This window comes from Passer montanus, unplaced genomic scaffold (genome assembly GCF_014805655.1).
Source record: "Passer montanus isolate IOZ18808 unplaced genomic scaffold, ASM1480565v1 scaffold94, whole genome shotgun sequence".
NCBI classification, from domain to species: domain Eukaryota; kingdom Metazoa; phylum Chordata; class Aves; order Passeriformes; family Passeridae; genus Passer; species Passer montanus.
In genome coordinates, this window is record NW_024374812.1 from 1,309,130 (window position 1) to 1,359,880 (window position 50,751).

Below are 50,751 nucleotides of genomic sequence, written 5' to 3' on the forward strand. Positions count from 1 at the left end.
AGTGTATATCTACAACCTCAAATCTGCAGCAACAATTTCTGTAGGCATGATTCAGCTTGTAAGCATTCATACGCTAAACATGCCATTCATACTAAGATTTACCTCCACACCCTAAGTGTAACCCGACACATTTTCGACTCCACAGAAAGAGATGCAGATCTTCTGAGATCTTCTCTCACCTTGTGAGTCTCGCATTCATACATCACACAGTTTAAAAAAAAATTAATCTCTTTGCATACATCCCTGGGCAATGGAATTTTGATTCCTCAGGGGTATCAAGGATATCTGTGCTAAAGGCAAAAACATGATTAATCAGTAACCTGGACAGAATGCAGAATTTATGGCTCTTATAGCAAGTGTCAGGTTGATGACCTACAGTTACCCATGTTCTTGGACTTTCACACTTGCCCAGTGACCCATACTCTCACCCAGTCACACTGGTTAGCAAACACATATATGCCCCTGTACCCTTCTGATGACTCATTAGGAAACACATGGGAAGAGAACAAGTCACCAGCCATGATTGAAAAATACCCTTCAGTGGAGAAGAGGTTTATGGACTGACACAAGAGCCTCTCAAGCACAATTATTTCAGGAGGACAGAGATCCAGAGTCCACATTTTCTCTTTTCTGTGGCAAATACTTGGCTGAACAGAGATGGGCTGGAACAGCAGCACTTCCATTGGTTTTGTGTTCATCCTGGCTTTTGTCTCCATTTTGAAAACAGCAGGTTTCTGGAACAGCAGCACTTCCACTGTTTTAGTGTTGATCCTGGCTTTTGTCTCCATTTTGAAAACAGCAGGTTTCTGGAACAATGACCGAAGACAGAACTTACCTCCAGGTCCAAGACCATTACCTATAATTGGAAACCTTCTTTTGTTTGACTTGAAGAGACCCTACAGGACTTATCTAGAGGTACTCATTTTCTTTTCTGTTGGTCCTATCAACCAAGCCCCATAGTCCAAGATGTCAGGCAGTTTCTCCTATTGCACCCAATGAATTGCATCCATATATGAGCCTTTAGCCAGGGATCCAGAAATGGTTATTTGAGCAGAAATGTTGAATGTAGCATGGTTTCTAGATATATAAATATTTCTGTAATATTTTATCCAACAATAAAATATTGTTATAAATATTTTATCCAGTTTATTCAACAACTTTCAAGTTAATAGCAAGCATCCACCTTATTTTTGTGGTAATTTTTAGAAAAAGACAACAGAATAAGGAATGATTTTGATATGTGGTGTAACCCTCTCTGCCTTCTGCTGATTGATATACCTGGAGCTGTGATTGCAGCATATTGGCATCACTGATTTACCAATGCTCTCATCTCCCTTTCCTCTTTTCCTCCCCAAAATCTGAAGATATAACTATATACTCTTAATATTCAGAGCCAACTTTTGCCAAAATAATAAATCTCTCAGTTTTCTTCTAGTGCTTTCTTTACTTTTTTTAAATTTTATTTTATTTTATTTTATTTTATTTATTTTATTTAGTTTATTTTAGTTTATTGCAGGGCTTTGCTGACTTTGAGTTAGAAGAGTTCTATGAACCTGCTCCTTTCTTAGAGTTTTTTTGCTTAGAAATTAAAATTACACGTCTTCCCTGCTGATGATTTTGAAAGGGATATTTGCACCAAACTGTATGGATGTTGTACCCACAAATCAAAAGACTGGCTAGATGCAATATCTGGACTATCACTGTAGCTCTCCTACACAGTTCAATTGTGTTGACAAAAGCAAGTTCCATCTGTTTTCAGGCCAGCAGAACCAATATGTGTCTGCTGTAATTCAGTGGTTCCTTTCTGATGCTGGATACTGGCTCTCTGACTTGAGCACAATTCAGATATGGATGACTGCTCCTGTTTTTTCAGCTAGCTGTACTTCCTTACCACTTGCTGAACCTTTTACATCTTGATGCTTATGTTTCTCTCTGCAAACCCACTAGAAAATGAGTGCAGTCTGGAAACCCCCACTCCAAGTTGTCAAAAGAATCAGAAACACCGAGTTACACAAAAATAAATCTACCTGTACTGGCTAAAAAACTACAACACTGTCTCTGAGACAGATTCATGGCGCATGTAATCATGTATAAAAAGTTTGAATGTATCTAATGCTAAATCCTGGCCCAGAAACAAATTGATTTATTTCTAGTAAGATAATGGTACCAAACATTTGAACAGGTTATTCAGGTGCAGCCTGTGCACAAAAGAAACAATAGCATAGAGCCAAGTCCTAAAGCATGAGTCAAACATTGAATTTATGAGGGCTTTTGAGGGCAGACAGAATTCTCAGTGCAATCCTTTGCTGACTTGAGGTTTCAGCTGTTGATAGTTCTGCGCAGTTTAGCACAATGGAACTCTTCTCTCAGCTGTATAATTTTGTCATTATCTACCACAATGTCTGGCACATTGCCATCATTTAAATCAAGTGTCTTTCCCTGTAGTCAGGAAAATGTCCACCATGTAAGTAACCCAGAGGCAGGACTGGAAAATAAGCAGCACTGGAATGGGTGATGAATTTCTCTGTTGGCTGAATTTCTCTGAAGTTCTCTGGAAAAGTTGTAAATCATGGTTCTCTTTTCCTGACAGCTGTCCAAAAAATATGGTCCAGTCTTCAGTGTTCAGATGGGGTACAGGAAAGTTGTAGTGATTTCTGGCTATGAGACAGTGAAGGAAGCTCTTGTAAACCAGGCAGATGCATTTGCAGAGAGACCTAAAATCCCAGTCTTTGAAGATTTGACCAAAGGAAATGGTAAGTTGGTCTTATTCTTCCTTATCAGATTGACCTGCTCTTTTTTATTTTCCCTATAGACAAAGCAGGAGCAGGGACAACATTTTGGATCAGAAATCACAAAAGGCATTGGTAACAGAGAGCAATTTCATTTGCTTTAGCACACTTATTCAACTTTGAAATTACTGACAGTGGCAACAAAACAACCATAATTCTAAAAAAAACTACAGCAACAGAAAATGGATAGTGACACACTTTCAGGATCTAGAACAGGACATCCTTGCCAGAGAAGCATTTCTAGCTCTCATGATATGGCTCTGAACTTGTGGGGTTTTGGGCTTATCATAGAACAACCTTTTCTGAAATTAGTATTCTACTGTTGCTCATCATTTCAGTGGTAAATAGTGCTTTTAAATACAGAATAGGACAATAGATTGCACGTAGCACATAGAGAACTGTGGATTTATTTTAAAAAGAGGAACACTGTCTAATGAGCTGGGTTTCAAAACAAGAATTTCAAACCCATAGTTGAGGTCATCAGTTAAATGATGGAACAATTTCAGTGAAAAAAAGCTGATGGTGGAGGCTTTAAGACATTACTGAATTTTTTAAGACATTTGTTCCTACTTAATTTTTTTTCCTGCAGTCATCAGAGGTCTTAGTTCAATTCCTCTTCCAAACTATGATGACCAGCAGTTTGAACTTGGATTTCCAATGTCCACTTTCTTTCAGTGACAAGTGTCTTTAAGAATATATATTCTTCTTAAGATTTGATGAAATAAACCTTAAATATTTATCCTTTGCTTGTGTAATGAACCTATTTCTGAGGACTGAAAATACTTAAGGCACAGTTGTGTGGTTTTCCTCATCTGGATGCAATTTATTTTAAAAGTGACTGCTACTAAACAGCTCCATTGTATGCCTACAAAACTACTTAAAATCTTCAGCCACATTGAAATGTTCTCTTGGTCACAGGGATTGTTTTTGCCCACGGTGAAAACTGGAAGGTGATGCGAAGGTTCACCCTCACAGCCTTACGAGACTTTGGGATGGGCAAAAAGGCCATTGAGGATCGAATCGTGGAGGAGTACGGGCACCTGGCAGACTCCATCGCCTCACAGGAAGGTGGGTGGGTTGTTCATTCTGCAAACCCATGGAATCACAGAGTCACAGAATGATTTGGGCTCAAACGGACCTTAAAGTTCATCCAGCTCCACCCTCTGCCATGGACAAGGACACTTTCCCCTACCCAGGCTGCTCCCAGCCCTGTCCAGCCTGGCCTGGAACACTTCCAGGAGTGGAGCAGCCACAGCTTCTCTGGGCAGCCTGTGCCAGGGCCTCACTACCTCTGAGGTTTTGTCCAAGTGTGCAAAGGCTTTTTGGGCCTTCTCAAGTTCAGACCTTTTGAGGAAATGTACACCAGTTTGATGAATTTAGCTCCTCTGGCATTTTTGTGTCTTGATATGGTATTCTGACATTGGATAATAATCAATGATAGCTACCAATCATAACAAATAGCAATATTTAATAATAATTTTACATTTACAAATTATATATCTTTATTACAATGTAATCAATTCTCTTGTTCCTTGTCTAGGAAATCCTATTGATGCCAGCAAAATAATTAATGCAGCTGTTGCTAATATAATTGTGTCAATATTGCTTGGAAAACGATTTGACTACAAAGACTCCAGATTTGTGAGACTTCTAAATCTGACCAATGAAAACATGAGGCTTGCTGGGAAACCTTTGGTCATGGTAATGATTCACATGTTTATGTTGCTGTTCCACTGCATGCCACAGGAAAATAGCAATACTGGTGATCAGTTTCTTCTATTAAACAGGAAAATATGAGACTTTGAGAGCTATTAGGTTTACAAAGCACTTTCTCAGACAAAAAAGCCTTAAGAGACAGCTTGGGAATCATGAAGTCAACATTCAAGCCCCCAATCTCTCAAAAAATTATTTAAGATACAGTTTGAAGAGTGCTAGTGAGTGAAAACACCTTCAGATACTTGCATGCAATGCTGCCACACTCTAAATTGATTTATGTTTATCTAGGTTTTTAAAAAGAAAAAAAAAATGTTAGTGGAAGAGCTGGCCAAAACAATAAAAAAATTTGCTGGCCATCATTTCCATCTGCCTGGTGGCAGCTTGAAGCTGTTTCAGCCTGACACCTACACTACTCCTGAAAAGTAGAACTTTGGGGCAAGATTTTTACTTCTATTCAGTGGTCCTTGACAAATTTTCTACCATAAATTCATCCAGTCATTTTTCCATGTTCTAAACAACAAAATATTAATCTTACATTTTTGACTTTGTATCTGCAAGGAAGGCCAAATGTTGTTAATTTGTTTCTGTAGTGTTTTCAGAGCTCTGGCTGATAAACTCTCTCTAACAACTTCTACTCTTGTAGATGTACAATATCTTCCCATACCTTGGATTCCTTCTAAGGGCTAACAAGGCTCTCCTTCGAAACAGAGATGAATTCCATGATTTTGTACGAGTTACTTTTGTGGAGCATCTCAAAAACCTGGACAAAAATGACCAAAGAAGTTTTATTGATGCCTTCCTGGTTAAACAGCAGGAGGTAACTGGGCATTTTCTTGCTGATTCCATCTTTTATGGTTTTATAAAGATATTTGCAATTTTCTTTCAGTCCTTACAATTACAGCTGAATTTCTGTAGGGAAGCTGTCTTTGAGAAGAAGATATTTGCAATTACAATTACAATTTGTCCTTACAATTACAGCTGAATTTCTGTAGGGAAGCTGTCTTTGAGAAAATGCATACTACAAAGAGGTAGAGTTGAACACATACTTCATGCTGTTGAAATTCCAACCTCTTTTAATCAGTGTACCTTTATCCTTATTTTTTTCAGACTGTATAAATATATTTACCAAGGCTGCATCTTCTATCTGCTTTCTCTGTTGTCCCAGCTCTTCTGGCTCTTTTGAAAACATAACACATAACACAATGGAATCACTACCTGGGCTTTACTGGGACTTATTTGGGGTTTCTGACATGGCTGGGTTACCTTCCCATGGGGAAGGCAGCTCCCTTTGCAGATGGTCCCAGTAAATACAAACATATGTCAGCACTCTCCTCTAGGAGCAAGCCCAAAGCTCTTCCTTGTCTTTCACACTTATTTAAAATGTAGGATTTATATCTTAGCAAATATTTATCTACATAAATTGCATTTTCCCATGGAAAGCTTTGAGTTTTCATCCTTTTATCTCAACGACTTTTTTCAGGAGAAATCCACTACCAATGGGTATTTCCATAATGGCAACTTGCTAAGCTTGGTGAGCAATTTGTTTACTGCTGGTGTTGAGACCATTTCCACCACACTAAACTGGGGCTTTCTGCTGATGCTAAAGTACCCTGAAATCCAGAGTAAGTGGTTTAATGATAGATACTGTTACACTCAGGGAATTAGTGACCAAACAGGAACCTGGAGGATCAACTTGGCCTATCTATAGGCCAAGTTTCAAAGAGCTGAGATTTCCAGCCAGTTACTGTCTCTGGTCCTCTGGTTCAGATCCAGTGAGGCTTGCACTCTGAGAACAGAGTTCATACAGGCCAGGCCCTCTGCTTGGAAATTAGTGACCAAACAGGAAAGTGGAGGATCAACTTGGCCTATCTGTTAATAGGCCAAGTTACAAAGAGCTGAGATTTCCAGCCAATTACTGTCTCTGGTCCTCTGGTTCAGATCCAGTGAGGCTTGCACTGCTCAGCCAGTAACAGAACAGAGTTCATACAGGCCAGGCCCTCTGCTTGGGGAAATCTCATTAATTAGTAAGTAAAGAGCTGTCCTGTGTTAGTCAGTGATTTTATTCCAGATTCCCCTCAGAAACTGTCAATAAACCAAAGGTCTGTGCAGGTGTTAAATGAACTGTACTGAGGCTTTAGCGACCTGAGAAGATTCAAGGAATTGCCTATGCCTGGCATCTCCATTCCAGCTGATGGTACAGGGTTGTTTGGAGTCAAATGGGGTTTTAGAGACAACCCTTGGGCACAACATGGATCTTTAGACAGAAGAGATGGCAGAAAAAAAAGTCTTCAGGTTTCTTGTTGGTAAAGAAACATTGTAGTCCTGTTCACCTCCTATTATTTCTGAAAGGAAAAAAAAAGATTTTGGGAGAATTTATTGTTTGTACTCCAGATCTATTATACTTTACATGAGTAAAGCACACTGTGTCTCAGGGGTGAATGAGTCCTTGCACCTTAGAGTTGATTCTTTCTTCAGGAAAGGTCCAAGAAGAGATAGAGCAAGTGATAGGGTCCAACCCCCCGCGGATCGAGCACCGAGCTCAGATGCCATACACAGATGCTGTCATCCATGAAATTCAGAGGTTTGCCAATATCCTGCCACTGGATTTGCCTCATGAGACTGCTGCAGATGTCACCCTCCAAGGCTATTTCATCCCCAAGGTGAGATGCCTACAGGATTGCTTCTTTTAACATTTGTTCTTTCTGAATTTGTCCAGGAATTCATTCCACTGCCTTATTTTGCAGGGAACCTACATCATCCCTTTACTGACCTCAGTCCTGAAAGACCAGTCGCAGTGGGAGAAACCAGACATGTTCTACCCTGAGCACTTCCTTGATGCCAATGGGAAATTTGTGAAGAAAGATGCTTTCATGCCTTTCTCAGCAGGTGCTTTCTCTTTTACATTTACACAGAACACACAGCGAAGATGCTTCTGTGCATTCCTGCTTCATTTTTCCATGACCCTTTTAAAAAGTCACAAAAAATGCCAGCTGGGTCATATAATTTGATGATAAAAAAGCCCAAACTCTGTGTAAAATCAAAGGAAAGAAGGGACTTGTCCTTTGAGGCTTTCTCAGAATGTGACATTCACCTTAATTTACACACCTACACCATTTGCCATGGGAGATTCCAACCCCGCTCCTTCTCTGGCATTTTTTCTGGTTTGCAGGCTCTGTAATTGCTCTTCTTAAGTTCCCACACAACAGTCTCTGGCTAATTTATCTGGCATATCCACAACACTCTCCTTTTTCTTATCGATCTTATTTTTATAGCTTCAACTCTGTATGATCTTTGAATAAGATTTTTTTTTCTTGTCATACTCACTGTCCATTACACTGTAATTTATTTTTTTTCTTTTTAGAAGAATTTATGACACTGCCAGTTCCCAGGTCTTCTTTTCTAGACTTAAGTCTAGATGTCCCAGCTGAAAGCAGATCCAGGGAGTGACAGGTCTGGGTATTCCCTGGAGGGCTTATTTCATATCACAGCCATGCAATAGCTCTTCATTTTCTGTCACACAGGGATGTTAAAACCAAATTTTAGTTCAAGATTTTGTTAGTTTTGGCTTGAATCATCATGCTATGAGTAAGGCAGTTTACTAGCAACTTACATTTACAGCATTTTTGAATATTCTTAGAATATTGCCTCCACCTGGCTTCTCAGTCCCACTCTGGCCAGCATTTGTGAATCTTCAAGGAATTTGCTGACAAATTTTAGTATAAAAAAATTGCCTATGAGTTGACTAATAGACCTAAACTCTAGACTAAACCAGTTTGTTTGGGATCCAAAAATTCAGCCAAGTAGAAGAGAATTGTGAAAATGAAGTAAAAATTCAATTTTACTGAAAACTGGAATTCAGGAATTAAGGAATTCAGACTACATTTCCATATATTTCTCTCCAAATGCAAGCATTTCAACAAAGGAAAACAAAATCTATCACCAGCTGGCATTGGTATGATACCTCTGAAGATCAAAATTCCTCTCTCTCTGATAACTTGTACCCAAAAGACTTTTAAAATCTACTGTGTCCTTTATTCATACCTAGGATATAACATTAAAATGTTCTGGATTCCCACTGAAGCTGGATTCCCAGCTTTTCAGAGCTGGTAAAAGGTTTGTTTTTTTTTTCTTCCAGTACTGAAGAAGCAGGTCACTGATTATCTTGTGGTCCTTTTGCCTTTTGTTCCAGGGCGGAGGATCTGTGCTGGGGAGACTCTTGCCAAAATGGAGCTCTTCCTCTTCTTCACCAGTCTCCTGCAGAGGTTCAACTTCCTCCCTCCACCTGGAGTTTCCAGCTCAGACCTGGACCTCAGCCCTGCCGTTTCATTTAATGTCATCCCCAAACCCTATAAAATGTGTGCTGTAGCACGTTCCTAGAGCTCTAATCCATTGTGGTTCTAAAATGTTTAAATCACTTTTCTATTTCATCAGTCTTCTTAATTCTTTGACCGAAACAATCCATATTTCAATTAAGGTTTCCGGCACTTCTAAACCAAAGTGGTGTTCTTTTATTTTTTAGTTTTTGGGAGAGGGCAAAGTGGACCAGAACTGTGAAGTAACTGATGACTCATGGGTTAATCTTTTAGATCATCCAATCTTGGCTAAATAATACAGGCCTTCAGCTTTCCTATTCTTGCTGCCATGTTCACTGTTTGTTGAAAGCATATCTCAAAAAATGCTCCCACATCCAGGTTTTTCCCAAAAGACATATGGGCTATGAAGCTGTGCTTAGGTTGTACAAGGAGATAAATGTGGGTTGTTCAGTTTCAGGCTGTCAGAACAGAAGGGCTGTTTGACCTTGGCAGTCAGCTGCGTTTGAAGCTGGGCTGGATATCCTGATGTTCCCCAATGCCTCAGTGCAGCTTCTTCCCTTGGCTCTTCTCCCTACTCCATTTTCATATGCAAAGAAATCACAGTTCTGTACTTGTAGATGACTTCTGAGAAAAAACCTTAAGCCAAGTTGACCTGAATCCAGAAGTTCTTTAAGATTTTCCCGGAGTATTCCTTAAATGGATAAACTCAGTACATAGAGCATACACACACAAGAAAATGTTTTACCTACTTAAAGCCAAGGTTTCTGAAATTGAAGTTTCAGGTGCTCCCAGGTCAAATCACAGAGCTGTGGTCACAGCTCCACACACACAGATCAACAGTGAACCTTCTGGAAGAGGCCTCAAATCTCATCAAAACCAACAATCTGATAATTTTGCAACTCTGTCCAAGAGTATCCATCAAGTCAAGCTAAGACCGCCTCCTAAATGTCTGGATTTATGTTCCCTGGTTCATGTTACCCTGTTTATGTGTACATGACAATCCCAAAGTAACAACCCTCACAACCAACCTATCATAAATCACCCAGTGTCAGGGAAAAAAATTGAAGTAATTATGGCTTGCCTCTGTATCTATCCAGCACTGTAATGCAGAAGTTCATTCTTCAGTTACTATTTCAACCTCCTTGTGTGGAAGCTGAATCTGACTCGTACTCACTGCCCTTCTCTGCACTTTCTTTTCAAAATAAAAAACTTTCAAAAAGGCAAAGGTCTCTATGTGGTTCAGAAAGTTCAAAACCCACACAGTAAATAACCCTTAATGAAAGCATCTTCACTTAACCTTTTCCTGGCATGCAGGAAAATTTTTAACCCATGCTCTGGATTAAATTATTTTGGGGTAATGGTAATATCAGTAAATGCTCTCCTTGCCAAGTGATCACAAATTTGTGATCACTTAGAAATTTGTGATCACTTGATTTAAAAATACTTCTAAATAATTATATTCCTACTCCTGTGATTCAATATAAAGCAAGTACTTAGCCTGGTTTTCCTGATCCTACATGGTTTAGGTAATTCTGTGAGGAGCAGAGAGCTGGACTCAGAGATCCTTACAGGTTCATTCCAACTTGAGATATTCCATTATTCTAACTCCAGAGAGGCTTTCAAGTCCTCAGAGAAGAGAGATAATTACCTTTTGTCTCATTAAGAGCATCAGCAGCTTGTAAACAGCAGAACAAGAGTTTATGAAGCAGGTCAGTATAAAGAGCACTGCTGTCTTTCAGCAGGTAATTTAACCTGAGAAAGTACTTCATGTTGTTTGATGTTGGTTTTTGTATTAAGTAACAAAAATGTAATGTAAAAACAATTTTGTAAATTTGATAAAAATTATCCATTTTTCTTCAATTGAGGGGTTTTGTTAAAAAATAGTAAGACAGTTGAAAGCAGGATTTACAACTGAGTATTAGATAAGTTTATTTTTACTACCTGTTTCAGGTTTAAACTCCCAAATAAACACTACTGTTGTAGAAGACAACCTTCAGTGATGTAGAGATAAAGAAGTGCAAATATAAAGGAATAGTTCCCTTATTCTGTAAAAACCCCCAAATAACCCAGGATCCATTTCCCTCCCTTTTCCTAAGACAGGATATGTCATCATTAGAAGTCATCACAGGTGAAAAAAACCCAAAAAACCTTGACAAGATGACTTAAAACACTTGAGTCCCAAAATGTATCTACACATTTATATACCAACGTTAATAGAAAATGTTTTAACAGAAATGCAGCAGTCACAACAAGAGGGCCATTAGGAAGAAAGCAGATTCCAAACTCAGCACAGAGACTCCACACACTTTGGCTTCTCAAAGCAAATCCACCTTCTCATAGGTCTTTTCAACAAGGGTTAGTAAGTTCTTCAAGTCAGCTGACTGCTGAATAGCATTCATATCCTTTAAAAGGCCCTTCTGATTCTTTACCTTCAAAATTTCCTCCTAAAGAAGAAAAGAATCATGGACAACAAATAAAAAAACAGCTTTTGTTGAGTGCAACAGGAATTTCACCTCCATGCAGCCCAGCTACAGCTTAAACAAAAAAAGATTCACAGTCAGAGAACCAGCTTTTGTTGAGTCAACAGGAATTTCATCTTCATGCAGCCCAGCTACAGCTTAAACAAAAAAAGATTCAGAGTCAGAGAATGAGTCTTCCCTCCAGCATTTATAGATATATTTCAGAAATTGCAAGTTCCCTAGGGCCATAAGGTTTCTAGGAAAAAACAGGTGATGTTTTAAATCATAACAATTGTTTGGGTTGGAAGGAACCTTTAGGATCAGCTTGTTCCACGCCCCTGCCATGGGCAGGGACACCTCCCACAAGGTTCCACTATCCCAGGCTGCTCAGAGCCTCATCCAACCTGGCCTTGAACACTTCGAAGGATAAGGAGGGTTTTTAGGGTTTTGTCCTGGTTTTAAATCATAAGCATATCGTTCTCAATGAAAAGAACAAAAATATAACATGGAAAATTAAAACCTATTCAAATTTTCTGAATTTTCAGAATTGCCTCCTCTGGCAGAGGTTAAGGGCTAAAAGCACATTCTCTTGCCTTCCTCCTCATAACCAAAGTGTCTCTGAAAAGATAAATATTTATTCCACACTCACCTGCAAAATGGGTGCCTGCAAACTGCGCTTGGGGAGTTCTGGAAGCTGGAGTTCTCCACTGCCATTTTCCTGGAATACCTAGAAAAAGAAGATAATGAAAAAACAATCCAAACCCCCCAAATATCAGGCACACAAGTAGGAAAATAACATGTTTGTCATTATCCAACTTCTGAAACCAAACTTAATTCTGCAACTGAAGTTGGAAAGATTAAGAAAATCCATTCCCAAAAGCACGAGGCCTTCTCAGGCCTTCACTGCCTGAGAAACAGCTTGTTTGAGAAAGCTCTGGAAGTCAGCCCATTCCTCAAGGTTATAGGAGTACACAAGTATTTATTTTATATATTTATTTATGTTTATTTATTATTTCATACCTTCCTGGCATCTTTTTCATCTTTCTCTAACTGGTTCTTGAGCACCTGGATTTTGTGCTGCAGCTGCTGTATATTTTCCTCAATGCGCTCCGCTGATCGCTCTGCTTCAGTTATTTCTTCCTGAAACAAAACACAAAACCAGAAGAAAATTTACTTTAGAGATGGTGAATCTTTCCCACAGCACACACCGAGCCACTGACAAAACATCCAAAAAGAGACAGTGCTTTGCAGCAAAAGTGCCTGACAATGATGAACACTGGACACTTCTCCACAACAGCACAGGCACAGCCAGCAGTGTGGTAAGGTAATTTTTTCCCTTCCTTGCTTTTCATACCTGCAGTTGTACCAAAGACTCCTCATTTGTCTCAAGCATTTGTTTCTCTGCCATTTGAAGGCCCAGGATATTCTTCAGGTTGCCCAGCTTCTCTGGAGGTACATTTAAAGTCTTGAAACTTCTCAGCACCCTTCAATTACAGAAAAAGGAAAGTGTGACTTGTTTGGAGTTCTTTGCAAAGCAAGAAGAAAATTCTGGGGAAAAACTAATCTCACTGCAGATTTAAACTTAATTGCTGCCAGTGAAGTAAATGACTGCAGAGGGAAAGAAAAACTGCCTTGGACTGTCTTCCAAAATCATGTGGAGATGTCTAAGGAAAGAACCAGGAACAAGAAATCCCAAAATTCTCATGTTTCCTATTGCACTGACCTTGTGTGGTTTATATTCCACTGGCCTCTACACTCCCTGACTGTAAATTGACATTAATTAATATTTTCCTAATATTTTCCCAGTGCTGACCCTTCTGCTTTTCAAAGTTCTAAGAGGGGAATTCACAATTGCTTCCAAATGATGATCATTTTAGTAAAACCTGGAAATGCTTTTATGAAACATGATATATAGCTTTCTCTACATATCTAAATATATATATGTCACAGGAGACTTTTAGTTCACCCTCAAAGTATGGTACAAAACAGCTGGGTAGAAGAAATCTTTTCTCTCCCTCTTTCCTTTTAATTCATAATTTCTTACTTGTTTTTCAGTACATTGAGGTGCTTCTGAACATCATCTTTTCCCTCCCTCTGTTGGGACAAAACAGATCTGGAAAGAAAATACAGGCAGAATTTCCATCACAAAGTGTGCAAGCACAGAGAGCACATCAAAAAAAACACACTGATTTCCAGTTCAAGTAATACTATGATTTTTTTTTACTGTGTCCCTTGAGGAAATAAAGAAGAACCACCAGGATATTTGGCACTTACAGTACTACTGAATCCACTATACTTTCCAGGAACAGCCTACTGCTCTCTGAGAGAGGCTGCCAAGATCTTCTTGTGGCACTGGACAGCTTCACCTTTTTCAAAGAACCATTTTCTCCTGTTATCACAAAGGAAAAAAGAGAAATATGAGTTGTCAAACCCGGACGGAGAGCTTTGTGGCTCATTTCAGTCAGACTGCAGTCAAAGGTGCAAAACACTTCAGATTTAACAGCAAAGAACAGGACCTCACCTGCAGGGGAATGGTCCTTCAGTTCCTTAACTCCCTTTTTGCCTTTCTGAGGGACCTGCTGAAGGGAAAAATTTACAGCAAATGTGGTAATTTTGAGACATCCTCTGCTGTGCAATCACTCATCGACTTCTATGAACTCACTATGCCAGTGTCTGACAAAAGTCTTTAAGCACAAAAAAAACCCAAAAAGCTTTATTGAAGACTGTTCAAAAGAGCTCTTCACACTGGGCATTTCCTCAAGAGGACTATTCTTAGCTGATAAACTATTCACTATAAATTCCAATTTAAAAAATGGGGAAAAATACTCTTTCCCCTTGCTCCCACCTCCAGTTACTTTTCTACATGTTTGATCCAAAATAATGAATACCTGTCTTTTTTGACCTTGCTTTTTTCCTTGTTCATCTGCTCTCTTTTTTTTGCTAGAAGTCCCTTGTTGATTTTGTGATTTAAAAGCATTTTTTGCTGATTTACCACCACTTGGTTTCCCCATTTTATTGGAAGACGTGTGGCGGGGTTTGATTATCTGTAAACCAATGGGAACAGGAAGAAACAAAGACAAAATTAAAATCCAGCAATTATAACCCATACAATGTAAACCATACCTTAAAAAAAAAAAAAAAAACAAAAACAAAAACAAAAATGAAATTAGGCTCAACCCAAAAAGCCCCAAATGAGATGAAACATTTGAATATTTGCTAACCTAGAGCTCAAATCCTGTAAATTTACCTAAATGTAGAACCACTAAAAAAGCATCCCCATTTGGAAGATGCCTCTGCCCATGGCAGGGAGTTGTAAATAGGTTATCTTTAAGGTCTCTTCCAACCCAAACCATTCTGTGATTCATCTTTCTAATTTTCAGTGCAGTCATCCAATTACCAGAACTTTTTACTTTAGCACATAAGCACAGCGGTCTCTGATGCAGTTTAAATCTACAGTTTTTCTTACCATAGAGACAGAGGGAAAAGCTGTCACTCAGAAGGGAGTAGCACAAACCCCACCACCCTTCTCGTCTCTCAAGCACCACGACTCAGATTTATTCAGCTTTTCACTCCCTCCCTCAGGCCGCTCTTTCCTCACTCAGGTCCTGTCACTTCTCACCAGGCAAGTGTCGAAATTGACAGCAGACAAATAAGCCCCAGCAGGGTTACTGAGGCCTAAAGCAGGTAAATAAACCATATGGCAGGTAAACAAACTCCACACCAGCTGAATAAACCCTAAAACAAGGAAATAAGCCCTGCACTTCCCCCCGTCCCTAACTACCCATGTTGTGGGACCGCTTTCACAGCGGACCGCAAATGAGATATGGACTACAACTCCCGGCATGCATCACTCCACACAGCCGCACAGCACCTTGTCCTCCATCGCAGTGCATGCTGGGAGTTGTAGTCCTCACCCCCACGCCCTCACATCCCCAAATGCCCGCTCCCCAGTGCTGCCGGATAGCATCATGGACAACATCTCCACAAAGCCCTTCCTCTCCTCCCGGCTGATGCCGTCCCAAGCCTCACCTTCCCGGCGCTGCCTCTCCCTCCTCAGCGCTGCGGCCGGTCCCGCCTCAGCCCGCCGGGACGTTACCAAACAAACCCGCGCTTCCCGCGGCGCACGCGCAGCGCCGCTCCCGCCCACCGCGCGTGCGCGGGGGTCGCGCGCTGACGGAGGGGCCGGTGACAGGTAACGGGGGGATCCCATCCCTGTCCTGATCCCGATCCTTTCCCATGGCCCTGTCCAGGTCCGGAGCCCCGAGCCCTGCCGCTGTCCTTGTCCTGATCCCCTATCCCAGCTCCCGGCCCGGCCCTCCGTCCCCATTGGCCGCCCGAGGGGCGTGTTGGGGGCGGGCGGTGGCGGCGGGCGCTGTCCCGGGACGGGGAGCGGAGCGTTCCTGTGGGGCCGTGGGTGCTGAGGAGAGAGAGGTGGAGAGGGGGGACAGGGCGGGGACGGGAGATGGGCAGAGAGGAATTGCCTGAAACTGAACAGGGGTAAATGCAGCGTCCAGCTCCGGGAAAGGAATAATCCCGGCATGAGTTAGGAAGAGCAGGAAGGTGATCCTGCCCCTCTGCTCAGCCCTGGGAGGCACATCTGGGGTGCTGTGTGCAGTTCTAGGCTCACTGGGACAAGAGAGACATGGAGCTCCTGGAGTGGGTCCAGTGCTGGGTGGCAAAGATGATGGAGGGACTGGAGCATCTCCCTGAGGAGGAAAGGCTGAGGGAGCTGGGGCTGTTCAGCCTGGAGAGGAGACACAGCTGAGAGGGGCCCTCAGCCCTGGGTGTCCCTGTGTGCAGGGAGGGCTCCGAGCAGGGCCCAGGCTCTGCTCCAGGGCCCAGCAATGGCACCAGAGGAACGGGCAGGGACTGATCCCAGCGAGTTCCACCTGGACAGGAGGAAGAACTTCTTTCCTGTGCAGTGACCAAGCACTGAACAGATTGTCCAGAGAGGCTGTGGAGTCTCCCTCACTGGAATTATTCCAGAACTGTCTGGACACAATCCTGTGCCCTGTGCTCTGGGATGACCGTGCTTGAGGGAGATTGGACCAGATTGAGCCACCGTGGTCCCTTCCAGCCTGACCCATCCTGTGACCCGTGCAGGGCTGTGGGCAGAGGTTGCCTTCTGTCCTGGCTGCAGCATCACGTCCCTGCAGGGCATGGGTGCTCCTCAGGAGCCCCTCAGGTTATAGCCATACCACACTTAGCATATATATTATTAAAGCACATGTTTGGAGGGTGTTGCTGCAGTGATACTGATGCTTTCCAGCTTTATGCAGGATTTTTCATAAAGATGTCAGGGACGTGTGTGTTTCTTGGGAGTTGTGAAAGAGATGAGAGGGTGAAGAAGTGACTGACCCTTGGAGCCAAGCTGTAAAGGTTTTGTTTTTGCAAGGAAGTGCATAGGGTATGGAGAGCAGAAGCAAAGGTGCTTACAGCTTTTAGGAGTTACTGAACTCACAGACTGGTTTGAGTTGGAAAGAACCTGAAAGATCTCATTCCAACCCCTGCCATGGGCAGTGACATCTTCCACTATCCTAAGGAAGTGCAAGGATAGGGTATGGAGAGCAGAAGCAAAGGTGCTTACAGCTTTTAGGAGTTACTGAACTCACAGACTGGTTTGAATTGGAAAGAACCTGAAAGATCATCTCATTCCAACCCCTGCCATGGGCAGGGACATCTTCCACTATCCCAGATTGCTCCAAGCCCCATCTAACCTGACCTTGGACGCTTCCAGGGATGGGGCAGCCACAGCTTCTCTGGGCAAGCTGTGCCAGGGCCTCCCCACCCTCACAGGGAATTGTTCACATTGTTGTCCCATCAGTTTCATGCATGGTGGGACAAGCTCTGCAGCTTGTATTGCCCCTGTGTTCTCACATACCACATTTTTTTTCTCCTTTCTTTTTCAACCTATCCCTAGTTTCAACCTATCCCTTATTCAGCCTGTCTCTAGTTTCCATCCAGCCCAAGCCATCTTTCCCAAAGTGTATGATTATATCAGCAATTTTCTGACAGCTCACTTCCTGCAGAGTGCCTCCTGGATAGTGGGAAGAAATTCTGTGAGGCTGGTGAGGCCCTGGCACAGGTTGCCCAGAGAAGCTGTAGCTGCCCCATCCCTGGAAAAGCATTGCTATTATATCAGCAATTTTTTGACAACTCACTTCCTGCAGAATGCATCCTTGATGTTGGATACTGGGAAGAAATTCTGTGAGGCTGGTGAGGCCCTGGCACAGGTTGCCCAGAGAAGCTGTAGCTGCCCCATCCCTGGAAAAGCATTGCTCTTTGACATGAAGGAATTCCTAGATGAGAGAGATGTGAAGGTGAGAGGGGAGCTGGCCATGCCATCTTCATACCTCACACTGGCTTTTCAGTGACTGATTAATGACAGTCGTCCTGAGGGACTGAAATAAGTTACACGTCTCAGATGTGGATGTAGATTAGTTGAGGGAATGTTTTGCTTGGTTAGAGGAAAATGTAGGATTTTTCCTGAACTCTCTTCCTGGTTGAAAGGCAAGAGGAAGGGCTGTCTGTTAAATCAGTGCATGAGTAACACATTTCACTTTTCTCCTGAGGGATTGTTTTAGATTTAACAAACTGCATGACCTCTCCATCCTCACACCTGCTGTGTTAGGTGCATATGGTAATGCCAAGTGCATGTTTTTGTTTTGTGCAGCTTGCCCCACCCTGCGAGCAGAGCCATGCTGAGGGCAGGGGCTGCTGTCCTGCGGCTGCGGCCGCGCCGCTGCGCGCTGCCGGCCTGGCGCGCCCTGCACAGGCAGCCGCTGCACCCCGAGTGGGCTGTCCTGGCTCAGAAGCAGCTGAAAGGCAAGAACCCAAAGGATTTAATCTGGCACACCCCAGAGGGGATCGACATCAAGCCTTTATACTCCAAAAGGGACACGGAGGACTTCCCTGAGGAGCTGCCAGGGATGAAGCCTTTCACTCGAGGGCCCTACCCCACCATGTACACGTACAGGCCGTGGACCATCCGCCAGTACGCTGGCTTCAGTACAGTGGAGGAGAGCAACAAGTTCTACAAGGACAACATCAAAGGTGGGGCAGCTGCTCTGGGAAATAACACTGCCTTGTGAAGCAATGGGGGACATGAATTCAGTCAGTTACGTGGCAAATGTGATTATTCTGCACTGTGAGTTTGGATTTCTGATAAGGTTTTCCCAGTGACACTGTCTTCCTTTATTACTGTCAAATTGGATCGTTTCTGGAAGTGCCTTTGTTTCATTTTTCTGTGGAGAATGAATGTGTTAAATGCTGGTTTTGGTTATTGCACCTTAACACATAGATATCATTTGCATCCATCCCAGGGTTCAAGCAGCTGACATCATGGAGCTGAAGCAGAAGTGGTAACCTGGGTTAGCTGGTAGCACAGCCCAGTCACTGGTCAGAGCAGGGAATGCCTGGGAACAGCAGAGTTTTGGGTTCTGCTTTCAGGTTGCAGCAACAAGAGTTCTGGCTGTTCTGTTGCCTGCTTTATATTAATAATTTTCTCTTACTGCGGCTTTGCAAATAACAACATGTGTCAGTAGAGCCAGGAAACAGTCTGTGGTGTTTAGTTTGTGATAAAGAGAAGGTAACGTGACAGAGTTTATGACACTTTTGCGCACTGTCTTCCTTTATTACTGGGAAATTGGATCGTTTCTAAGTGCCTTTGTTTCATTTTTCTGTGGAGAATGAATGTGTTAAATGCTGGTTTTGGTTATTGCACCTTAACACATAGATATCATTTGCATCCATCCCAGGGTTCAAGCAGCTGAGATCATGGAGCTGAAGCAGAAGTGGTAACCTGGGTTAGCTGGTAGCACAGCCCAGTCACTGGTCAGAGCAGGGAATGCCTGGGAACAGCAGAGTTTTGGGTTCTGCTTTCAGGTTGCAGCAACAAGAGTTCTGGCTGTTCTGTTGCCTGCTTTATATTAATAATTTTCTCTTACTGCGGCTTTGCAAATAACAACATGTGTCAGTAGAGCCAGGAAACAGTCTGTGGTGTTTAGTTTGTGATAAAGAGAAGGTAACGTGACAGAGTTTATGACACTTTTGCTCCCAGCTAAGCCAAGCTGATTTATGTGTATAAGCTCTTACACTACCTGTCTAGGTGCATTTATAACTTGTGGGTGAGCTGTTATTCAGCAATTTTTAAAGCACAGTAAGGACTACCTTTTTGGCTTTTTTTTCCCAGTTAAAAACTTCTTCATTAAAGTTTAAGACTGCTAAACCTTGGATGGGTTTGGGGAGGGAACAATGTTTAACATCAAAATTCAGTTTGCCATTCAAACCTGAATCATGTAAATACAGTTAATAAATTTAAACCCCATCCTAATACAAGTCTGTTCAACACCTCTAACTATCTCTTTTTGTTGTTTTTTGGGTTTTTTCCTTTCTTTTTCATGTAGCTGGCCAGCAGGGATTATCAGTTGCTTTTGATTTAGCCACCCACCGTGGTTATGATTCAGACAATCCCCGAGTTCGAGGAGACGTTGGAATGGCTGGAGTTGCCATCGACACAGTGGAAGACACCAAAATCCTTTTTGATGGAATTCCTTTGGAAAAAATGTCAGTTTCTATGACAATGAACGGGGCAGTCATTCCTGTGCTGGCTACATTCATTGTGACTGGGGAAGAGCAGGGAGTCCCTCAGGCCAAGCTGACAGGGACAATCCAAAATGACATCCTGAAGGAGTTCATGGTCAGAAATACCTACATTTTCCCCCCAGAACCATCCATGAAGATCATTGCTGACATCTTCCAGTACACCTCAAAGGTATTCATTGTTTAAATGTATAACTTCTATTATTAGGGTAAGAGTTTGTGATGCACTTTGGAGAATAAAGAAAATATGGGAAGACATGTCATAGTGAACAATAATATGGTTGTGGAAAGGGCTAGTAGAAGTTGAGATCCACCATCACTTATAATATAAATTTGAAGTTTGAATCAAACTTCAAATTTCAAGCACCATGACTCAAACAGATCTTTGTAGAGATGAGTTGTATTTGCAGTCAGCAAGGAGGTCAGAGAATGGGCTGGAGACAGACTGAGAAAGCTGGGGGTGTTCAACCTGGAGAAGGCTCCAGGGGTCCTCATTGCAGCCTTTCAGTACCTTAGAGCGGTTTATAAAATAGATTGAGAGCAACCTTTTATACCAATAGTGACAACTTTCTTCCCTGTGAGGGTGTTGAGGCCCTGGCACAGGTTTCCCAGAGAAGCTGTGGCTGCCGTATCTCTGGAAGTGTCCAAGGCCAGGTTGGATGGGGCTTGGAGCAATCTGGGATAGTGGGAGGTTTCCCTGCCCATGGCATCTGGTTGAAACCAGATGACCTTTAACTCCCTTCCAGCTCAAACCATTCTGTGATTCTGTGTGAATGTTGATAGAACAAGTATTTGATCCTCTCTTCTGCTATTATATCCTGTTGTATCTTCTTTTTTTTTTTTTCAGTATATGCCAAAATTTAATTCCATTTCCATTAGTGGGTACCACATGCAAGAGGCAGGAGCTGACGCCATCCTGGAATTAGCTTATACCATAGCAGATGGCTTGGAGTACTGCAGAACTGGGCTTAAAGCTGGCCTCACTATTGATGAATTTGCACCTAGGTGAGCTCAAGAAATTTGCTAGTATAAAACTCACTTTTGGTAAAACCTCTATAGAGTTGAAAGTCAAATTGAGTATTTTTACACATACAAGCAAATAGGAACATTCCCATCATCTGTGAAAGTACATTAATCAGAGACCTTGCTGTATGGCTTCTCCATTACTGATCCAGAGTTATCTGAATTATTCAATGTTATATTCTGGTCACATTCTCCTATTACAGGCTCTCTTTCTTCTGGGGAATTGGCATGAACTTCTATATGGAAATAGCAAAGATGAGAGCTGGGAGGCGGCTGTGGGCTCACTTGATTGAGAAAATGTTTAAGCCCAAGGATTCCAAATCTCTTCTGCTGAGAGCTCATTGTCAGACTTCAGGCTGGTCACTCACTGAGCAGGTTAGAAATTGGACTCTCATCAACCTCCTTACTTAAAGGTATTCTCGTGCTGTGTGTCTTAAAGGGGCTGCTGGTGTTACTCCCAAAGGTGCAGCAGCTGTCCTCTCACTCTGACAAATGCACACACTGGCATTGGATACACCTTTATGTCAATTCAGGACTCAGAGGATGAAGCTCTCTTGGGATTTATCCTGTGAATTATCCTTCCAAAATGCAGTGCAGTCAGCAAGTAGAGGCACTTTTTTTCTCAGTATCACTGGCTTGAGAATTAATTTCAGCAGCCAAGGGAGTCTTTCACACCCCTGACACTCAGTGCTGAAGAGAGCAGTAATGGTTACAGCTCATCTGATCCTTTGGGTGCACTCTCTGCTCCTCCTGCTGATTTACCTCACAGCAAGGAGATGAATCATTGGAGTGCATACAGTTTCCCAAGTGAGGTCAGAGCTGGGTTCCAGCTGTGATCCCAAGGCCTGCTGCTCAATCAAAGTCATGTAATAGGACTTATTTTTAGGTTGTGATTGTAAGTATCGACTTGTGTGCCTTGGTGGTTTTTTTTGGTTTTTTTTTTTTAAGTTTACTTACATTGTAACAACACAGTAAAACTAAAACAGTGGAATTTTCTGAACAGTGACCTTTGTGGGTCCTCCAATTAAAAGTATTGTGGGAGTGCAAACATGTTATTATTACCAAAACTATATTCAGTTGTCTTGCAGTGTCCAGCGTAAATATATTTCTGGCTAGATCATAACTCTTTGTCTAAATATTGTGGTTTATCTTAGTATAGCTTCTCAGTGTGCAGTATTTTCTCCTTGTAGGTTTCAGAGGACAAATATACTTAACATGCCTTTAGATAGGTATCTACTCATAAATTATATTTTACATTCTTACCTATCCAAATCACAGTTTTCTATAATTACCTGATGTGATGCTGTCATCAATGAAAATATTTAAGCACATTTAGTTCCAGAACACATCCTGACTTGTAATTTGTCTGACCCATGTACTGTTCACTGCTCCAAGAATTCTGGATTTGGAGGATGGAAGACATCAGGCCTACTGTTCCATCCTCTCTGATTTGGATTCACTCAGTTCTTTGAAACACCACTAAATATAAATTAGGCTTTGATTTGTTACTGTGAGCAGCTTTCTTTATGGATTAATCTCTTTGTTAAGATATCGACAAGTGATAAATCAGTTTGATTGGGTTTTTTTCTGCTTTTGTTCTGATTACACTGTTTCAATGGGGAATTTTGCATTTGTTCCTTTGCAATAATGACTAACCTGCCTCAGTCCCATGGCAGAACCACTGAGCTTCAGAGCTCTCCCCTTTTCCTTCCAGGATCCCTTCAACAACGTCATCCGCACCACCATCGAAGCCATGGCTGCGGTGTTTGGGGGCACGCAGTCTCTGCACACCAATTCCTATGATGAAGCCTTGGGGCTGCCCACAGTGAAGAGTGCTCGCATTGCCCGCAACACTCAGATCATCATCCAGGAGGAGTCAGGGATTCCCAAAGTGGCAGATCCCTGGGGGGGATCTTACCTCATGGAGTGCCTCACCAACGATGTCTATGAAGCTGCTTTAAAGGTCAGTTTGCAAGACCTTCTCTGGGAAAATATTAGGGATAAGAGTTTTGAGAAAATGTCTTTCTAAGGGAAAGACTTCTAATGTCTTTTTTGTTTAATAAATTGCTAACTTCGAGGAATTCTTTTACACTTCAGTGATATCTTTGTAAATAAACTTTACAAAACACAGCACAAAAACTGTATAAAAAAAGTTTAATGAAAATGTGGGTGGTAGCGCAGGTACTAAGCTCAGTTTTTAAACCTTGCTACTACTCACTATCTCAATCCTCTTCATTTCTCAGCTTATTGAGGAGATAGAAGAAATGGGTGGAATGGCCAAAGCTGTTGCTGAGGGGATCCCCAAACTTCGCATTGAAGAGTGTGCAGCTCGGAGACAAGCCAGGATTGACTCTGGTAAGAGCAGGGGGATGAAAGAAGGGAAAATTGCCAATAGAATACTCCAGTATAAAGGGGTTTTACACACATGTTCATTGTGGTTTTTTATTTCTCAGTTTAGGAGTAGCAGATTGTGAGTGCTAGAACAAATGGTGATGGTTTTATTTCAGTGAAAGCTCTGGAAAGAGACAAGAGTGTACAAAATACAGTACCAGTGTAAAAGTCTTGCTTGACATGTTCAAGATTAGATGAGACAAAGGAGTAGAAGCAGCATTTTAAAACAGTGTTTGGAGCCTTCAATAGTGAATGACTTGATTTCTGATAGGAGCTGTGATTTCTGAGTTTAAAAGTAGAAATGCCACCAGATGGCGATACTCACGTAGCTGGACAAATTCCTGAGTTTTCTGGAGAGCTGCCCGTTTTTATCATAGCAGAGGATGATACAGCTCCTTGCTTACTATACATATGTGTATTTGTGGAGATATTTATACTTAATGCTTAAAACTCTATTCCAATTTTTGTAATCTGCATTCCAGTAGTAATCCAGGAACAGAAACTAGGGGTGACTCAAACATGAAAGTTATTTGGACTTCTTTGTAAGGAGGATAGATTTGAAGCAGGTCTTAATTAAGACAAATAAAGAATAATCAGTGAAGTTGTGTTTTCTCTCATAAGGTAAATTCCTTCATGTTGCTTCAAAGAGTATATCAATGTTATCAGGCACTGCAAATTAAAATATCTGATAAGTTCATAATGATTGAAACCTGAAATATAATTTTCCAACATGATAAATTAATGTTTATGCACATGGAGTAGTTTTAGGTAGGAACTTCTCTTTCTTATTTCTTAAATCAGAAAAGTAAATGCAGAGCAGGAGACCAGCACTTCTGCTTAGTTTTGTCAGATACACTAATGTAAGCTTAAAAAGAGAAAAATACACAATTTATTTTAGGGACTCATTACTAAATCAGTTTGCAAGATAAATATTGTTCTATTTCATTTTTTCTACTGCTGCAGTATTCACTGAGTTGAATGCTCATGCATTTAGTCTTTCATCGTAAAATCTGAAAAATACAGACTTAAATCCATTCTATAGGAGCAGATTTTACATATTTGAATTGTATGTGGTTATATAAGCAAAGCAATGCATAATAATGCTCAAAATCTTCTTGTCCTGTTAACATTGTGTCTTTTCACAGTAGTTTGCAAATGTGTTCTGAGTTTCTGGTGTTTCCACTGGAAATAGGGTCTGAAGTAATTGTTGGAGTGAACAAGCACCAGCTAGAGAAAGAGGAGGCAGTGGAAGTTCTGGCCATTGATAACTCTGTAGTCCGTGCCAAGCAGATTGAGAAAATCAACAAGGTGAGAACAGCCTTCTTAAAAATGAATCTTACTGTAATTGCAGACAGAGACTGGGTAAAGGCAGCTTGCCAGAAGTTTGACTTCAGTTTCTGAGAGTCCACTCTGGTCATTAGTGGAGAAACTGGAATATATATCTGTATGTCCAGCCTTTAAAAACTGAGAGCTTTACCTGTTCTGAAAATGTGATAGAAACAATCTATGCAATGTTTTGCTCTAAAAGCCTGTGACATTGCTTAATCACTCACTGTTGGGTGCTTCTTGTCAAGTGCTACTGGGGGCTACAGAACCAGAATTCAACATCCACTTCATAATCAGTGACAACAGAGATGAAATTGGTTTAGGGTTATGTTATGGACTTGTACACATTTGAAGGTCCAAGCTGCCTTTTGACTCCTAATCTCATTGAAATAGGAAGTGGATATTCACAATTCCACATCCAGAATAAAATATTTGAAATCAGTCTTCCACACTTGAATTCCCATTTCACTTCTTGGTTTCTTTGAACTGAATGTCTCTCTCCTGCACATTAGGTGAAAGCCAGCAGAGACCAAGCAGCAGCCCAGCAGTCCCTGGCTGCTCTCACACAATGTGCTGCCACTGGGGAAGGCAACTTACTTGCTCTGGCAGTGGAAGCAGCACGTGCCAGGTACTGGGGGTGGGGTTGAACAGCCAATTCTTGTTTAAAATTTGATGGTTCATTTTCACCTTTTAACTTTCCTTGGGCGTGGTGTCAGCAAGATTGGAGTTTTGGGGTTTTTCTTTAGAGGTGGAAGTAAATAATGCCTGCAGTTTCACATTGTAAGACACACTATTATTATATTACAACTTCTTAAGGCAATGCTTTGATTTTTCACAAGGCATAAAGAAATTTCACTATGGATATAAAGAATCTGATATGAAATGAGGTCGTTTGTACACATTCTGCTGTTTACAACTCATATTCTTACCAATTTCAGGACATAATTGAATTTCTCTGTCACTCAGCTGTTTCATGGGTCAAGGAGTTTAAGAAGTGTCTGAGATGTGAAAATGGATATTCACAGTCTTATCATGCTCTGTTGCTTCATCTTTCCTTGCACCACAGATTGGTGTGAAAACATTTTTTGGCTGAAGGAGAAATCAGTTTGCTTAGTCAGGCAAAGTTGTAAGAAATGTTCTTGAGCAATGTGAGGCATCCTTAGAGTCCAGTGGAACAGTTCCTTTTTTCACCCAAGGTGCTTTTGAGGCTGTTTTGTTTCGTGTTTCAAGGTCAGCATCACTCTCTAGAATGGATCCTGTCTGTCTGTTCCTTAATTAACTAAATGACTCAAATATGAGCAAACTAAATTCACTCCTTATTGGGGTGCTGCCCTCTTTTTACTGTCGTGTCTCTAATTCCTTCATTCCTAGAATACTTAATAACTGTATTTTAACAAAATACACAAAATTTTATGTTGTACACAAAAACAGCTTCATCCCACCAGGCTATACCTCATTTATTTTTCATTTGCAACACAAAAATTTCTTTCACACTTTTATGTAATAAGAACAGAAAAACACATCACAGCCATGCTGGGCTTTATTTTATACTGAAGTATACTCAGATACTGCTTCTGCAAAAATGGAAGAGAAAGATTTATCTAATCTTAGTTTTCTCTAGAAAAAATATGTGGGTATTCTCAGATACTGCTTCTGAAAAGTGGAAGAGAAAGATTTATCTAATCTTAGTTTTCTCTAGAAAAAATATGTGTTTTATGCCACTGTAGCCTTTACCACACTGCCAGGAGCAAGCCCTCAGTGTTTGTGCATAGGGTGCATTTATTTTGGGCTGCAATGAGTGATGTCTGGCACTCTGAAAGGGAGTCAGTATTTATAGACACTGGTTTTAAGTCTGCTGCAAACTTGCTTTTTAGGTAACTTGGGGAAGTCACCTTGCCTAATGTACTTTTGCAGTTTACTTTTCATTCTTTGTTACTAATTACAGAAAGCAGTAATATTAATAAGATTATTTAGATGTCCTGAAAATCAAAACCTGATGACACAGTGATTAATAGTGAGTCAAACAGAATGCCAGAATTCCAGGGGAGGGGAAATTACAAAAATGGCCAAAATAGTATCAATAACATGAGTTAAAAATGTGTGTTCCAGAGTGATGCTGTCTTTAGGCAAAGCTGGCCAACTGTGAAAAGTGATACCAGAGACAAGAGGCCACTTCAGACATCTGAGCTGTACAGATCTTGATATGTGATCACACATGGATTTAATGGATTTCTGACATTTTGCCTTTGCATAGTTTACATTTCTAACTAAGTTTGCTGAGTATGAGCTGGTAAAAGAGCAAATTAGTTGGTTGGTCACAGGAAATAAGACATCTCTCTGAATTTACTGAAGGATTCAGCAAATGCAGCAGAAATCCATGTCTTGTTACTCTGGGGGCATGTGTGCCAGATTGCACGTGGTAGGAATCAGTACCTGCTAAAGCTGCAGTAGAGGTGTGTGGACAGCAAGGTGCATCTTCTCCAGTCTTTCCTGAGCATTTTATATAAAAGCTTTAACGAATGCTTAAGTTAATTTTGCCTCAGAGTAGCTTGTAGTTAAATCATAGAACCATTTAAGTTGGAAAATTCCTTTAAGATCTCTGAGTCCAACCATTCCGCCAGCACTGCTAGTCCACTACTAACCCATATCACCAAGGGCCACATCTACACAGCTTTTAAATCCCTCAGGGATGGGAACTCCACCACTGCCCTGGGCAGCCTGTCCTACTGCCTCACACCCATTTCAGTGAAGGAATTTTTCCTCACATCCAACCTAAACCTCCCCTGGTGCAATTTAGGGCCATTTCCTTTTGTCTTGTCTCTTGTTACCTGGGAGAAGAGACCGACCCCTACCCGGCTCCACCCTCCTTTCAGGGAGTTGTAGCGAATAAATATAATGTGACAGGAGAAAATGTGAATTCCAGAGGTTTGAAATGTGCTAGATTAATTACTTATATACTTAATACTGCTTTGGTGTCTGTATTTGTAAGTGCAGTTTTAAAGTTGTTTAGAAGAGTAGTATTTTTATTTCCTTCATTTGGCAAAGTTTGCACCAAGTTGTATTCAGCACAAATTTTTTAATTGCTTTGGGATAGAGTCTGTTATTGCTGATGTTTGGTACAAGAAGACAGCAGAGCCTAGTTTGCTTCTCTCCCTGTACTACATCAGTATTATTTCAAACATGTACAGTGTGTCCAGTAACAAACAAAACTTGTAACTTGTATGTAAATAAATTTCCCAGATCTTTCTGCATCTGGTGGGTAAAGGAGCTGTGTCAGGAGGAGAGGAGAAGAATGAACATTAAAATAAAAGTATCTAGGGAAAGGCAAATAAATTCCTGTTAAAATGCTAGGTTTTAGTATCTTCTGTATGTTCTTCCTTTATTTTTTTGTCCCCTCTTGATTTATGTTTTGTATTTTGGCATGAGTCCAAATGCAGGATCTTTCAGTCTGAGCCTCCCCCAAAAAAATCCCCATTCAGAAAATCTGATGTAATTTTCTGAAGCATTTTGCCATTCCCCATTGCCTTGCCAGTTGTAAATCAATTCTCATATGAGCAATGAAATACTTTCTTAAAAATGCCTGTGCATGTTTTGTCAGTGGGTGGCAGTGGGGTGAGCTGGATTTTCAGAGTTGCAGCACTGAAAGGGAAACCAGTGTAAATAAATTTGTCCACCAGCAGGGCAAATGTTTGGGCCAGTGGCAGCAATGTCTGTGTTCTGCTTTCATTTCAGCCTGCTGATAACAGGAATGGTTTTTGTCTGTGCCTCAGGTGCACCGTGGGGGAGATAACAGATGCCATGAAGAAAGTGTTCGGGGAGCACAAAGCCAGCGACCGCATGGTGAGCGGGGCTTATCGCCAGGAGTTTGGGGAGAGTGATGAAATCCTTCATGCCATCAAGAGGTGAGAACTCTTCCCAGACAGCCAAACATGTAATAGCCTCACATTTAATCCAGGACGTACATGTGCTACTGGCTGTGCGCTGAAAAACCACTACCCAAACCTGGGTGACGTCCCTGGGGAAAAACATTGACCTGCAAAAGCACTCTCGTAAGCAGGAAAGTAGAATGACAAGGATTAAGTACAATAAGACAAAGTCAAAACTTCATTGAAGTTGTATTTGCTTGCAAACAAAATTCACTGAGGTGAAGTCATGATTCGAGGGTTTTGTTCAAATAGCCTAATCAGCCACAGGATTAAGAATCTGAGAAACATTGCCTGAAATCCCTGTACATTGGGTTGCTTCTTTTAAAGGCTGTGTAATAGTTATCTTTAAAATATTTCCAGCAGTCCATACTACAAAATTTGTTTTGATCTACCCACAAATTGTTCCTGCAATTTCACTCTTACTGTTGCTAAAATCTGTCTGGATATCCACATACAACCTGCAGTCTTTGGGTATTACTCATACCCCAATGGGGAAGGCATCCCAAGATGTTGGTATGTGTGAAAACAGTTGCCTTTTGGGTCTTTTCTCAGCTTCTGCCTTTACTGCTGCCCTCAGGGGTACAGAGCCTGAATTGCTGCTGTGGGAGGTGATGCAGCACAAATCAGTCCCTGCTATGTTGGGGTTTACCCATTTTAAGAGTTCAGGCTCTCCTGAAAGGCAATTGCTGATGACTTTGCAGTGGTGATGATTAGACTGATTTGAAAGCAGTTGTGCTAGGAATTGTCACCATTGTTCTTTTATTTTAATTATTTAAATTTGACTATTTTAAATTACGCTTTTATGTGAAAGAGAACTGAACTAACCCTTGAAAATCCATCTTGAAAATCCAGATGTAGCTCCCTTTCTTACACAGAATCACAGAATCCTTTAGGTTGGAAAAGACTTTCAAGATCAGCTTGTAACCACAGACAGATCCTGGTGGTACTTGAATAATGAGCAGTACGATGACAGGTTAATATCTGTGGCTCTGATTACACAGTAGCATCAATAAAACCGAAATATGAACTCAAAAAAAAAAAAGAGGCAGCAGAAAAAGTGCACAGAATGGGAGATACAGTAGTCCTTCCATGGACAGATTTTTGCATTAACAGTGGAATGATAATGCACAATGTGATGTCCAGGACCCATCTCTGTGCAAGTATTTTTGAAATAATAGGTCATAAATATTCTGAAAAACTAAAAAATGTGTTTTAGTGAGTTGTAATTCAACTTGTTAAACCCTCAGAGAATTCAGTATTTTATCTGTCAGAAAGCAAAAGAATAGTGGAAGATTATTTAAAATAAAGAATATTTTATTTTAAGGCTGGTAAGTACAAGAAGTGAGTTAGTAATAGCATAACATGAATATTAACATAGTGTGCAGACTGCACAGCTAAACCATGACTTGGAAGATCTTTTTATTTGATGAAATTACGCTACGCTTGCAGGAAGTGCTTTTTTTATGAGTGGAAATACTTCCAGCAATTCTCAGCGAGTTGCACTGACAGAATGTGTGTTTTCAACCAGAGTTGACAAGTTCATGGACCGTGAGGGCCGCAGGCCTCGTATCCTCGTGGCCAAGATGGGCCAGGATGGCCACGACAGGGGGGCCAAAGTCATCGCTACCGGATTCGCGGACATCGGCTTTGACGTGGACATAGGCCCCCTCTTCCAGGTAGGACTGAGCAGCCCCCAGAGCATTCCCTTTGCATCCCTTCTCCCTGGGGACATGCCCAGCCTTCTCCCTGGGGGCATGCCCAGCCCCGGGCTGTGCTGTGCCCTGCCCCACGCCCTGTGTGCTCACAGACCCCGCGGGAGGTGGCGCAGCAGGCCGTGGATGCCGACGTGCACTGTGTCGGGGTGAGCACGCTCGCCGCGGGGCACAAAACCCTGGTGCCTGAACTCATCAAGGAGCTCAATGCCCTGGGCCGGCCTGACATCCTGGTCATGTGTGGAGGAGTCATCCCCCCTCAGGTATGGGCAGCATCACTTCCATCGAGCTAAGAGACAGATTGATCTCTGTCTGAGCTGTTTCCTCTGTTCTGTAATGTCAAAGCACTGAAGGCTTCTCTGTACAGTCACCAGGGCCAGCACAGCTCTGTAATCTCCCTGATCTGGTTTTCTGTACATCATGTCCTGGTTTAACTTTGAGTGTTTGTGGGATGGAATATGGAGCTGTGTTGTGAAAAGATGAGCTTCAGGGAGATGGTCTTTATGCTCTGTTGTTTCACATCACCAGTCCTTGCTGGCCATCAGGCTGCAGATTCTGTCTTAAGAGACTTTGACTTCCAGCAATGGTTGGGAATAGCCACAGCCAGTGAGGAAGGCCCCTGGCAGGTCCCATTACCCCTAGGCTGCACATCTCACTCACTTTTTAGCCTTTCCTCACCTTCCCCATCATCAGGCAGATGTTGCCTCTCATTCCCTCTATTTTCTCCTAAACTGTTGAGCAGTTTGTTGAATTCCCTTGCAGTCAGATCTGTGCTTTCATCTTTAAATTTTCCTTAGCTCATGCACAATCTGCCTGTCTCCATCACCTTACAGCCATCCTCTGTCTATAGTGATCCAAACTGATTTTGCACATAAATCTCCTGTTCTTCCCTTTTTCCACACCTCTCCCTTTTCTAGGCAGTCAAGTAACTATTCAGGAATGACAGAATTCTAAACTGAACAAACAAAACTCATAGTATTTTTCTAGGAGACAATTTGTGTTCTGTCCATTATCTCTCAATGGGATGCTACTACCCTGTGGTTGGTAAAGGTGTAATATATCCTATGCAGAAGAAAGAGAATACAGAATTTCTTCCCAAGTATTTTTGAAATTTCAGGACAGTTATAAAATTCAATTAACTCCAGATTGCAAGAGACCACTGGCAGTTATGTGCTACAAGCCCTTGTTTAAAGTAGTATTTTCAAAATTAGTAGTTAGATCAAATTTAGGTTAGGTTACTCAGACTTATATACAGTTGACTTTTGAATACTTTCCAAGGATTGCCAGTAGTCTGACTCTAAAGAAATAAACCCTTTCCTATAGATATTTTTTAGTACTTTTTTTCTACCTTCTAACTTCCACCCATTTCCCATTTCGTTGAATCTGTGCTGCCTCTCTCTGACACTTGTTGCTTTCTCAGGCCCAGCATAGAGGAGAGAGCATGCACATTATAAATCAATTCCAGTTTTCTGTTTCACTATTAACTATAATCTTAAATCTCTTTTCCAACAGGATTATGACTTCCTGTATGAAGCCGGCGTTGCCAACGTGTTTGGCCCAGGCACTCGTATCCCAAAAGCAGCTGTGCAGGTGTTGGATGACATTGAGAAGTGCCTGGAGAAGAGGCAGCAATCCATGTGACCCTGAAATGTCACAACTCAGCAGCCTTACACCGACCACTTGACTGTCAGCAAGGGGTAGCCAACCACAAACCTCTGCTCCCACTGCCTCCTGGCCTCGTGTTTTGTGCTTTCTAAGAAAGTTCTAAACTCTCTGCTTGTTCTATTTGAGGATTATTTGTATAGGTACCCACAAGAAAATTTTATCTCTATAACTATGATTTCAGGAAGTGAAGGGAATTCAAATAAGTGTGTTTGGGGTTTTTTTTCCAGATATACTGATAAATAAAATAACTGCTGCACCTCTTTGGTTGGTCTCTTTTGCCTGATCTCTTTTGCATGCAGAGAACTTGTTTTGAATTTTTTTGGCAGTTATAGTAGTTCTAGAAGTCTTCAGGCAGTGTCACTCAGTCAGCAGAGATGGGACTGAACACAGCAGCACTTTGGGAAATGGTGGCTTCTCAGGGAAGGGCAGTGATGGGAACAGAGCACAGTGCACAGCTGCTTCTATACAGGCTACTGCCATCGACACCATTTGTATCTTCTTAAGCCCTGACATTCAAAAGTTATTATTTACCCATAGTTTTATAAAGAGTTACATTGTGGCTGCTCCACCCTGGAAGTGTTCAAGGCCAGGTGGATGGGGCTTGGAGCAACCTGGGATAGTGGAAGGTGGTTGGAACAAGATGATCTTTCAGGTCTCTTCCTACCCAAACCACTTTATGATTCTGTGTTTCTATGATTTTATGAAGTTGTTCATCAAACAATTTGTGCTTTACATTTATGAGCAGCAAAGACAGAAGAACCCAAGACAAAGTTTAAGTTGCACAGTATTACTGGCAAAGTAATGGGGTGGAATCCAAGACTTTGCAGTGTTATCCTCATGCTCTAAATTCTGGAATAATGACCTCTCTCAAATAATTGATCTTTGTTCTGAAGTGAGTCACTTTTAATTTTACAGATGGAAAATTGACCATTAACAGAAATTTTTTATAAAAAATCTGTAAGCTATTCCTATGCCTCAATAGCAGAGACTGCCTAGAAGCTTTTTCAAAGTAAGGCATTGAAATTGAACTTATTTTAATACAAATCAGAGTTTTAGTAGTATTGTCTAACTATATGTCATCATCTGTAGGGAGCTCCATATATCCTCAATGGAAAGAAAGAAGCCAAAGGTTCAGGTTGAGTGTCTGCCTTGTAAACCTCCTAAGAGTGGTGAGAAAACTCCTAATATGTGAGAGGTCTGATCTGTTGGAGTTTTGAGATAAATTTCTGTTTGTATTGAGGTGGTTGTACTGGTGATTGCAAACATGAGGTGCCCAGACTCACTCCTGAACTCAGTGCTTGTATCCTGAAAAGACAGCACAGTCCAGGGCTGGGTAGGAAATAACCATGGAATTATAATGTCATCATAAATTACCTTCTTGAAACTTAAAACAACAAGCAAAAAGTCTGGTCTTATGGTTGTACTGAATCAGCAAACTCTGTTCTCAGTTGCAGTCATGTCAGTGCTTCAGCCAGGGGGGAATTTGGGATCTCAGGAGCTCCCATGGAAGCCATGAGAGCCAGGACTGCATCTGCAGGGTGACACTGCTGGAAAGGTCACCTGGGGAATGCCTTGTGTCATCCTGTACAGAGAGCAGCTGCAGAGAAAGGGTGGTGAAGCACTGGAACAGGCTGCCCAGGGAAGTGATGGACTCACCATCCCTGGAAGTGTTCCCAAAACATGTGGATGTGGCACTGGAGGACATGGTTTAGTGGTGAACACGGTGGTGATGGGTCGGTGGTTGGACATGATTTTAAAGGTCTTTTCCAACCTTAACAACTCAGAACCTAAAGTGCTCCAACAGCTTCTGTGGCAGAAGAGCTGGTGTACCTCAGCCAGCAACAGCTAAAGGGAACAGTTCCTGCTGCTGAGAGCTTCCCTTCCCTTCCCTTCCCTTCCCTTCCCTTCCCTTCCCTTCCCTTCCCTTCCCTTCCCTTCCCTTCCCTTCCCTTCCCTTCCCTTCCCTTCCCTTCCCTTCCCTTCGTGCCATTTGGGACACACAGATGTCATCCTTCACTGGCTGTCACATTCCAACCAAACCTCATTCAACCAAGGCTGCTCAGCTCCTTGGACTTGTGCTTGGAGAGTTGGAGCTGCACCTCTGAAAAAGCAAGGAACCCGAAATCTCTATATCATTTTGGGAGCAGCCACATCCTCACCTTTTCCTGGCAGTGAACATTTCTTGCTCTCCATATGGTTTTCAGTCTGAATTGCTGGAAAATTACACACTCAGCTGTGTTTATTTGGTAACACTGTGTGCAACCTCTGGTTTTCTCTGATGGCTGTTTTACTGGTAGGGTCAACAGCTGGCAGATAGATTGCATAAAAAAAATCAAAAGTATAGGAAAAAAACCAACAAAAATAATAATTCTCTTTTTACCTGAAAATAAGTTTAATTTACATGATTTTATGTTTGGTACATAAATCTATTTCCCCTAAAATGGAATTTCCTGGGGAAAAAATAGCTTTTTTTTTTCTGTGAGGCTTAAAGACAACATTTGAGAGTTGCTTAAAAATATATATATATACATATACTTAAACCTCTGTATTGACATAAGATAGGCAGTGACAACCTCATTTTCTGCATGCCTGCTCCTTTGGGCCTGGGAGTGAGGCCAGGCTGACCCCACAGCTGCATTTCAGGGAGCTGCAGCTCCCGGGTCCTGCACCTTCGGCGCCGCAGACAGACGGACGTTGTCCCTCCCGCTCCACATGGTGGACACGGGATTCTCCACGGAGTTGTCGGAGCTGAAGTAGTGAACCCCCCAGCCACAGTAGCACTGCAGCTTCTTCACCTCGCAGCGGAAGGTCTTGCTGAAGACGTAGTAAATGAAAGGGTTGTAGGCCGTGGAGGACTTGGCAAACAGGCAGGGCAGCAGCGTCACCACGGGCTGCAGGGAGTCGCTGGAGTTAAAGATGGACCAGAAGCTGGTGGCTGCATAGGGAGTCCAGGAGCTCAGGAATCCCACTGAGATGAGCACGGCCATCTGCAAGGGAACAGAGGTGTTTGCAGCTGGACAGACTGGGCTGGATGCCCTGGCACACAAGGTGTGTGTGGTGTGGGAATCCATAAAATCAGAGGGTTTTGGGAAAGCTGCAAAAGGCAGGCCTCAGAGACAGCAGATCTGTGATTAGAGCTAAGCAGTAGCCATAAAATAAGTCAGCAGAAAATTATTTAAAAAGTAGAAAAGTAAGGACAAATAGAACAATGGTCTGTGTATTAACACTTGTCTAGAATAACTCCCTAAGCTGCAGAAAAGTATATCTAGCAAGATATTAGGAAGTTCTAAGCTTAATAATGGAGCTCTGTGCATTGTGTTTTAAGGCTTACAAGCAGGTATGTATTTGAAATAAGCAAGCATTGTTTTAACCAAAGGTACACATGCTTATAGTGATTGGATGGAGCTACTGTCAATATGCTTTTGCTTTGTGTGATTGGTCAAAAAACTTTTAAAGTAAGTTGAAACATTAAGTTCTTGGTCTGCTGCCTGGGATGTGAGCTGATGGCGTTTTCCCATTGTCGTAACCATGTAATGAGACTGATGCTGGGAAATAAAACAGCTGAAGGCACGTTCCTCAGCAGTCCCATCCCATTTGTGATTTGTACACAGCCCCCGGCCAGCCATGTGTGGGACCACACCTGAACTGCAACACCCAAAGCTGTGCTTGCTGGGCCCGCATGACAAGAGAAATATTGAGGGGCTGGAGCGTGTCCAGAGAAGGGAACTGAGCTGGGAAAGGGTCTGGAACACAAGTCTGAAGAGGAGCAGCTGGGGCAGCTCAGCCTGGAGAAAACGAGACTCAGGAGGACCTTATCACTCTACAACTCTCTGGAGGGTAGAGCCACGTAGGAGTCAGGCTGTGCTCCCAGGTAAAAAAAATGAAAGGTCAAGAGGAAATGCCTTCAGGTTGCACCATGGTATTTTTAGATTGGTTATTAGGAAGGGTGGGAATCAGGCTGTGCTCCCAGGTAAAAAAAAATGAAAGGTCAAGAGGAAATGCCTTCAGGTTGCACCATGGTATTTTTAGATTGGTTATTAGGAAGCATTTCTTCACGGGAGGGGTTGTCATTCATTGGGACAGACTGCCCAGTGCAGTGGTGGAGTCACTGTCATTAGCAATATTTTAAAAAGTGTGTTGCTGTGGCGCTTAGGGGCATGGTTAAGTGGTGGACCTGTTAGTGCTGAATTAATGGTTGGACCTGATGATCTTAGAAACCTTTTCCACCCTTAATGATTCTGTGATTCTATGACTGGCCTCTAGAAAGCTTGGATAAATTCTGCTTTTCCACAAGAAATGCACAACTCAAGTCCATATTTGGAAAAAAAAATAATACTTAATATATTAAAATCCTGTTTCCACACAGAATTGCTGTGTAGGTCTCTGTAATTCTATGATTCTGTGAGCTCTGTGAGCAGAGCCAGCTCTCTGCCAGCTCCTAATTACTGCACACTCTGCCCATCAGAGGGATAACTCACCAGGGTCAGCTTCTTCTCCAGTTTGGCTGCATTGGGGATCCTGTCAATATTCTGGATCTCTTGGTAGGCTTTATGAACCTTCCAGGCAATCCCCAAGTAACAGGCAACGATGGTCAGCGCAGGCAGGACAGTGCACAGGAGGAACATGCTCAGGATGAAGGAGAAACCATTGGAGGAGTTGTGGAATTTGCTCCAGGCTATTGTACAAGAGATGCCAAAGGGCTCAGGGCCGTAGTAGCCCCAGCCCACCAAGGGCAGGATGGCCCAGAGCAAGGAGTAGAGCCAGATAAAAGCAATCAGGATGCAGACCGTGGTTTTGGTGATTTTGTTACCTGCAAGAAAGAGGAAGAACAAGCATATATGGATCCCATCCCAGCCACATGGGGGTTTGCCATAATTTCTCCTTAGACAGAAGGATGGTGGCTATAGAGACACCTGGGCTGCTGCTGAAGGTCCCTAAACTTGGAGCTTCTGGAGAAGCATTGTCAGAGATTGGATGGGACCTGAACACAGCCTTCAGTGCTCATCCAGGGCTTAGTAAGGCAGGGAGCTTTACAAGATCAATTTCACCTTGAATGTGCTTTGTCCCAGCCCAGGAATGCCAGAAGAATATTCCTTCATTTTAAATTCTAGTGTATCTACTTAGATACAAATAGAAAGGGAGTCTGGTCCAGGAAAACTTTTGTGCTCTCCATTTCCATGCAGTTTCATTTGGTAAAACTGAGAAGTGAAAAACCTCACTGTTTCATGCAGAATTTAATCAGGTCCTTCTGGGAACACCAGGATTTGATACTGCACTAAAAGGCGAGGTTTATTCTGCTGTTACTGACCTGATAGCCCACGCCACATTCCGCAAAGCTCCTCCCAGAACCCAAACACAGCAGCACCAGGTGAGCAGACTGGTGTACTCACTGTTGGATTTGGATGAGTTGGTGACGAGGAATCGAATCACGGCCATGGCACACAGGGTCATCATGCTGCACACCCCGAAGAGGAAACCCATCAGGGCATAGTAAACACAGGAGACGTCTCCCCCCAGCCAGGCGTGGTTCCAGGCGGATGCAATGGCCAGAGGGTACATGCTGAGGGCCATGCCAATGTCTGCCACTGCCAGGTTCACTGTCAGCAGCTCCGGTGACTTCAGCAGGGACGAGCGTTTCACAGCTGTGGCAAGGACAGCTGAATTCCCAAGGATTGTCAGGATGGCTGAAAGGCAAGGATCAACACTGACAGGAATATCACAAGGTTAACACACCTGGGAAAGCCACTGGAAGTATGTGAAGTGCCTGAGAGGGGCTACAACAGAGCTGAGGAGGGACTTCTTACAAGTTTATGTCGTGATAAGGGGGAATGGCTTTAAACTGAAAGAGAGCAGGTTTAGATTTGATATTAGGTGTTCTTCCCTGTGAGAGTGGGGAGGCCCTGGCACAGGTTGCCCAGAGAAGCTGTGGCTGCCCCTGGATCCCTGGAAGTGTCCAAGGCCAGGTTGGATGGGGCTTGCAACCTGGGATAGCGGAAGTTGTCCCTGCCCATGGTGGGGCTTGGAATGCCCTGTCACTGTCTGCCCATGTGAAAAGTCACTTTCTGTCTTTTTTATAAACCCTCTTTAAGTGCTGGAAGGCCACAATGAGGTCTCCCTGTAGCCTTTTCCAGAGAGAGCCCCCCCAGCTCTCCCAGCCTGTCTCCAGAGCAAATGTGCTCCAGCCCTCAGAGCATCTTTGTGGTCTCCTCTGGACCCACTCTAGCAGGTCCACATATTCCTTGCACTGAGAAAGGAATCGTTTCTCATCCTCACTTTTCTTTCCTGCTGAAGTGCTCCAGCCACCCTGGCCACCTGTCCCCTGCACTTCCCAAAGCTTTCCCTCTGTGTGACCTCCCTCATCTTCAACTGGAGCCCCAGCACTGGGCTCTGAGCTGCCTGGGTGCTGGGCATGTGCTGCTGGGCAGCTCAGAGTCCTTGCTGGTCCCAGAGAATTAGCATGACTGTTCTGGTGGTCTCTGAGAGCAGTGGGACCATGGGAGTTGTTTAGCCAGGGGTGTGCAACAGACCCAGAGCTTGCTTTGCAAAAGGAGATGTCAGACATACATTATTCAGGTGTGCCACAGGGCTTCAAAGTGCTGGTGACAGCAGTGTCAGAAGTACATGCACCAAACAACTCATTTTCTCTCTTCTTTCAAGTGAACATGGTACTGTAGCAACATTTTGATGAAAGGTTTTCTTGAGAAAGTGTCCTCTAAAGTCAGATGTGAAAGAGGGAGACACAAAAAGATTCTGTCCTGTTCTCTTGTGGCTGTGGATGCAGGAAGGCTGCATTTGCTCACAGGTACCACTTTAAGTGCCCACACAGGACTTAACAGAGGCATATGCAATAAAATGGAATAAATATCTTGGCATAAGTACAAAATCCTCAGAAGTATCAAGAGAAAGGCTAAACTGAAATGGGGACACAAACCTGAGACCCCGTGTCCCTCCTTCATTCCCTTTCTGACCACACACATTCCCTTCCCCCCTCTGGATGCCCTTGAAGGGCTCCCTGAGCTCTCAGCATCTGTGTCTGCACACATGGGATGATGCCACAGGGGCTTGGCCACTTGCTGACAGAGCAGCCTGAGGCTCAGTGGGCAGAGCCCTCTCCACAGGCTGGATTCCATGGAACCATGGAATCACAGAATCCTTCGCACTGGAAAACACCTCTCAGATCATCAGGTCCAACCATTCCCCAGAGCTGACCACCTCTAAAGCATGTCCCCAAATGCCACAGCCACACAGCTTTTAAATCCTCCCAGGGATGGTGACCACTGCCCTGGGCAGCCTGTTCCTATGCTTCACAGTCCTTTCCATGAGGAAATGTTTCCTAATGTCCAATCTAAACCTGCCCTGGTGCAACTTGAGGCAATTTCTTGTTGTCCCATTACTTGTTATCTGGGAACAGAGCCCAAACTCCCCTGCCTGTCCCCTCCTGTCAGGGAGTTGTGCAGAGCCAGAACGTCCCCCCTGAGCCTCCTTTTCTCCAGGCTGAGCCCCTTTCCCAGCTCCCTCAGCTGTTCCTGGTGCTCCAGCCCCTTCCCCAGCTCTATTCCCTTCCCTGGAGTCACTCCAGCCCCTCATTCTGTTTCTAGCAGTGAGGGTCCCAAAACAACATTCTCAGGCTTGCAGAGCCCAAACACCCCTGGCTGTCCCCTCCTGTCAGGGAATTGTGCAGAGCCAGAAGGTCACCCCTGAGCCTCCTTTTCTCCAGGCTGAGCCCCTTTCCCAGCTCCCTCAGCTGTTCCTGGTGCTCCAGCCCCTTCCCCAGCTCTATTCCCTTCCCTGGAGTCACTCCAGCCCCTCATTCTGTTTCTAGCAGTGAGGGTCCCAAAACAGAACATTCTCAGGCTTCAGGAGGAAAAATGAACCCAGTTCACTTTCTTTGGTAAGAGCCCAGCCCTCACACAAGATGCAGGAAGCAGCTCTGTCATCAGAGGTGACAGCCAGGCCCAGCCTCTCCTTCCCCTTGACAGAAGCTCTTCCCCTCCATCCCACAGCCCGTGGGCAGCTGCTGGCACAGGACAGAGCTGTAACTGTGGGACAGGAACCAAATGGCTGGTGGTGAACACTTCTGCCCATGCCCTGCCCTTGTTCCTAATAAAAACATCATTTCAGGGCACAAACGTGCAGCCCCAGGGAGGTGGGGAAGCTATGGATAAATACAACACCTGGTTGCAGTTCAGCTCACTGCTTTATTTCTGAGAATCCCTGCAGGATGCAGTGAACCTGGCTGCCACACAGGGCTCTGCATCCCTGCTGGAAGCTGTGCCTGGAGTTTCAGTGCCTCAGAGTCCTTTAGGAGAGGTGTGAGACTGCAGCATGGTGGAACATGAACAAGGGGAGCTCCAGCCCCCAGCCCTTTTTTGCTGCCCCTTCCCACTGCGCCTTAAATACATCTATGTATTTGCATTTCTGAGAGAAGGGAGCTGACATCCTGACTTGAAAAAGCCATTTTTATAAACAGGGATTTTCTCACCCTGAGTTGTGCTCTTCTGTGCAGAACAAGAGGAAATATGAAGTGCTAAAGTCCAGCACTTCTGCCCAGAGCCTCAGTTTTAAAGCACATGAAAATATAGGCTTGTCTTTCTTATGTCAACCAGAGTTTTCAAGAGATCTGAGATTTTTAAGAGAAATTCAGGTGGAAAGCATGCCTAAACAAGTTCCACTCCTCTCCAAATCTACAAGGGTTGAAAACAAATGCCTGTGTACATGCAAGAAGCAGACGAGGAAAAAAACCACTTAACTGAAGCCATGGGCTGGTAGCTATCCCCATTTGTATTTCATTTTCAAGGTGCCTGCAGCAGGGCAAACAGGCTGCTGCAAAACCCAGAGCTGCTATTTGGAAACACTCTGCTGCTCTGTAGCAGTGCATCCTATCCAGACACAGAGAATGACACCTCTCCCACCAAGGGTCAGCCCACAGCAGCCTCCCTCTGACCAGCCCCATGGATTGAGCTGCCCTGGCTCAGTTCTCAGGGCTGAGATGCCACAGAAAGTCACACACAACTTATTTCAAATATTTATGATGCCACAGAGGCAAATTTGTGCTGGCCATTCTTCAACATCAAAACAAGATTCCAAATCCAAGAGTGGAGATTAATCCTGGCTGCCAACCAACTCCAAGGACTAAGCAGGAGAACCTGTGGGGAAATATTTGCTGCCATTTCCCTCCAGGTTCTTCTGCCTGACCATGGCACAGACAGGGAATCCCTGTATCCTGTTCCCTGGCTCCAAGCAAACGAGCAGGCTGTGAACTCACCTATGATTAGAAGAAAGACCCCAGCTCCATAATCCACTACTGGGTGGAGTTTGGAAATGTACTGCTCCTCCATGGTCCCTTGGGGAGATGGCTGAAGGTTTTCAATCAAAGGTGAAGGCGCTGCAGGAGCAAAGAGCCCGTCCTCATGGCTTGCCTGCTGCAGGTGTTGGGTGCTGGCAGTGCAGGGATCCTTCTGCTGCCTCCTTGTCCTGCCTCTGGTGTGGCAGGGCAGGAGCCTGGAGTGAGAGGAAGGATTTTCCCCTGGGAGGCAGAGTGAAAGCCAGGCAGAGCTGCTGCCAGAGCGATCCCGCCTGCCTGGCTGGCAGAGCATCTCTCCTCCCACCCCTCCTCTCCCACCCTTTTGCTCCTTGGCTTGTCGGGAAGATTCACAATGCAAATCCCCTCAGATGAGCAAAAAACAATTGTTCTTCAACCATCAGCAGCCCTGGGAAATAAAGCCAGGCTGAGGGGGCAGGCAAGAGAAGGAAGGTTGGGAATTTTGTTTTCCAGATTCATGGCTGAGTATGGGAGACACGAGGCTGGGGCAGGAATCTCTGAGTTGAAGTGCTAGAGGAAAGGTGTTTGCTGCAGGCTCAAAGTCACACCACTGGAGACAGGACTGTCTGAGCTGCTCCAGTGCAGAGCCAGAGCATGCTCTGTCCAGTGCAGGGTACCAGAAGAGAACCAACCTCTGAGGTCACTCTGTGACACTCCAGAGTTCTGACTTGGCCAGCAGCCACAACTCACCTCTGTTTTCCTTCTCCTTATAATATCTGAGCCTAAGATCACCATAATGAACAACCTGGTTTATTGGGTGGCATCCCTGCCCATAGCAGGGGTCTGGAACTAAATGGTCTTTAAGGTCCCTTCCAGCTCAAACCATTCTGAGATTCTGTGATAAAGGATTTCAAAATTCACAAGAGTATGGAGGTGTCTCAGGTGTGATTTAGGGGCTCAAGTATAGCAGTAACAACCTAAATTTAGGAATCTGGGACACTTTAAAAGCCTTTAGTTTCAGCGGGGGTTTGTATATCTCCAAGCATGGAGACTCCACAACAGTTGTTCCAGTGCCTTTTTGTTCTAAGTCTCACACAGTTCTGGAATAAAGACACCACCCAACTCATGAAATCCAGCAGCTGCTCATGAGCTGCTCAGTGCAGGTGTCCTTCACTGACCATTCCTCAGCAGAGAGATTCAGCTGAAGGAATGTGGGTGGTTGTTGCCATGCGCTCGAGCCATGGGTGTATAAGCAAGACTCAGTTTATCCCAGGAAAGTAGGATATATACAGTGTTAATCATAACAGGAAGTTGTTCTTCTATCAGAACAGAATAAGAAAGGGAAGAGGTGAAGTCGCAAAAACATGCCCAGTACGGAGAGTTTCAAGCAGCTTGGTGGATTCAGTGTAGTCTGTGCAAGGAAGACAGGTTACCATCTGACAGCATTTTGAGGGAGTGTCTTGGTTCTGACCAGGACAGGGTTAATTTTACAGCAGCCAGGAGGGGCATGGCCAGGACCTGGAGGTGATTCTATAGCACCTGGGCAGAACCACCACAGGGAGAAATGTCCACTAGTGTAGCAAAAGACACAAATCCTGTTGCAGAAAGCAGAAAATTGCCACATTCTGTCACTTAATCCAGTACACAAACCCATTGTATTCGTAAATTAAACAATGCCAGATCAGCACAAAGAGGCTGGAATCTGACTGCTCACCTTGCTTAATCAGAACAGTTCCTGGCACTGATTTGGGCTGGACCAGCTGGCACTGTCCTGGCATTCCCAGGCACAGGTTGGCTAAAATGAGCCCAGGATTGTTCCCCACAAGCAGTAACACCATCAGCTTTGAAAACAAAGTGTTTTGTTCCCTGGCACAGATGTTGCTCATAGGTTTTGCTCTTATCCTGAGTGTTAACATTTATATTCTCAAGGTGCAGCCATTGGATGAGGATTGACTGTTTTAAAGTTCTCAAATAGAGCTTTTAATTCTGATGAAACCCTTTCTTGATAAAGTTCCTGGCCTGTACTATGCAGTCATCTCACCTAATGTTTCTTTATGGCCTTTCTTAGTGAAAGAACCATGGCAAAGGGCTCAGTTCAAGGAGCCTGATGTCACCCAGTCCCAGCCAGATGTCCTGCTTTCCCATTTGTTGGCTGGTCCATCCTCTCTCTGCTGAAATAAAACACTGCCTTTCTTCAGGCAAGCAAGGAGACCAAGAGAAAGATTAAAACCTTTTGCTGATATAATTGCTAATTATTATTTAATTAGTGGAGGCTCCACTGGCTTCATCAGGAGCCCAGTCCTCTGCCAGCTCTTTGGGCACCTTAGATTACACTGTGTGGCTCTTTCACGCTGGTTAGATGGCATTTCATTTATTGTGAAACCCTCAGCTTAGCATTCACATGGGGTAGCATTACATCAACAGCCCAGTTACGAAATGGAAGAAGAGAAAATGAATGATTAAAACCAGAAGAGCTGACGGGTCCCAAACCCAGTGCATTATTCATGTGCAGTTTAACAATAGCAAGTTGTGCTCATCCCCATCTTCCTGCACATCAGATCAAGCCATATGATCTGTTCACAACAGCCCAAGGTTATACCTCTTGACAGACCCAGATTTGGGGGGGATCATATTTTAGAACTGTTTTGTGAAACTTAATTTTGATTTAATAAAGCAGTCATGAAATGAGGCAGATGAAGGATGAAGTTGATACCTTCTAATTTCTGAAAGGTTATGTGAAACTTCAAGCAAAAAATTAACTCACCATGAAACTATTATACATCCTTGATGTAAATATAGGCATACATATAAAACAAGTTCCCATTGTTGGCATAAAACAGGGTATGAGTTGAGGAATTACTTGATGCTACCAAGTGAGAATGTCCTACAACTTTATTTTTACTTCCCACAGGGAAAAAAATAAAGAGTATTCTGAATCTGTAGGAACAAGGGAATTGCTCTGAATTATCAGTTTCCCACTATGTAGGGTTTCATTTTGAGAGATAAAATGTCTCAATGTGTGGAGCAGTTCGGGACATGAATACTGGGTTGTGTTTTGTACCATATACCAAAATCACTGATATTTCCTGATACGTGGGGAGTGCTATGAATCTGTGTCCTTATCAGAAATGTCTATCAAAAATAGTCACGTATATTTTGAGGAGGACATGACTCTGTTATTCCTGTTTATCTCTGGCTGCTGTGTCCAGATCTTCTCTTTGCAAAGACTTTGAGATCTCAAGTGAGCAGGGTGTGTGTAAACAGTCCATGGGGACAGGCCCTTTTGAGTGCCCTCTCTCTCCTTGCTGCAAAACACATCAGCCATGATGCACAGCTCAAGCTTCTTGATTAAAAAATGCCACCTTTTCCTTCTTCAGGAATTCCTACAACTTTCTTTTTTTAAACATTTGTTAATTTCTGCAGTTTTACTTTTGAAGCTCATCTTTGAGCTGAAACCTTTAGCTGAGCTTCTCTAGCTTTCACCTCTATTTATGAAAATCAGAACCAGCATTCAGAGTCTCTTCATGGAGTTGTATGTTTTCAACAATTAAATCTTGTTTAAGCTGGTATTTGCAACCTCAAGCATAGTAATTTTTAAATTGTTTTCTTCTGGCTGCCTGCACTGACTTGCATGCTATTGCCTGAGGGGTTATTTACAAAGTCTAAATTCAGTCTAGGGACACTAAACTCCCTAACTTCCGTTGGCAGGAAGTGAAGAATCCCCTTTGACAGACACATTTTGCTCTTTCAGTACAACCAGTTTAACACATAATACTTGGGTGTTGGTAAACCCAGTCCAAATGAGTAACTTGGGTCACAACAACTCCTGCAGTGCTGCAGGCTGGGGAAAGAGTGTCTGGAAAGCTGGAAAAGGACCTGGGGGTGCTGGGGACAGCAGCTGAACATGAGCCAGCTGTGCCCAGGTGGGCAAGAAGGCCAAAGGCACTTGGGCTGTACCAGCCATGGTGTGGCAGCAGGGCCAGGGCAGGGACTGTCCCCTGTGCTGGGCACTGCTGAGGCCACACCTCAAGTGCTCTGCTCAATTTTAGTCCCCTCATGACAAGACAGACATTGAGGGGCTGGAGTGTGTCCAGGGAAGAGCAATGGAGCTGGGGAAAGCTTGTGGAACTGAAGCCAGAAGCTCACATTTATTAAACAAAGTCATTATTTCTTGTAACCATGATATTCATGCTGCACTGGTGAAAAAAATACCAGGTATGCAGTGAGGCAAGTCACACACGGAGTAAAGACATCCCTGATATGACAAACCAGCTCTTTTCAACTGGGCAATAGGCTGCCCTCTCAGAGCCATCTTTTTTTTCCTCCCCAGCATCTCAAATTTGTGATGAAAGGCTCTAATTTGAGTAAACAAGGCAAAGGAGAAACACAGCAGGAGGTGGGAAAGGAGATATTGGAGGTTAATTCAACATTGAAGTATGAAGCTACTACAGCTGCTTCAGGGGTGTGAGAAGACAGACATGAATACACTAGGAGTGGAAAAGAAATGGCACCATAGATGCTAAAATGAAACGAAAGCTGTTATTGTGTCAAGAAAAGAATAAAATGTATTGCCCATGGTATGGAATTTGACATTGCCAACCTGCTCATATTTAATATGATGACCATTTTCCCAGACCTCAGTTTAACAGTGGTATGAACAGCAATAACTCTCATTTTCAAGGGCTCAAAGACAAAACCAGTCCCTGTTATGGTGGATATTGGGCAAATAATCACACAGGGACACTTTCTTACAGTTTTTTTTCAATCATTTTTGACATGTAGGTTTTGGTAGCAAGCTCTACTGTCTTTTACTTTGCATTTTGATCCTGCACTTCATTTGTTCACAATTCCTTTGTGTCATTCAGACAATGGGGAAAAAGCCTGCAATTTGTAGAATGGAGCACATGGGACTCAGCCACCACATGAATATTTTTGTGTAGCAACTCTGTCTCATCATCCTGTGCATACTTCACCTCTATGATGATAACATCTCTGGGCAAGCACGAGTGTGGCTACAGAGGGAGATCACCTGGGAAGAAACACATTCCAGCCACTCTACCCTCTAAAAAGCCAGATTCAACAGATTGGATCATTTAAGATTCTCCAGTTTTGTGTTACTGTAGCATGATGGCAACATGGATATGATTGTCTGTGATCCTAAGATCCAAAGTGTTCTGGAAGCAGCAAAAGAGCAAACAGGACTGGGAGACAAAAGATCACAGTGTGTAGGGTTGGAACCAAACCTGTCCAGATTTTTCCAGCAGCACTGGGAGCAGGAAGACCAGCTCTGCAGGAGTCTGCCCACCTTCAGGACTAGTCCCAGCTCTGCTCCTCCGTATTTTTTTTTCATATGACCTAGGGCTGACTTGGGCTCACTCCTTCTTCCTTTGAATAACAAAACTCAATCCTCTCCTTTTTGCTAGGAGATCCAAAACCATGCTGAGAGGGTACCCAGCACAGGTGAAACTGGTCCTTCTCTTTGTTCCTTAACTTGGATAGCAGGACTAGGATCTGGCAGAATGGAGACAGGACAAAGCAGGCTGTGGTGGGATGTTTGGGATGCAGGGTCACATGGGACGGCAAACACTGCAGGATCCTCCTGGACACTGCTGTGAGGACAGTGAAATCCTTCCTGTGCTGCCTCTAAAAGAGTTGGAGCTGGTGTTCCTTGCTTCACTGAAGAGGGGAAAGGGGATTTTTTTTGAGGGAAAATGTTTACATTTATTTAAAGGCAGTCAGAGAAAAGGTTACCAGAGTGGAAGACCCAAGTTATTCATACAACCTTTGGGGACAGAGCTGATTATATACTGATAATCTTTACCCAAATGGTGTAACCCAGTTGTGTTGACATCATGGGCTCTCTGAACACTCTTTGGGTGCGCCCACCTCTATTCGCTGTTCCAGTTTCTCTGCCAAGGCAGGCATAGAGCAGCCCAGGGATGTGATCCCAGAGCAGGCATGGCTGTGTATCCCACACAGACAGTGGGGATGTTCAAGGGTGCAATCCTATGGCATTACAGATGAACTCAATGGCACTGCCCTGGCTCTGCTGCTGCCTACTGTGTGACACTCCTCAAGTCACTTCCTTCCTCTTGCTGCCTCTGATTGACCCTCTGAAATTGTACATTTCCCAAGGTCTGACTGATCTTCAGCTATTTCTGCCCAGTGCCTGGTAACAAAGCAGCGCAGTTGTTGGTTTGTGCCTCTCAGCACCATTGTGACACAACAATAGCTTAAAAAGGCCAATTTTCTTTCATATTAGAATTACTCTTACTAATTTCTAAATAGGCCTATGCTGGGAATTCAAAAATGCCAGGATTACAACTTATTATTTAGAGAAAAGAAAAATAGTTGAGACTGAATCCTGTAAAAATATAGAGGCAGATAAGAGTGGAAATTCATGGAGATGCTTCTCTTGGATGGAAGAGAGCGTGTTTCCTTGTTCAATCTGGAACACAAAGTTAAATGGAGAAAGAAAAAACATTGCAAAACAAGGGGCACAACAGAAGCTTGATGATAACAAATCTCTTATTAGGTAGAATGGAGAAGACAAAGCTTGTGCCCTGCAATAAAATGTGGTGGCATCACCAACTCTTTGACAATGACCCTGTTGAGGACAGTGTTGAGCAGAGCTGCCTGACTGACCACTATCACAGCAACTTCCCTGGATTTGAACTTCCAGTGAAAGTCATTGCTTGGAATTTAAGGGTCCCCGGCAGCAGGGAGAGAACCAGAAGCCTCATGTCAAGCCCCTCTGTAATTTTCTTCATCAAATCATGTTCAGGTCTCTTTTCCAGCCTTCAGATTATAATCACATGAGTGAGAGAAGTCACAGCTGTTCTGTCCTCACTTCCTTTCTGAGGTCTTTCAACCCTTTAAGGCAAGTAGTGGTTAATTCCCCTATACAAAACTGCCAGCTGAAGATGGCTGTAAATATGGCACAGAGTAGGACTGTGAGGGAAAGAAGAAAAACTACTTTCTCAAAATTATTATTTCTTAGTCACTAGCATTTTAATTGCTTGAATTTTTAAGGTTAACTGAACTGCAGCAACATGTTGCTTTCAGAGAATATTTTCTACACCATCTAAAATGCTTTAGGTTTTTGCTTCTTTGCACTTCACTCCTTTGCCTTTGTGTAAAATGCCCTTTGCAAGGACATAAGAGATCATTAAACTTGCAAAAAATTAATCCCACAAGTGTTATTGACTTGCAACCAGGTCCTCTGCTCATTGCTTTTGATGCTTGACAGGAAACAAAAGTGGGAGTAAGTTATATATTTAGTGGATATTCCCTGCATTCACAGAGAAAAACTTCCAGCTCTTTCCCCCATGTTTACACAGTGCTCAGTTTGTTTTGCTAATATTGAGTTATCCCTCTGCTTGTCTTCCCAGGGCCGCTCTACAGTGAAAAACTCCTAAGACAAGGAAGGACCTCAGAAAAGCATCACTGCAGCCTCCTTCATCTCAGGTAGGGATGACATCAATTCCTTTGCTGCTTATGTTGTCTTCTGTACATCAGAAAAGTATTGCCTTGTTTCTAAGAGGCTGGTTCAGATTATTCTCTAATAGACCGTGCTAAAAAACAGCAACGGCGACTGTTAATACTTCCTGCACTCAATTACACTGAAAAAATGGAGATGAAGGTACTCTCAGAAAAAAAAAAAGGCTTGTGGTGAGGACCCTGGGGCATTCTGGGTTCAGATCTTCGCCTTGCCACAGTCCTCCTGTCACTGCTTTTTGGCCAGGGATTAAATCTTTCTGTGCTTTAATGCCCCAGAAATGAACTATGAATGCAAATAAAAACTTTTTTCTTGATATCTTCTAAATCACTGTCACACATTGATGGGAACAGAATGGTTTGAGTTGGATGGAACCTTGAAGCTCATCTCATTTCAGCCCCTGCCATGGACAGGAACACCTTCAACTACCCAGGTTGCTCCAAGCCCTGTCCAATCTGGCCTTGGACACTTCCAGGGATCCTGGGGCAGCCACAGCTTCTCTGGGAATTCTGTGCTAGGCCCTAATCACCCTCACAGGGAAAACCTTGTTCCTCATATTTAACCCAAATATAAACCCTGTCAGTCTGAAGCCATTGTCCCCTGTCCTGTCACTAAATACCCTTATAAAAAAATCCTTTCTGGCTTTCTTGGAAGCCCCCTTTAGGCACTGGAAGGGACTCTGAGGTCTTCCAGAGCCTTCTTTTCTCCAAGTGAACATCCCCAGTCTCCCAGCCTGGCCCCAGAGCAGAGGAGCTCTGGCCCTTGAAGCATCTTTGTGTCCTCCTATGGACCTGCTCCAACATGTCCCTGTCTTTTCTGTGTTGGTGCTCCCAGAGCTGGATGCAGCACGCCAGGTGAAATACCACAAGAGCAAAGCAGAGAGAAAGAGAAAGAGAGAGAGAGAGAGAGAGAGAAAGAGAGAATCACCTCCCTTTACCCACTGCCAGGCTGGTTTTGATGCAGCCCAGGACACGGCTGGCTTTTTGGGCAGCAAGTGCAAGAAATGACCAGTCATTGTTGAGTCATGTCCAACTTTTCATTAACCAGCACTCCTAAGTCCTCCTGGGCAGGGCTGCTCTCAATCCATTCTCTGGGTTGATACCAGGGGTTTTCCTGACCCAGGTGCAGCAACTTACAGAATTTTATGAGGTTTGGTGCTGGGGGCTTATTGAACCTGGATCAGGACATGGGGAAAAAAAGTCCCCATGGCTCACTGGGGCTTATCTGGAAGTGGAGCTGCATTTTCCACTCAGTCTGCATTGCAAACATTGTTTGTTTGATTGATTGTTTGTTTGTAGACTCTGTATCCTCATCAGGAGAGAAACTCTGTGTTCATTCAGAAGAGGAAATTCTAGGCCATTTCTATCCACCTTGGTTATTTAGAGAAACTCTGACAGCATAAATACAACAGGCACAATAACCATGAGGTAAATAGGAGCCATAATTATGACCCTTTTTTCACTCACTGCTGTCATATTGACTTGTGACCATTTTAATGCGTGGAGTTGACAAAGTAATACCAATCTATTTTTGCCTGTAACTGAATATAATAAAATATTTTCCTATCACACATGTTGAAATGGTTTTTATAACCCGAACATTTGAAGCAAACATTTATTGGCTTGTAACTGATTATATTAAAATCTGCCACATGTACTTAAATAGATTTTAAATAGCCTTAACTTCACCAGAGAATGTATTTCAGCTAAATAAAACCATGTAAAAGTTTCAGATCTGGTTGAAACTGGTCATCCAGATTTCCCCTGAAGTCAATAGTGAAAGATCGCTGAAGTGAAAGACTCTCTTTGTGGAGAAATACACACTTACCCTGTATGAGATCAGTTGTTATTTGAAAGTGCCTATTGACATTAAATTTAATAGCAATAATAGCAATAATAATGATAATAATAACAATAATAATAGTACCATCATTTTTCAGTGTGAGGTAGTGAGGCCCTGGAACAGTTTCCCAGAGAATCTGTGGCTGCCCCTGAATCCCTGGAAGTGTCCAAGGCCAGGTTGGAGCAAACTTGGATATTGGAAGGTGTCTACCCATGGTAGGGGGTGGCA

General features: G+C 43.2%; 4 protein-coding genes across 7 annotated transcripts; 2 read left to right on the forward strand and 2 right to left on the reverse strand.

Moving 5' to 3' along the window:
• The first annotated feature begins 480 nt into the window (after positions 1 to 480).
• On the forward strand, positions 481 to 10,039 carry LOC120495983 (cytochrome P450 2K6-like). Its single transcript, XM_039695993.1, has 9 exons — positions 481 to 915; positions 2,591 to 2,753; positions 3,708 to 3,857; positions 4,330 to 4,490; positions 5,149 to 5,322; positions 5,986 to 6,127; positions 6,981 to 7,165; positions 7,250 to 7,391; positions 8,695 to 10,039. The coding sequence occupies exons 1-9, from the start codon at positions 658 to 660 to the stop codon at positions 8,880 to 8,882; spliced, it is 1,563 nt and encodes a 520-aa protein (XP_039551927.1). The 5' UTR covers positions 481 to 657; the 3' UTR covers positions 8,883 to 10,039.
• On the reverse strand, positions 9,332 to 15,461 carry CENPQ (centromere protein Q). Of its 4 annotated transcripts, none has more exons than XM_039695998.1 (9): positions 15,307 to 15,461; positions 14,166 to 14,321; positions 13,799 to 13,856; positions 13,552 to 13,666; positions 13,322 to 13,390; positions 12,632 to 12,761; positions 12,298 to 12,417; positions 11,927 to 12,004; positions 9,332 to 11,262 (listed from the first exon to the last, which is right to left on the reverse strand). In XM_039695998.1, exons 2-9 carry the CDS (start codon positions 14,286 to 14,288, stop codon positions 11,134 to 11,136), a joined length of 822 nt encoding a protein of 273 aa, XP_039551932.1. In that variant the 5' UTR covers positions 14,289 to 14,321; positions 15,307 to 15,461; the 3' UTR covers positions 9,332 to 11,133. The 4 variants fall into 4 exon arrangements, with proteins under 4 accessions (XP_039551932.1, XP_039551929.1, XP_039551928.1 ...); XM_039695995.1 differs by lacking the exon at positions 15,307 to 15,461 and adding an exon at positions 14,897 to 15,086 and having other exon boundaries at positions 13,799 to 13,853; XM_039695994.1 differs by lacking the exon at positions 15,307 to 15,461 and adding an exon at positions 14,897 to 15,086.
• A 20-nt stretch (positions 15,462 to 15,481) lies between these two features.
• Positions 15,482 to 32,183, forward strand: MMUT (methylmalonyl-CoA mutase). The gene is given in 14 exon segments (XM_039695992.1): positions 15,482 to 15,687; positions 15,689 to 15,708; positions 17,951 to 18,330; positions 19,683 to 20,050; positions 20,726 to 20,883; positions 21,105 to 21,276; positions 22,616 to 22,864; positions 23,145 to 23,256; positions 24,485 to 24,600; positions 25,131 to 25,246; positions 28,389 to 28,520; positions 30,073 to 30,220; positions 30,352 to 30,519; positions 31,769 to 32,183. Coding segments are annotated over 14 exon segments (2,442 nt in total). The 5' UTR covers positions 15,482 to 15,513; the 3' UTR covers positions 31,898 to 32,183.
• Positions 32,184 to 34,510: 2,327 nt separating this feature from the next.
• LOC120496004 (opsin-5-like) lies at positions 34,511 to 41,390 on the reverse strand. The gene is made up of 4 exons (XM_039696025.1): positions 41,187 to 41,390; positions 37,312 to 37,605; positions 36,400 to 36,731; positions 34,511 to 34,908 (listed from the first exon to the last, which is right to left on the reverse strand). The coding sequence occupies exons 1-4, from the start codon at positions 41,257 to 41,259 to the stop codon at positions 34,561 to 34,563; spliced, it is 1,047 nt and encodes a 348-aa protein (XP_039551959.1). The 5' UTR covers positions 41,260 to 41,390; the 3' UTR covers positions 34,511 to 34,560.
• Positions 41,391 to 50,751: the final 9,361 nt, after the last annotated feature.

Coding starts and splice junctions, on each gene's coding strand:
- LOC120495983 (XM_039695993.1), top strand. CDS start 658: ATGGGCTGGAACAGCAGCACTTCCATTGGTTTTGTGTTCATCCTGGCT. Junction 4,491..5,148: donor CTGGGAAACCTTTGGTCATG/GTAATGATTCAC, acceptor CTACTCTTGTAG/ATGTACAATATCTTCCCATA. Junction 7,166..7,249: donor AAGGCTATTTCATCCCCAAG/GTGAGATGCCTA, acceptor CTTATTTTGCAG/GGAACCTACATCATCCCTTT.
- CENPQ (XM_039695994.1), bottom strand. CDS start 14,974: ATGGTTTATTTACCTGCTTTAGGCCTCAGTAACCCTGCTGGGGCTTAT. Junction 13,857..14,165: donor AGCAAGGTCAAAAAAGACAG/GTATTCATTATT, acceptor TTTTCCCTTCAG/CAGGTCCCTCAGAAAGGCAA. Junction 12,005..12,297: donor ATGAAAAAGATGCCAGGAAG/GTATGAAATAAT, acceptor TTCTTTTTCTAG/GTATTCCAGGAAAATGGCAG.
- LOC120496004 (XM_039696025.1), bottom strand. CDS start 41,259: ATGGAGGAGCAGTACATTTCCAAACTCCACCCAGTAGTGGATTATGGA. Junction 37,606..41,186: donor GGTCTTTCTTCTAATCATAG/GTGAGTTCACAG, acceptor CTTGCCTTTCAG/CCATCCTGACAATCCTTGGG. Junction 34,909..36,399: donor TGGAGAAGAAGCTGACCCTG/GTGAGTTATCCC, acceptor GTTCCCTTGCAG/ATGGCCGTGCTCATCTCAGT.